Source organism: Zingiber officinale, chromosome 5A, assembly GCF_018446385.1.
Source record: "Zingiber officinale cultivar Zhangliang chromosome 5A, Zo_v1.1, whole genome shotgun sequence".
Lineage (NCBI taxonomy): Eukaryota > Viridiplantae > Streptophyta > Magnoliopsida > Zingiberales > Zingiberaceae > Zingiber > Zingiber officinale.
In genome coordinates this window covers 131,097,746-131,169,834 of record NC_055994.1, presented here as the reverse complement: position 1 = coordinate 131,169,834, position 72,089 = coordinate 131,097,746, and the positions used below count along the sequence as shown (strand labels likewise).

Sequence of the window (72,089 nt, the reverse complement as noted above, 5' to 3'; positions counted from 1 at the left end):
CCTCACAAGAGGTGACTAATCCAAGGATCCACACCAACACACACACCCTCCACTAAATAAAACTCTCCTTTATGGTAACTACCAAGGGCGGAGAAGCCCTACAAGACTCAATACAAGAAGAGAGGGAAAGGATACAAGAAATACAAGCTTACAAGCTTACAATGAGTACAAAACCCTAACCCTAGCTTCTCTTCTTGGCTTTGATCCGCCTCTTGACTTGGAGAGCTTCCAAGATCCTTCAAGAACTGGCGATCTGAGCTTTGTGAGCGCTGTGGAGGAGTTGGCGAGAGCTCTGGAGTGAATCAGTGAAGAGATTACCGCAGCCATCGAACGCCTGCAGCTATAAACGACGCCACGGTCGGATCCCAATCGATTCGAATGTTCCCAATCGATCGGGGAGGCTTTGGATCGATCCACGAATCGATCCAGAGCGCCTCTGTGCTCTGGAAACGCGCCTGGATCGATCCAGCGCTTATCGCGCAAAGCAGCCGCGTCCCAATCGATCCACTGATCGATTGGGACCTCTGGATCGATCCACGGATCGATCCAGAAGCTCTCTGTTCGCTGGGACAGGTCTGGATCGATCCACTGATCGATCCAGCACTTGATTTTTGTCCAAAACCAAGTCCCAAACCTCCCAAACCAACATCCGGTCAACCTTGACCTGTTGGTATGTCATGCCTAGCATCTAGTCACCCTTGACCTGCTAGGACTCCCTTACCAAGTGTCCGGTCAATCCCTTTGACCCACTTGGACTTTTCTCTGTGCCAAGTATCCGGTCAATCCCTTTGACCTACTTGGACTTTTCTTTCATGCCAAGTATCCAGTCAATCCTTTGACCTACTTGGACTTCCCAGCACCAGATGTCCGATCATCCTTGATCCATCTGGATTTTCCCTTGCCTGGCTTCACTCACCAGGCCTTTCACCTAGCTTCACTCACTAGGGTTTTCCATCTGCCTAGCTTCACTCACTAGGACTTTCACCTGGCTTCACTCACCAGGATTTCCATCTGCCTAGCTTCACTCACTAGGACTTTCACCTGGCTTCACTCACCAGGATTTCCATCTGCCTAGCTTCACTCACTAGGACTTCCTTCTGCCTGGCTTCACTCACCAGGACTTTTCTTCTGCCTGGCTTCACTCACCAGGACTTTCATACTGCCTAGCTTCACTCACTAAGTTTTTCATTTTGCCTAACATCCCAGTTAGGACTTCCCAGTCAAGTATCCAGTCAACCTTGACCTACTTGACTCTTCTTCAATCAATATCTTATTGTCAAACATCTAAACCCAAACCAAGACTCAGCTTGGTTACCCAGGTCAACCTTGACCTGAGGGATATTGCACCAACATTTCTATCTCCATCTACCAATCAAAGAACTTTTACCAAATGAGCAAATATTTTCAAACAAAGTGTTACACCATTCCAAAAACTCATGCTCATCACTGTAAAGTAAGTCAATTTTTCTTTGTTTGTTTTTGACAATTTACATTTCTCCCATATATTACTTGTAAACATGGCCCTTAAACTAGTTTTTTTTTTCAATCAAACTTTGCAATGTGAGGAAATTTGATGCAGATCTGGTAACTCCTAGTCGGACTATGTCTCTCTTCTCGTGAAACTTATCATCAATGACAAAGTCTTATGGTGAGCATAGATGAAATGGTAAAAGACTTAGATTGCTCAATAACCTTTTTATATCGTGGAAGTTTACCAATACTTTCAAGCATGAAATTAACCGTGTGAGTTGCACATGAACTCCAAAAAATCCCATGTCGCTTTTCTCTCATCAATTTAGCTGCAGTCATATTATTAGCGGCATTGTCTGTTACAATCTGAACAATATTTTGAGCTCCTACTTGTTCAACACACTTGTAAATATACTCAAAAATAAGTTCAGCTGTATGCGCCTCATCTGAAGACTCCTTAAACTCTAAAAATGTAGTACCCTCCTTGCAATTAACACACAAATTTAAGATGCTTCTTCTTTTTCTTTCACTTTATGCATCTGTCATGATCGAGCATCCATTCTTTGCTCATTCTTCTTCATGTTTCTTCAGGAATTGTTTTGTTCTTTCAACTTCGGCTTTCAATAGTGGCTCCCTAAGTTGATATTGAGTTGGAGGCTTGAATCCTGGTCCAAATTGACCCACTGCCTCCATTAGTTGATTGAAGCTATCATTATCAACAACATTGAATGAGATTCCATTTTCATAAACTCATCTCCCAACATATTGTTGAACTTGCTGAGTTCTCTCTTTGAAAAGAGCCTCATTTATATTTTTTTGGCGAAGCACTTTACTTCCACTGGAGCCTGCATTTTATGGAGCAATTGTCGATGCATATCTATCCATGGGGTCAAGTGAGAGAGGTTTTTTAATTTCATCCATCCCTTCAATTTCAAGACCTTCTTCTTCGTCTAGAGAAATAGTCACCTCTGCTCTACAACTTTGTTCTTCCATTATTTTGTTCTTCTTTCTGTTCCTCTCTTCTAAAATAGTCTGTTTGCACTTATTTTTGTCTTCTTGAGATGCTTTTCGACAACTAGATACATTTCCAGATATATTTCCAATGTGCTCCTTTATCCTATACACTCCCCCTGACATTGTTTTTTCACATAGCTTACATTTAATTTTGTTGAGGTTCTTAGGATCAATCAATATCCCAAATTCTCATCTGATGTCATTTGACTTTATTCTAAGAATCCCGGATTCGGGTTGAGTGACAGATACCGTCGAAGATGGATTATTTGTCATTGATAACAGATAATCTAAAAAAAAATTATATATAACAAGACATAACATGATAATAAAATTTAATTATACCATACAATACAAAATAACGAAATATAACATTAAGTCATTAACAAGTCTGAGAATATTTTTTTATATATCTTAATCTAATTAATAAAATTTATTAGATATTTGTTTAAATAAATTAAATTTTAAATATATTTTTTATATTTTTAAATCTATTTTATATATAAATTAATAATTTTTATTGGAATTTTTAATTTAATTTTCATATTTTTAAAATTGATTTATATAAATTAATAATATTTATTAGAATTTTTAAAAATTTAATATAATTTTAATATTTATAAATTTGATTAATATAAACTAATAATATATAAAATTTATAAATATGATTTATATAAATTAATAATATGTATTATATTTTTAAAAATTTTAAATATTTTTTATATTTTTAAATCTGATAAATGATAATATTTATTATAATTTTTTAAATATGTTATATAAATTAATATTTAATATTATTTATTTTAAAAAAGTAAATATATTATTTATATATTTAAATCTGATTATATAAATTAATAATGTTTAATAATTATTAGAATTTTATATATAATTTTATATATTTAAATTTCTTTTATATAAATTAATAATATTTATATTTAACTTTACAATGGAAAGATCCTTGGAAACCTTGTAGGCATCTACCATAGAGTACCACAAGGCATTCCTTGGAAAGGATTTAAGAGCGTACCTTACTAGATCGCGATTCTCCACGCGTTCATCCACGGAATGTAGACCATTGATGATTTCCTTGAACCTCCCATGTAGTTCACTTACCGTTTCATTTTCCTTCATGGTGAGATTTTGTAGTTGATTCAAGAATAGGTCCCTCTTGGCTATCCGAGAATCACGAGTTCCTTCTTGAAGCTCGATAAGCTTGTTCCATAGATCTTTTGCACTCGAGAATGGACCTACCTTGACGAGTTGGTCCTTGGCAATCCCACATTGTAAGGTGACTACCGCCTTGGCATCGGCTTGCCCTTTACGAGTTTGTTCAGTAGACCACCTTGATGAATCGAGTTCCTTACCTTCTTCGTCCTTCGGCGGTGTGAATCCTTCCTTGACCGAGAACCACATGGAGATATCAGTCTTGAGGTAATACTCCATGCGGCTCTTCCAGTACTGGAAATCTGCTCCATCGAAGAAGGGTGGTCTGTTTGTGCTGAATCCTTCCTTCATGGTCATCTTCTTGCTCCTTTGGATGTTAGTCCAGATGAAGAGCACCAAGCTCTGATACCACTTGTTAGGATCTTAGATGGCTAGAGGGGGGGTGAATAGCCCCTTAAAAAACTTTAACAAAGATGTCTACAAAAAACTTGTTAGCACAGCGGAAATAGGAAACTAAAACGAAATGAAACAAACACACTAACACACAGATTTACGAGGTTCGGGGATAACTTGCCCCTACTCCTCGACGTGTCCGTAAGGTGGACGACTCCTTGATCTTCGGTAGATCGCACCCCGGTAAAATTCCGGCTAGAGATCCTCCTTCTCGGTGGAGTAACCTCTCCACAAAGTCTCAAGAAAAATATATGTTAAAGCACGAGACTTACAGAGCTCGGTGGCAAAGAAGAATGAACGAATGCTTACAACCACGCGAGGATCAGTGGAAACAGGAACTCACAGATCGCAGTTTCTCACCCGAGAGCTCAAGAACAAAGCACACCTCAACGATCAACAGTTTCTATCACTTTCTCTTACTTGCTTGTTGTTCTTTTCTCTCGTTGTTTACTGCTTCTTAAACCCCTGTTCTCCGCTGTCACGGATCGTGGTGAATCTGCACAAAATCATCGCTGCAGCCAATCCTCTTCCTGGTCCTCTGAACTCACACCAATGAAATCACAGCCTTCACTGGTGTCTTCTGAGCTCGAATCAATCACCAAGAGTCAAGCGAATCGCAGCCAGATCTCACCAGTAGCCGTTGTTGCCTCAAATGCACCATGCGCCGCGAATCACAGCAGAAAGTTCATTTGTCGTATTCCTCTTATGAACTCAATTTGAAATTATGCTTGGAATGGTACCTGTAATCCTGCAAACTCAAAAGCTAACAGCACAGAGGGTTATATCACATAAATAAGGCAAAACAAATGCAGTGGAGGAATCGCAGAAACAACGAACAAAATAGCTTGTGTGTGGATCGGTCACCAGACCGATCCATGGACCGATCAGGACATATCCTGATCGGTCCACAGCTTGTCTGATCGGTCGTGGAGACCGATCAGACGGCAGGTGGATCGGTCGGCAGACCGATCCCCTGCCTTCTTCTCTTCGCACTACCATCTCCTGATCGGTCTCCAAGACCGATCAGTTTGCACTCAGTGTGCTACTGAGTGTTCCCTGATCGGTCTACAGACCGATCAGATTACACTCAGTATGCTACTGAGTGTTTCCTGATCGGTCACCAGACCGATCAGGAAACTTAGTTTCACTGGATCGGTCTGCCGACCGATCCACTGTCTCATGTACCACTGGATCGGTCTGCCGACCGATCCAATGCACTATAGAATTTCCACTTAGTCCCTCTCTGACATAATCTGGAGAACAAACTACCAAGCCCTCTCCGACTTCGTCCGGTCTAGAGAACGAGCTACCGAGCCCTCTCTGACCTAGTCCGGAGAACGAGCTACTGAGCCCTCTCCGACTTCGTCAGGTCCAGAGAACGAGCTACCGAGCCCTCTCTGACCTAATTCGGAGAACGAGCTACCAAGCCCTCTCCGACCTAGCCAGGTCCAGAGCGAGCTACCGAGCCCTCTCTGACCTAGTCCGGAGAACGAGCTACCGAGCCCTCTCCGACCTAGTCAGGTCCAGAGAACGAGCTACCGAGCCCTCTCTGACCTAGTCCGGAGAACGAGCTACCGAGCCCTCTCCGACTTCGTCAGGTCCAGAGAACGAGCTACCGAGCCCTCTCTGACCTAGTCAGGTCCAGAGAACGAGCTACCGAGCCCTCTCTGACCTAGTCCGGAGAACGAGCTACCGAGCCCTCTCCGACTTCGCGTGCCAAGTTTCCAACTTGGACTTTTCCCTTCCACTTGATCAACCTTGATCATTAATCAAACCGAGTTTAATTAACATCTGATACAAACTTAAATCCGTGTCAACATCAAAACAACAGCCAGGTCAGACTGTATCAACAATAAAGACGTACAAAAAGGAGAGCAAACACGAGGAAGGAGAAAAACTTAAATTTAAATAAAAATTATTTTAACTTAAAAATTATTTAGTTTATCTTAAAAACTATTCAACTTAAATTAAACTTAAAACCTAAAATCATTAGACTTAAAACTTAAAATCAAATTAACCTAAATTTAAAAGTAACTTAAATTCAAATAAAAAAAAATAAAAAAAACCCCGCTTTCAGAAGGCGCCTCCAGAGGACGCCTTCGACATCGATGGAATGCGCCCTCAGGAGCGACAGGAAAAAGCCCGTCTAAGCGGAGGAAGGCGCCTTCAGCCTTTGGAAGGCACCTTCCATACCCATAGAAGGCGTCCTCCATCCAGTTTGAAGGCACCTTCAAGCTGGAATTTTCCACCAAACAGAGAGGTCTCTGTTCGCATGTCTCCATGACTCCAGCCACACCAAGGCGGCTTCCAATCTGGTTCTCATCTTCATCCTCATTAAAACCTCAAGATGCCTCCTAGGTATACCCCACTTCATTATATTGCTTTAAGGTTTAGATTATATGCATTTTCTTGTATTTTTGTACTTATCTGCTTGTAAAAAAAATTAGGAAACGACGACATGTTGACCCTAGACCTAGCAATGTCCCATCTATTAATGCTAGATTCCCTACTGAGCAGCTTAGATTGTCCTTTTTACAGCATACATATGTTCCATTGAAATCTAGATACTTGAGTAGGACTTTTTTTCACCCAGTATTGCACCTCTATCATCTATGTTATTGAGTACTACCAATTAGAAAAATTGGTTTACTGTAGTCATGCAGTAAATCTCGAATTATGTGCTCAGTTCTATAATAACTTAGGAAAGATAGATGGCCTAACCTACTCCACCAGAGTTGGTAGAAAGGATTTTCACTTTCCCCCATCTTATTATATGATAGTTTAGGATTTAGGAGGTCAGCATACCCATTTTTGTGTTACCCTAGTAGAGATTTATCATTTGACGAGCCATACTCTCATATTACATTAGATGATATCTATATGTATTTATTTGAGAGGAGAGATCACCTGTAGTGACTGACTTCAGGTCACTCTCTCTTAGGGTCCAGGACTATATCCTATATCGAGTCCTAACTACTTGCATTTTGTCGATCACATCTCGTGATGCGGCAATGATGCGACCCTCCCACTCTTTCTTTTTGTATGCTCTTTGTCAGCGTCTAGACATCGGCATTTCATTGCATATATTTTATAATGTCATACATGCATCCAGTCTAGTCACTAGGCAACAAGTACATATGCTCTATTGTCACATCCTGACATACATATTTTTCACCATAGGAGTAGATATGACCCAGGGTACGTCTAGCTCCCTTAGTAAATATGACGAGTTTGGTCAGCGTCAGCTATCTCTAGTGCATGTAGACATCACTGTTCAGGGGGTCCCAACTTGGAGAGGTGGGCCGCAGGCAGCTGCTCCAGCTGAGGGAGATGAGTTTTATGTCTCAGCCGAGGGAGAAGAGTGGCTAGAGTTTGCGGCTGAGGAGATCTTTGAGCATCCTCCTCCAACACAACCCTCGACTTCAACCCAGCTCTCGACTTCATTGTCCGTCGAGAATCGACTCACTCGTCTCGAGGAGTCTTCCACACAGATACGACAGTCAACCTCGGATGGTTTCAGTGCACTCCGGGGAGAGATGACCTCCAGATTCACTTCTCTCCGAGATGACATGACCACCGGATTTACTGAGATTCTATAGAATCTGCGCGCACCTGAGTGAACCTTACCTCCACCTTCAGCTGACGATGATCAGACTTGATCAGACTACATACATTACTATGCATTGTATATATTTGACTTACTATTTATAAACAGTTTTTTTTTGTGTATGTGATAGGAATGTGCTTAATCGATTAAGATCTTTACTTTTAAAATTGTTTTCAAATTTTTTAAAAAAAATTCTAGGATAAAACTCTTTATTTACATTTCTTAAAATTTCCTATTTTTAGAATTTTTAAAATCAATTTTAGCCTTAGTCTAGATCAAATCCTTAGAAAAGCATGCTCCTATAGGTCTAGAACTTGAGCATCTCACCAACACACTAGGACTACCTTGTTTGTGTATTGCTAAACTTAGAAAGGGGTGAGATGCATAGGCAGATTGCCTGAACTTAAAGATGCTTATATCAATGCATCAACATAAGTCTAGGCGTTAAATATCATACTAATAGTAATCAGGTTAAGTTATTCAGCTTAGTCAAACATTGACTAAATAAACTAAACTTAACCTGACTAACCAAGTAAAAACTACTTACTGTCTTTTGATAGTTAGTAAGTAACTAATGGTTAGACAGTTAAGGATGTTTTCTAGCTGCTTTATTTTAAATTAATGTTAGGTTCAGGGGAAAAATTATTATTAGATATATTTTTCCAAAAATTTTTTTAACTACTAGCCTTTTCAAAATTTCAAAAGTTATCTTAAAATTAAAATGATAAGTTTTAAAGATAGCTTTAAAAATCAATTTTTTAAGATTTCAAAATCTTACTTAAAGTTTTACCATTCAATTTTTGAAAACTTTCCTTATATTTTTCAAAAAATTCATTTTTGAAAAGTTTCCAAATGCATTGAAAAGTTATACTTCAAAATATCCCTGGTTTATAATTTGAAAATGTTGTTTTCTAAAATTTACCTTTATCATCTTATTTAATGAAAACCTTAAATCTTTGAAAAGACATTTTTGAAAACAGCTCTTTTTCACAACTCAATAATTGAAAAAAATTTTCAAAATATTTTAGCAGTTATTTTTCAAAATTCAATTTTCAAGTATTTTCCAACTTGTTGTTCCTTTAATCTTCTAACTCTTTCTAGCATTTTCAATTTTCTTTTTTCAAATTGTAATGGAAAAATAGTAAATTCTAAAAATTAGTAGACTTTGTAAATTATTTTAAAAAATCCTTTTTAACTTCTTTATTGAAAATTTTTATTTGTATAACTTATTTTTGTAAGTTTTTCCTTAGTAAACCTGATAATTTTTTGTTATCAAAATTTTCCTTCCTTTACTTGGCTACTATTCCCAAATTTGTCTATGCTTATTATTATTTGATAAATGTCAAAAAGGGAGGGTTAGGCGGATTAAGTTACAAAAAAGAAATCAAATGAAACTTCAAAAATCAAACTAACTTAAAACTATGTCATATATTTATTTATTTTTTATGTTTTCACTAACTTAACCCAAGTTGTCATTACATAAAAAGGGGGGAGATTGTTGGTGCGGTTAGCACTAACAGTCTAACTCATGTTTTGATGAATGACAAAGGAGGTTAAGTTAGTTTTGTTGTGATCTAACATTTTGAATAAATGTGCAGGAGAAATCCAGCTAGGTCGATGGGCCAACCGGATAGTTGGTGCGAAGTCCAAATAGGTCGATGGGAAGACCGGATATCTGACACGAAGCCCAGCTAGGTCGACGAGTCGACCGGATAGCTGGCACAAAACTCAGCTAGGTTGACGGACCGACCGGATAGTTGGCACAAAACTCAGCTAGGTTGACGGACCGACCGGATAGCTGGCACAAAGTCCAGCTAGGTCGACGGGCCGACCGGATAGCTAGCACGAAGTCCAGACTGGCCAACGGACTGACCGGATGTCTGGCAAAAGGTAAGTAAAGGTAAGTCACTAGAGGAGAGTGACTGTGAGAACGCGTCCCAGTTAAGGGACAGTAGGCATCGGTCCAATTTAGGTCTATTTGGGATCCCTAAATTGAGACCTTGACTAATTTCTGGTCCTTGGAGGATAGGAACTAATTACTTTATTATAATTGTACTAACATTTGTCTTGTAGGGTATTCGGACTAACATATTTGTTGCAGGGTAAGAAAACAAGCAAAGAAGCAAAGCTGCCTTCGGGTGAATAGTATCGAGGCGCCATGGCCATGGAAGGCGTCTTCCATGGATAAAATTTGACCAGCTCGCAGATAAGGCGCAGCGAAGTCGGGATAAATTCTATCCCATTGGAGGCACCTTCAAGGCCTTTGAAAGGCGCCTTCCAAGCCCTTTATAAGGCAGTTTCAAGGAGGTTTTACAACATCAACTACATACGAGCTACTGCGCACACATTTGAGCCTCCGACTGCTCCCGGTTCCTGCTGCAACTCTACTGTGAAGTTGCTGAGCCCGACGACTGCTTCAAGGAGTTTTGATCGCGCCCGACATACAAACATCAAGATGAAGTACCTAATTTTAATACCTTAAGTGTTGGTAATATTTGTTGTCTGTACTTAATTTCTAAGAAAAAAGGCAAGTGCAGTTTGTTGCACTAAACCTAATTCTTTTGTACTTGATTCTCTTTTCCAGAGGTACCGGAAGAGGTTTTTAGTGAATTGTCCATTGATAGGTCCGTGGGACCTTGGCCTTGCAGTAGGAGTCGTCGAAGGCTCCGAACCAAGTAAAAAATCGCTTGTGTTCTTCTCGTATTTTCTTATCTTCGAACTTCCTTCTTTCCGCTACGTACTCGTGTTTTTTTAAACCAAAAATAAAGGAAGTGTTTTTGAAAACAACGTGATTCCCCCCCCCCCCCCCTCACGTGTGTCACGATCCAACACTTGGACCACCTCCGGGCGCCTAGATCACCCCCAGGTGTCTGGGTTGTTGACATGGTGGCTCCTCGGCATAACTTCATCTCTAAAAATTTATCTTTCTCCGAGCGCTGGGACGGATCCAGGAATTTGGACTGTGACGTGTGGCAGTCAATCCGTGTGCGCCACCTCAAACTGCATAGGTGCCTGGATTCACCCCAGTCCATGTGCTTAGACCATGTCCAGGCGCTTAGATATCCGAGTGTCTTGACCCAGGCCGACCACCTGGATGCTCATTTTTCAGCCAACTTGCAATTTCAATCACCTGCATCACAAAGTTAGAGACAGACAATAATATCTAAAGAAAAGTAATATTTGACAGTCTCCGAACTGTCCGGTCTTGACTTTGAGTTTCGTTGAAACTCTAAGTCAAGCCAACACCTATTGTTCTCTCAACTGGGAACGCGTCCTCACCGGATCTCTCCTCCAGTTACTTACTTCCAATTACCAATCGCAGACTTCCTTGATGTCAGGTCTCTTGACCCACTAGGATTGTTGGGACATTGACGCCCGCTAGAAGGGGGTGAATAGCGTCTCACCCAAATCGTCGCTTCCTACGCTTGTTAATGCACAGCGGAAATACAAAACAAATCTAACAAATAGAAAGCTAAACCTAGAGGAAATAACCAAGACAATCAAATCTCTAACACGTTTATGTAACATGGTTCAGATATCACTTACTCCTACTCCACGACTGTCCGTAAGGTGGACGATCCCGATCCGTCGGTGGATGACTCCCCAGAAAACTTTCGGCTAGCTCAAGCTCCTTGTCGGTGGAGAAACCTTGCCACAAACACTTGAATACAAGCACACCGATCACACGAGGGCTTGGGAGACTCAAATAGGCTTTAACCAAGTTTATTTCGTCAAACATGCCTAAACACCCCGAGTTCTATTAAATAAAGCTCGGGAGGAAAACACTAAGTTGTTTTCCCGCCACCAGTCAACTGGTACAACCACCAGTCGAATGATCCTAAGTGAAATTCGATCGTTACATGTCATCGGTCGACTACCAGTCGACTGGTACAGTATACAGTTGACTGTTACAGTAACTACTACAGTGTCAAATGACTATTTTCGTAGCCATCAGACATAGAAACACTTTGTGCTTGCTCTAATCAACTGGTTAAACCTTAATCCTGAGATTTAAGAAACATTTAAAATCCAGTCACAGAAACACTCTATGCCTGCCCCAATTGACTTTGAATTCTTATTTGCCTGTGAGAAAATAAAGATTGATTTTAAAGATTGTGAGGAAATAGAGATGTTTTCCATGGGTCTCTCATTTAATGAATATTCATTTCTTTTTCAAAACCCATTATAATAGTTACCTAGAGACTGTTATAAATATCTTCTATAGTCGATCATCCATAATATCGAAAAATAATATTAAATTTCGTTAATCAAACTCAAATCATAAATTATAGCTAACACGGATGAGACCCTCGTCTAGTCATCGATATGATGTATCAAATTTCAAGTATTTGAATATTTATAAATTCTGTCTTAATTGATATATAATTTTAACTCTTTTTATTAATTTTGGTTTCTTAACAAAATTGCAGCACGAGGGCAATTTTCTTCGATATGTGTGCGTGCACTTCGAATTTTGACAATTTTTGTTTTTTTGTTTTTGTGTTTCAGGAAACTCTATGGTGAAGAAGATTACTCTTAGCAACTGCATGTGGCAAGTGACAATGATAACAACAGGATAATAGGGAACAAAAAATCTCTATATATGATTCTCGCTTGATCATTCAGAAGCTCAAGTGTACATCAATATAATAGGGGAAAAAAATAACAGCTGAACAACAATTACAAACATGAACATTGTTTCAGAGTTACTGCTTGAGACTATCTCTAAACTTCGGGATCAATGTATATTTGTTTCCTAGCTTCATTGGATAAAAGCGCATCTCATGAACAAGTAAATTAAAGAGAAGTGCAATCAACTGTTTACAGTTTTAAGCATAAGAATTAGTCTGAAAACCTCCAGCCTTTTCTACAAGCAGAGGTTAAGTCAAGTGGAATATCATCAGAACAACAGTCAATGGACACTGCAACGTCTGGAAGATCAAAAAAAATTCACACTCGAATAATGAATGATAGATGCATTTGGAACTTACTCCTCGGCTGGTCCTTTATTTGGGGAATTATTCATTTCTAAGGCGGTAACGGAGCTTGCACCGACAACAAAAGTTATGACAACTTCTGCTTTATACGTCGAGCAGAAGACTGAACTTCCATGCTATCGGGATCAACAAAATAGCAGATGTCAGAGAAGCTCCAAATATCCTGTGGGATATTGAAAATGTGGCACGCAACTGTGGCTTCTTGACTGGGAGATGAGGGGACAAGGGGCGGTTCGAGACAACCCCTCTCGTTGCTTCAGATAAGGAGTGGGTCACATGTATAGATCGGCGTCCATAGGCAGAGATAGTTGGCCGAGGCTCCACCATAAAACTAGAGCCATGGAGGAATTTTGATAAACTTTGGCAGCTATTAGGTAGCTTCTGGTGAAGACTCTCCATCTTTGGGTATCCTGAAGTACCACTGAGAAAACCTGCATATTTTTGAAAACCTTGTCAGAGACCATAACAATGATAAGGTATGCATCCTAAGAGATATTGACACACAAAGCCAACGCCATCAAAGTTCCCTGATGCAAATCATGTAAATTGTCGGTATAAAGGAGTAAGAGTTCTAATACATATTAAAAGAGGACAAAGTAGAGAGAAATTAATAGGCCGTTAAAATGTGAAACAACCATTGAGATATAATTGTTTGATAAGAAGATAGAATATAACACAACACGCAAAGTAAATGTACTTAAAATAATTACATCCATAACGAATATGCCTGCATCAATTAATAGGTATAATTGTACACAAGGAGCAAAAAAGTTCTCTCCATTTCATGTAACTAAACATACTGAAATTCCAAAGTCATTTCCTAAAATTCTAGAAGAAATTTTTGAGATCAAAAGATGTTATGATCTATCACAACCCCAAGGAAGAAATTGATGAAGAGAAACTAGTTCCATAATATACCATAAATCTAGAAAAATGGAAATTTCAAATAGCATTTTAACCCATCTCTGGTTTTTCATTATGAAGAAAATAAAAATACAAGTTGAAAAGATTTAAAAATCAAAACAATTATGCCAATATAAAATGGTTTTTTAACATAAACACTCTATTCTCATTTACCATTGTAGCAAATAAAAAGAAAATTAATAGGAAGGAATTGCAAAGTTAAAATACCTTGTCCATCAACATACATTAACTTCTAAGGAGTGGAGGTTGAACTATGATGACTTTTACTGCTATTTATTTCCACTATTTTGACAGCAGAAGGTGCAGAGTTGGCTTCTGCTTCTGCAGTGTCCAAAAAGGAAGTCGAGTTCATCTTCCCAAAAGTGGGCGAAAAGACAAACATACCTATTTATTTTAAAAGATCTTTATCTAGTAATACTCCTGAGTTGGAGTATTTTGATCTAATCAACCTGCATCTACTCTGCCCTCTCTGCATGGGTAAATAAATGGTAGGATATCAAATCCTCTCCTTCCCCCTCCAACTGGGTATACAGGAACATTTCAAAAAACTAATCCTTCTTGTCAGTGTTCAATAATCAATTAGTGCATTGACTCTTACCTTTTTCCTTAAAAAACTATTTAAACTGACAAAAGCATGTAGTGGGTGTTCAATTATTGAACATAATAGATGTTTTAAATTATATGATTAATAATTGCAGTCCGTTTCTTAAAAAGCTCATACAAGAAATCTCTCCTGAGCTTATCCTTTGCCAGAAAATAAAAAGAAAATAGTAATAATTTTTCAGAAACCCATCAAAGTGATAAAAAAAACAAGAATACATTCTAAAAGTTGCAGTGTTGCTCAAATAATGATCAAATCTAGCCATGGGGCATCGATTAATAGAAATGCTATATTCCCAATACAAGTAATTATTTTCTTTCTAACTAAACAGATAAGCAATTTAATGCAGTTTGATAGTCACAAACTCAGTACTTAGTAGATACTAGATGTCGTATAGTTAGAAGTTTTCCTTGTAATTAAAAGTTTAAAACTTTATTCTATTTTCAAACCTTTTTTTTTCATTCTTGCCATAATTGCACAATCCAAGGATTCATATAGCATGTCATTTAAAATGATGGAAACCAAAATTATTATGAATATGATTGTTTGTATAAACGCCATCCACCTTTATTTGGAAATTTATAAAATGCATAAGGTGTGTTATGCAGCATGAAAAAATTGGAATTGAATGTTAACCATCGGTTATCACTTCCTGTTTGGCTAAGAGTAAGCTAATCATCTAAATATATAGACTCCGATTTTTATTTTCTTTTAGAATACAATATTTATATTACACTGAGAAGAAAATCTGAAAGATACTTCTCATATGCACCCAATGGACTTAATCGGCAAAGGAACAATAATAGCATAAGCATGCATTGAAAAATCAAGAGTTCAAAAGAAAAAGAATGATTAATCCAACATGGCAAAACCATAAGCCACCTATGCCTACAAGTTCGTCTAGGTTATAAAAAACATACCCCGAAGAGCAAAAGAAGAATCTGCATGAACTGCAAAACGAGCATTCTTCTCCATTTTTCCCTGTTAAGCAATATATAAGTTAATATCAAATTTCATGATCTTCACTGATAAAGTGTATGCGAGGACACAAACACGAGAAAGTAACTACTTGGAAAAATCGGCCGATCCTGATCCGTATCAGCCGAGTGGGATCAGGATCGTAGATCTCGGATGAACCATCATATGCCCATGAACTCTATCCTCAGAAAAAAAAAAAAAAAAAAAAAAAAAAAAAAAAAAAAAAAAGGAATCATTCGATTCGAGATCGGAGTTATTAGGTTGACCTATCTATGGATCGGCGAAGTTTTCGTCCTATTCAAAATGGAAATCCTCCAGACTTGACATGAGAACAAAGATCGAACAAACACGGAGATTGTGCGAAGAAGAAGAGGAACTTACCCCGCGAGAACCTTTTCTCTTGCCAGCGGAGTCGCGTGAGGCTGAGGGCGTGAGGCGGAGACGGTTCAATTTATGCCTTAACTCGTTTATTTTTAATTAATTTATAATTAACTTTTAATTTTTGAAATCTAAAATATCTTTTTTTCTAATCTATTATAAATGTAGTCTAAATTTCTAATTTTTTACCATTTAAAGGTTAACGTGGCTATTAATAGTACATTTAAAAAATTATTAACTGATTTTATAAATCTAAATTAAAATTTCTTAAAAGTCCAACGAAAAATTAACTTCAATTATATTTTTTAAAATTTATATCAGGGAGAAATAGAGACATAGTGGTTTGAAATTATTTTTAATATTGAAAACATTCTATAATTTCATTTCATTAAAAAAAATAAAAAGTAAAAGGGAAGCATCAATTTTGTCGTAATTTTAAATATAACAGGCACCAATTAAATGGGTGTAAAAGGAAAAACTTAAAAATTGAGTGAAATATAGTAACGATTGTAAAAAAAATTATAAATGGCATTGTCAAAAAACAAAAGCGCCTCTCACGCGGGGAGGAGCCTCCGCGCGTGAGAGACGCCTATATGTCGCCCACGCGCGTCCAGCATATCAAACTAATATATATATATATATATATATATATATATATATATATATATATATATAAAATATGACAAATGAATCCACCACACAGGATGATATAAACTAGCCAGGTAACACAAGACTTGCTTAAATAACCTGCTAAAACATATAGAATCAAAGAACAAAAAAATTACAATAGATAGAAAAGCTCAAAGTGTGAGAAAAACTTTTGGCATGATATTCAGTATAAAAATCTCTTTTTTATGTATCTGGTATATTTAGGATGCCTGCCTCAAACAATATATCCTTCCACAAATTATATATATGTTCCTCTAGTGAACTGACATGAACTCACAGGATGGCTAAACTGTTTACCCAGAAAAAAGTGTCTCTATGTACAAACAAGTAAACAACTCTCCAACTAGTCTAGCTAAACTATTTCATTGATGAAATCCTCACACTAGTGCAGCAAGTGCAAACAACAAACCATGTGTAGGTTTAGTGCCATTGCTCTGGATCATAAGCAGCAGCTGCAATGTTAAAAGATCTCCCATTTCAACCATGGCAAAGTAAATAAGAAAGTAGCTAATTCCTAATAGTTGACAATTTATTTTACATGAACGGGAAGAGTAGTTCGTGTCATGTCAGGAATAACTTGAGATTAAAGACTGCTCTTAAACATGCATAATTTGGCTTCTGTTCATCATTCAAAGCAGTAAAAAAATTGATAAACCTAATTAGTTTTATTGACTATAATTGGGATGATCGATCGGGTCTCATAGAATTTTTCTACCGACCATCAGAGTAAATAAAATTTTTCCACCGACCATCAAAATAAATCGGGAAGTACGCGTGACAACCAATCTAAGAGCACAATATCCTTTAATTGCTCCTCTCATTTGGAGGAAAAATTCCTACAAATATATCATAACTGAGGATCAAACTATAAATACCTGTGTGACAACATGAATATCTTACCATAACACCATAGCCCGGGGCCATTATTCAAAGCAACAAGCATTGGCATATGGCCGTCAAGTAAATTAATTATTAATTAATCATATCAGACGTCGGCAGCTGATATGTCTGGATGTAGGTAAGATGGAAGACAAGAGAATTATTTTAAAAAAAAAAAATCTGAAGCTGGAGGGAAAATAATTACGCTATAATAGGATTGCACTTATACCAGGTTATAAAGAGACCTACAACTATTCTATTCAAAAACTGCTAAAAATCTAAAAACAATATGATCGTAGAAAATCACAGTTATCAGTTATAAACCTCGAAAACACAGATATCCATGTTCCCTCATTTAGAATTAACACTCAAACAGGATGTTCTTGGGAAGACATCAAGCAATTACACTAATCTTTAAGAGAGAGATGCTGCAATGATATGACTCCAGTTTGCCTCCGTGGAAACATATAGTATTGTAGTACGAAATATATAGTGAAGATTGATAGTTCATTGAGCTATAATAGTGGGCATGACCAAGTAAACGAATGCACTCACAATCACAAATTAGAAAGAGAAAAAAAAAAAAAAAAATCAGAAGTGTAGATATGATGACAGGGTATGCCATCTAACCCAACCATTTATCGAATACGCTAATTTTAGAATAGTGAATTTTGGAATGCTTAATTAATTCTCTAATATAAAAAATACTTCAAAAGAAAAAGATCGCTAGTTTAATATTGTTTTACATGATTTTCGTTCAAATGGAGAAATTATCAGGGTCAATTCCCTAGGGCCACCTTTATATATATATATATATATATATATATATATATATATATATATATAGCATTATTGTCAGTTACATTTACCTCTCTAAGTTTAATTTACAAGTAAAATTTATTTATAAGTAGATTGTCACGAGTTCTTTATTGGCACAAAAAGATGCAACAAAATCGCATAGAATGTCAGGCCATATAACTAAAGACCTGAGATTCACAGTTTTATTGGAATATCAAAATCTGTATATGTTACAGATATACAAAGAATAAGGTCCATTCTATCCATAAATTACAATAAACAAAAGAGTACTATTTACTTCACTTCGAAACCAAGTTGACATCAAAAGTTCAAAACTCTGGATAGCAATAAGTTTATGGAGTTTTATTCACTAGTGTTCCCTCTTTCTCTAAAAATATTACTTTTTTCTGTTTCATTAACTATTCAGTTATTGATTTATCCTACTTAATCAACCAAGGTACATACTTCAAATAATTTCAATCAGCATCTCGTGTAAGATATTAAACTTGTTCATTTGAATGCTAAAATTCATCTATCATTTACTAAGTTTCAAAAAATGAACGAACAGAATGTAATTGTCAGATGCTGAAATCTGGCAGGCACATCAACCAAAAGTTGCTGCCCACATTTCAGGTTAATAACAAATAGTGATCAATCATGCCTCTTAATGATCAAAGTGACAAGTTATGTTCTTTTAATTATTGCTGTATAGTTCTTTCAAGTTCTCTGTTGTTTTCTTTGTTCCTATCAAGTTGTAAACAGTCCATTCTTAACCTAAAAGTGATAGTGAAAGGTTCGCTTCACATTTTAGTTAATTTCAGTCTTACATTTTGCACTCAAGAAGTACCTAGACTGCAAAGTTGAAAGAGAAAAAATGCCTTGTCAGCCAGAGCCTTGTCGCTTTGATATTCACAAAAAAATATTACTTATCATCCATTAGTCAAAATGAACATGCTAGCCAATATACAAGAGTAGGAAGTCATGCTAACAAATGGATTTCTTATTGCAATTTATTACAAGAGTAGGAAGTCATCTGTATTGTATTTATGCAATCAACCCTGGTGGTTGGTGTTGCTTTCCTAGGAGGAATGGTTCACATAACTCTTATCTACTGTAATCTTTCTACAAGTAAAATGAAAAGTTCACAATTTGTATTCTTTCCACAACATTTTGTATTTCTTTGCTCTGAAGGATTTCCAGGGAGAGGGATGAACACAAAGAGAAAGCATGAATTTTTAAAATTTTCATGGATGACAGAATACGGTTTTACAGTAAGATTTCAAAGATGACAATCTCAAAGGTTAAGAAATAAAACAAATAACGATATATAAAGTACTGAGAAACTCCTGTTCAGTGTAATCATAAAGAAAAAAAGAAATAAAAAAAGACACCAACCCTGAAAACACCATTGAATTATCCTTGATGTACAATTATTTACACCAGAAGGTCCGCATAGATGTTCTCAAAAGTATGATAAAGAGGAGTAATTCAGTTGAGACACAACAACATACTACTTGCTAATCTTTCCTCATAGCAAAAGATTACTTTAGAAGCTGACAATTGAACAAACAAACACTTCTATCAGGAAAAAATATCCAATGATCCAAATATTTCCCATTGCCTGGTACAAAATTGAGAACCACATGTATGTTTCAGGAAAGACAATCAGCGCGACATGAAAAAATGAAAGGCTTCAAAATCTTTATGTAAAGTTAAGAACGCCATTATATTTGGAAGAACCCTTGCCAAATTAGCAAAGTTGGGAACATTTAAATGCTGTGATTTTAAGTTGGCAATGGCACACCCAAACCAGTAGATCAAAAGTTAACAGCTACACTGTACTAATATCTACATATATACACAGGATAATATGCGAACAATCATTTCACCCAAAACTGTACATTTGAATATGCCCCTTGTTGACAAACTCAGGTAGCATAGCATTGCATAAAAGGAGAGGATCCTGAAAATGAAAGTGATTACAACAAATTGGTTGAAGAGAAAACAGTAATACCTCAATTTGCATCACAGCACAGAAAGCTACTGAACAAAATCATTCAGTTAGCTCATCAGCTCCAATCACCTGAGGCCATTTAGAAAATCCTCCAAATCTCTTGCCCCAAATGGCCGACCTATCAATTCTCCATCTTTGCACCTTGCTGAAAAATAGAAGACCATCCAAACTACCATGAAGTAAATTTCCGCTATTGAGAGAAAAGCAGTTACAAACAGCTTCCAGCCAAACACTGTCGCCATCCATCTCCCCATACAAGCACAAACTAGAGTTTCCAATAATTTGATCCAAATGGCCTGTCTTGGCATCAGTGATGTCAAAAAGAAACCCTCTTTCAATACATCCTTCCCTCGCCGCCGAAAATCATGGTCCATGATAACCACCGAAGGGACGACAGCAAACACAAGGGACACTGCTGTGTCAACCAGAGCCCAGACGAAGAAGAAACCAGATAGCGCCTCATCGTAAGGACCGGGCCATGGATTCACTGGAGAGAGTGAAAAAGGCATGAGCTTGACTTTGACAAATAGCTTGAAGAGTACATTCTGGTCTCGCACATCTGCAAAGAACCAAATGCACAGGAACTGGATCAGAGCATCCCTCGCAGCCCACCTCAAGAACACGAATCCCGTGAGCCGCCGCATCCCTAACTGCGCTCCCGAGCAGATGGTATTGATGACGGAGACAGGCTTGCCTAGCTGGGAGGTCACGATGGTGAAGAAAACGATGCCGAGAGCGGAGGTGTAAGTGAGGAGAAATCCAATGATGGCGAGAGCGTGGGTGGCGGAAAGGAGAGTCAGCAGGTAAACGATCGCCGTGGCATCTCGAGGATCAAGATCGAACCCGCGGCCAAGGATCCGGAGATCGGGGAACCGATCTCGATCTACATCAAGGCCAACGAGATCATCCATGTCGGGGAAGGAAAATACGAAGGGGGACGAGGGAACAAACTCGGGGACCCTAAATTTGAGGGAGGGATTGGTCGAACTCCGCTGCCCGACGGTGCCATCGCCGAGGAGAAATAGGGCAGGGAACGAAGCGTTGAGGCCGAGGGACCCGAGGCGAGAGGAGGAGGAAGGGTCTGAGAAGGGACCGTCATCATCGAGGGTCCCGAGGCGGGTGAGGTGGAGGAAAGGGGGTCGGCGGCGGGCAGTGTGGGGAGGTGGAGAAGAGGGAGGAGGCGGAGCTGGATGGGTTGAGGAAGCGGAGGAAGAGGGAGAGAAGGAGAGGCGGTGTAGGAGGGAGCGTATGGCGGGGTCGCGGTCCGGGAGAGAAGAGAGCCGGAGCGTGCCGGCGAGCAGAGCAGAACGGAAGAAGAGGAGGAGGAAGGAGGCGAGGAGGAGGGAAGGCGAAAAGAGAAGGGAGGCGAACGAGCGACGGAGGAGGGAGGCGGTGGTGCCGTGGCGGAGATGCAGCGCTGCGGGGGGTTGCGACATCGGCGTGACGGTCAGCAGACGCGATCGACGGCTTCTTCGTTGATTTTCTTTATCTATTTCTTGATTATTCCAAGGAGCACCCTTTTAACAATTTCAATAAAAGGGTGCTTTTTTGTTTTTTTGCTACAATTAATTTCCCTCCCAGCATGAAATAAATACCAATTAATTTTATAACTAATTTTTCAGTAAATATGTTTAAAAATAATTTTATCTTATTGTGCTGGGTGAAATAATATAGGTCAGCTATGATACTGTAATATTTAAATTACCATTCAGACATAATTACTTTTTGATATAATGATGGATGAAAATTTTTCATAAAATCCATCATCCCAGAGCTAACTGAGATTTTTTTTTTTTTTTTAAATAATGGATGATTTTTTCTACTTTTCTAAAAAAAATGTCCAAATCAGTCCAATTGTTTCATGCAATAACTTGCTAATTGAATTTATTTACTTATATTTTCAAAGCATTTTAAAAGTAAGAATTAGTTAGAAATAAAATTGGAATGCACTGTTGTGTGTCTTCTTAACTAAGAAACACTCATATGATAGACCAACTTCAAACCCTAACACAAACAAAAACCCATCGAAATAATCTGCGAAAAGATTAAGGTTCTTGTGCCAACACAAAGGCAAGTTGGATGTTTCAAGATATTACCATTTGATGATCACCAACATCACAAATAGTTCCTTTGCAGTTTACAACCGAACCGACAGATAAAGATGAGTATATGAACAAAGATTGACGAAACAGACTTTATACAATTAGGAAACAAAAATATTATACCAAGAACAGATGATATTCTCACTTGTCATCTATAATATCTTCACTTCGTAAAATTTAGAGCTGTCGGCTTATGGCTCTGCTGGTTTCTTGTCGCTGCTCTTGCTTCGGAAGGGCGAAAGTAAGGAAAATGACCGAGAAGCTGCAAAAAGTGCACCGACTTTTAGAGAAAGGCAGGCCAAATTGAAATAAAATAGAAATGATACAAAAAGGCCAATAGAGTTCAGATGATGAGTATCAATACAACTTGAAAGTTCAGAAACACATCCAACCTTTACTTGGTGTGCTTCCAGTATGGTTACCATCTTGAGAAATGAGGTTCTTCAATAAATTACCTGAAAAAGAAAATGATTGATGTCTCTTGTTTTACTAAAAAGGAAATACAAAAGAGGAAGGAATTAGTTCCATTCGTTTCCTCTGTTTTACTTCTGCTTGAATTGGGATGGAATGGATGGAAATGATCACAAAGGCAAATATGCAAGTGAGAACATTTCTCTCTCTCCAATTCCATCTCAGTAAAAGTACAGTCTTTCAGACCAATTTATTTGCCTTCTATTTCCTTCCCTCCGAGTAAACACAGCATGAAGTAATCAATATGGATATTTAGACAAAAATCTACAAGGAGTATATCATGAATACTTATTCCAAAAAGTTCAATTGGCTACAGAAAAAAGAGAGGGAATGTGAAGAAAATAAGTGGGTTGAAAGACTCAATGATTTCGATAGAACAATCTACGAAAGTTCAATAAATTATCATGCCCAACAAACTTGTAATTATTGAATTATTTGTCAAGGCAAGTATCCATACTTGCAAGCGAGGCGAAATCATGCAATCTTACCAGCATTGGGGGAACCAGTAGCAACTGTTTGTTCATCAACAGATGAAACGTCTAAGCCATCTGTGCTTTCACCCAATAAGTTGTGTTGCTTTCGACCAAATTTTAACAGCTTTATGAAACCCTTTTTTTCCTGGCTAACAGGCTCCTCGCATGTTTCAAGATGATTCCCTAATGTCAATTTTTCAAAACTAGATACAGACTCTTGCACAGTCTTTTTTCCTCCGTTATATCCTAAATGAGTGCCAACAGGATCATCCAATGATGTTCCTCTAGCATACGGGACTTGATAAGATTTTTCTGGTTCCGTCAACTTTGAAAACTTCTGAGGTTCATTTCTAGAGCGAGAAACAACCTAATGAGCAAAAGGAATGTTGATCCAATGTCAGTATGCATGGTTCATGTAAGATGAAAGAAATAACAAAATTACATAATAGTGTGTTGTCTTAATACGAGATGTAAATGGATCAATAGTCAAAAATACTTTTAAGTCTCTCCATTCCATAGTCATCTTAGCACGAAGAATTCGTTATTAAAACCATCAACAATAATGTCACCAGACAACTTTAGAATCTGACTGAACTATAAAAGAATATTTTGCTCTCTAGTGAAACGGATGCTGTTAATGTTCAAAAGAATGATGTATTCAAGAAAAGACAATATGTATGGCTCAAGATTGAAAACATAAATAGGAGTAATTGTGCTAAATCAATTATCTTGTTACCAACTAAAAGATATGCAACCTTACAGTAATAAAACATACCTCAAAGGAACTCAGCTTCCCATCCAATTTTCCTGCACCCTCAAGTTTAGCTGAAACAAGAGAAGAAGATGGAGGATGAATCATAGTGCGTCTTCTATCTGACTCATTCCCATGTGATCTTTCTTTTGTGTCTAACATCTTGCCACCCTGACTAGCAACCAGAGCAGTCACCACATTGTTTTCAAGCATTACCACAGTCTTCTCAATCACCAGATTTTCATCACTGTTGCTGGGTTGATTATCACTGGACAATTTCTCCTTGCTACATCCGAAAGTCTGAGGAGGTTTGCTTCCAGTCCCCTTTTGCATTGACCCTTTGCTGGTAGATTCCTTTCCAATTCTATCTGAAGTCTTTGGTGTTTGAATCTTAAGCTCTGGTAGGGTTGCTGTCTTTCTCTTGTCGAGTTGCATAATGGCAGTAATCTTTTTCTGAGATTCATCGGGTGAGCTTTGCTTACGAAATCGATTAGCAGATATAGATTTCACTAAGGAAGGATGCTGATTGTAACTGCTTTTTGGATCTGAGAGTCTCTTCATTCGAAGAGAGTCTGCCCTTGCTTCAGCCATCAACCCTTGTTTTCTTGACACGGGCAATGATGACGTTGATCGAGTTATACCATGTTTACTTCCATTTAATCTACTGGGTTTAGTGGCCTTCTGGGAGAAAATGGCACCAGTTGAGGAGGTTCTTATAGGAAATTTATGCAAAAGTGAAGAATTAACGGGATCAGAGTCACTGAACTTTGAACTTTTGTAAGGATTTGGCAAGGTCTTTGTTAATGAACGAGCCTTTGTCTGTTGTGCAGTCAAAGGTAACTTAGTAGTAGCAGCATTGCTTCTTGCAGCTATTCTCTTTTGTCTCTCTCTTTTTAAAGCTTCCAAACGTTTTTTCTCTTCTTCTTCCTAAAAGTAAAAAAGTTGCCCAAGTCAACTAAGTAGAAAGGTAAACAAACTCTATATAAGCCAAATCATTATCCACTAGTAAGCATTTATTTCATGTAGTAATATTCAATAAATTATAACTTAAATCTAGAACATTAAACTTAGGACAATGCATAAAACTTCTAGTAATGGATTGTGGAACATAGTTTCAACTTTTAACCCCAATTTGAACTACTATAGGAAAATTGATTCATAAAGAACTTTGCTAAAGAGAATTTGGCATAAACTAAGGCTGTAAAATCCACAGCTTTTATTAACTAAAAGTTATCTCTATCTTTTCTTTTGTTTGTTGGAGACTTACATAACACACATTAATCGAGAGTTCATTATATCATAAGTTGTATTAGAACCAACTATTTGTGGTCAGCTACTTGATGTTATCCTTCTGTTATCAATCCTCTTTATATTGATGTGGATACACTCCCGCACCAACAGCACTCTGAATCAAAACAACACTGTGATTGTAGTAAAAACTATAGAAAACAATTGTTTCAATCACTTAGAATCCTAGATCCATAAACATGTCAGATATTCATGCCCAAGCAATTCTAAGTACCATTTAGCTAACATAAGATGAAATGGTAACTACCCTTTCTCTTTTCACTTTCTGAAGGTCAGCTTTGTAGGAACGCAACTTTTCTGCACGTTTTTGTGCTTCAGTTAATGGATTAAGCCTCGAAGATGAAGACCTGTTCTTCAACAGTGCATCTTTTCTCATTTTTTCCACACTGTCCTTTGAGGCTTTGAAGTTATCCTTGTACGATTTCTTTATTTTCAGATTAATTAAGGGATTCTCTGGGTTAGGCACTTGTAACTTGACTGAATTTCGAACAGGAATTCGGATATCAAAATCAGTTGCCGGATGATGCCGTACAGATACCATCTCCCTTCCACGTTCAGTAACCAAGGAGACATCTTCTGGTTCGTAACTAATTTGACTTTTGATTTTATTAGATGACTCTTCAGCTTTGCTAAAGGATAAAGAAAATTCAGAATCCATATGGATAGCAGTGATGTCTGACCCAATATCCCGTGAAACTGACCTATGAGGAAGCACGAAGGACTCATCTGGCATGTCATTTAAAGAGTTCTTCAATGTAATAGCATTATGCACATATGCATGATCAGTGTATGCACCAGAATATCTCATACTATTCAATTGTTTTTCTTTTCCATTTACCAGAAATTCATCATTGCTCATTCGCCTATATACTCCTTTCTTTTCTATTTCCTTGAAGTGGCGATCCACTGGCACTCTACCATTATGTGAAACTAACGACGGATCTTCAAAAGGTACCTGTTTCATTCGTGTAGCCTTCCCATTAGCTAAATCAAATCTCATTGTGCGGTCACAAGAATCACCACACTCAGTAGGACAAGTCATATCAGCTTCATCCCTGATCTGGTTTCTCCTTGGAGGCTCTTTTCCTCCTGCAAACATGCTTTCTTCAACTCTTCTTGATTTTTCTTCAGCTCTTAGTAAGAATTTCTGAAATGCTTGCCAATTTCCAGAATCTGTCTCCTCTCCATCTGCAACTTTGTCATTGCTATAGGCATCTGAATACTGTGCAGTTTTAATTTGACCAACTTCTTTCTTGGAAGTCTCAGCAAAGTGCTTGTGCTTGCTTTCTTGCATATCAGATTGTAAATCTTCAGCTTCAGATTCAGATGTAGATTGTGATTCGCTTTCAGATTGTCCTACACCATGCTTCTTGGAGCTGATATCATTTAGGTTTGCAGTGATAACTATATTAGACTTTTTATTTCCTGACTTAACAACTCTTCTATGAGATTTATGGCCATGAGAACCATCCTTGTCAGAATCTGAAGTATTTTGATCTGTATCATTGTGTGATCTTGTGCTCCTTCCCCTAGTGTCAGTATGTTTATCATCCATGGACTGCCTTTTCGATCCCTTTCTGTGAGAATTACTCAACCTCGAATCCTCTGCTGAATGGTAGGGAGGATGGAAATATGGGATGCTCCCCGGGTAGTTTTGATAGCAAGGCATTCCCTGCACGGTATAAGATTGAAAGCCAGGATGACCTGGTGGAGGTGGCAAAGGCCATTGTGGATAAGTTGGATGCTGAAATTGACCATGAAAATGTTCCTGGTGTCCTACAGGCACCTGTGCATCTTCAGGAAGGTGTTTATCTGAGCAAAAGAAACAAATATTTACCACGTCAAAATATATTCTCAGAAAATTTTCCACACAACAAAATATCATAACATTTTCTTTATATGCCATATTAAATTCACAAATAATTGCAGATTGCATGTTTAGATTAAGTACCAGATTTTCCATCAATGTCGAGTACCATATCACCACCAGAAAGAGAGTGTGGATCCACATAATCTTTTTGTGTCATAGCTTCTGCTGCAAACACAATGCCTGATGCATTCAAGGTAGAAAATTCTGGCTGAATGGACATTGCAGCTGCTGCTTCAACTTCAAACCATTGTCCGGTATCATGCTTCTTCTTCCATAGCTCCCTTAATCCTATGCAGGCCTCCCTATTTAAAAGATGGAAGAATTGGAATTACAAATCAGCAGTATTGCACAAAGATACTGCTCAACAGAGGCAAAACTTACTTTAAACGTGAGGCACCAAAACTCTCAGCAAATGATATCAAATCTACCAATTTATCCATGTCAAAGCCAGCTGCTTCAGTTCGTGCAAATGCCATTCCCTGTTCTTTCCGTAAAATCATTTTGCGGGTCTCAAGCACCCTCAGAAGTTGAACTCTGCAGAAAAATTAAGCAAGGTATAATGCTAAAATTCTCATACAATTTAGTGAAGATAACCAAAATACTACTAGATAAAACCCTTCTTATAGCAGTTAATAAATTCACAGAAGATATTAAACTACTGGTGGAACAGATTTATTCTTCTATTGACATTATGATCATTGTCAGCAAAGGTGAAACCCTCACCTCGGCGGCCCCTCCAGGGTGACCCCCCCATAAGGGAGGTAAATTCGCCCAGCAACAACAGCACATGCAAAGAGGGATTGAGGCAACAACAGCACATGCAAAGAGGGATTGAGGCAACCAACAGGGCATTCCGCACCCATTGGAAATCAACCCCAGACCTATTGGCAACAACATCTTTGCATGCACCAACTGTCGTGGGGGCTATTGACATTATGATCATGATATTAAACTATGTGCCTTCTTTTCTTATCTGTTATATATTATTTTGTGATCCAAATCAATACATTGGATGACAAGGCAACATAGCTTACCATCATACCTTTGGCAAAGCTCCTACTATTGTTGGAGTACAAGTAAAATGTAGTCAAAAGGACAGCAAAATGTAAGCGCATTTTAAGTAGCTCATACTTTGAGTTCTCCTGTGTGATGGATCCATTTGATTCTGGTAGATTCGGTTGTGATCCAGGCTGCAAAAGAAACACATCTGAAAGAAGAACACTAGGTATATATACACAAATATATATTTGTTGGTAGAAAAGTGGGCGGTTGCATTTAAAAAAAATGTGATCTGTCAAGTTCATACTGACACACATTTCTTGAATATTCAGATACTTTCTGAAATCTCAATTTTCTGATGCAATTTAGTAGATGAATGTTGATATACGTTCTAAGAGTTCAAAATAAGAAGAAAAAGAAAATACTAATCTCGATATGACATATCAAAATTTTATCTTTGTTGATCTTTAGTGACAATTTGGTGATGTATCATATGTTATTTTATCAATATTTATTAAATAGAGGGATTAACTTTTGTATTTGCTCTTCTAATCCATACAACTATTTCGTATGCACATGGATATCATGGAGAAAAGATGTTTGTGGTTGCATCAAACCATACCTTGTATAGAACTATTGCCTTTTCTGCATCAATACCAACTGAAGTCTTCACGCCTAGCCAAAATCAAGAAATAGTAGCACGTTAGAATATCCAAGAGTAGTGGAACCAATCTGAATCAAAATGGAAGCACGATTGGTAAATTTTATGATGAGGATCAACAAGGAAAATAAGTAATTCAAACGCCTAACTCTTATAAAAATCAAGTTTGATGGTAAAGACCAAGGCAATGTTAACACACACAATACATGTGTCAGCACACACCCTTGAAAGGAGATAATCAATGTGTGATATTTACTTGGAAGTTCATCTTCCTGTCCAATGGAGAGATGAATGATTTATTCCAAGGAAATACCTAAAGAAAATACTCACTATGCCTGGAGGTGTCAGCTTCATTTCAAGCCATGAAAATATGCGTCAGGTCAGTCCCAGACAACAACAGTTCAAGCCGTGCCTATCTTAGACCCAATTACTTAGGATCCAACTCACCACAAATGCAAGGTTGGGTTGAGTCAGACAAGTTTTTTTTTTAAAATTTAATTATTCTAGTTCTACTAAAAATCCAAAAATAGAATAAATACCATTATAAATTATATTTTTACTAATTATTAAAAACATTCAATAACAAGAACTACTATTATAATTTATATAGAAAAATATGGTGGGTGGATCAAGCACAGAGATTGCGACCCAATGCCAAACATGATCTAAGGGTCAGCAGTGTCAAGCACTGCACGAACAAGCCAAACCACGCCAAAACGAATCCAACACAGTTGGCACCTCCAACTTTGTTGAAATGGACATAAATGCTACCTACACTGCACAAAATTGTACATCAGGTAACTATGCTGATGAGTAAGCCCATGATTCCATAGACCGACATCGCAATCCCTTTCGGGGAAAAAAAAAATTCTAAGAGGAAAATTTAGAGATATCTAGTCACCTAGATAAATGTATTTTTTTAACTAAAAAGAGTCTAGTTAACAAGGAATGAATCTCTAAGGTAAATGAATTCATCAGTTCGGCCTAAGGTACCTCGAGTGGACTCTACTGGTTTAATCGGTTGATCAGCCACCTGCCAAAAAAAAAAACAGATTGCCATACAAGTTTTAATGATAACATAAAATGACCAAATCGACATACAGTTCTCAAGCCAAAATTATCATTGCCCTGGATGGCAATTGCATTCTCAATCTGCAAGATTTCAGACTCTATAGTAGTCACACGCTCCAGAACCTCAGGTTGGCTCACAAAACGAACAAATCTGTAAATATTAAAGCTCAATGTTTGACTCAGTTAACTTTCAACCACATGCTGCTGCTATATCATGGAGTATATATAGGTTACACAAAGAACGAAGGAAAAAATAGTTATTACATAGGAACTTTTGTGAGGGTGCAAACCTCATAGAATTTTTCCTTACCTCTCCACAGTGAGTTTTGTGAACCATGCTGCACCAACTTGTGGGTCTGGTTCAAGGATTATGGAATAGCCCCCCTTGTCAATCTGATCCTGGGCGGTCTTCAAATGGGCAAGAAATGGACTCAACAAGCCAGATGCAAGTTTCTCTTTCTTATTATTTGATATTATTACCAAATCAAACCTGATGAAAGAAGACTATTGTTAAAGAGAGTAGAAAAACAGAGGCTAGAGATAAAATTTCAAGAGACCATTGTTAAAGGGAGCACAAAGCGAGAAGGATAGGATAAAACCCTACGTCAAAATCTCACATCACAAATTGAGGGTCCTTAAGAATGCTTAAATTCTAAGAGATCCCCACATGCGCCTTGGCATTTTACATTTTGGATTGAATTTGGCTCGCTTGTGGGATTAACATGGGGTATAAGAATAAGTGATTTACCTCTAGAGATGTTGGTTCTGAAGGGCACGTTAAGAAGTGTAGGATGTGAGAATGAGAGGATAAAACTCCACCTCTAAGTTTCACATCTTCTACCAAGAGATCCTCATATGTGTTCCTTGGCAGTTTACATCTTGGATTGAATTGTGCGTCCTCCCTCTTGACTATTAAATTGCATTGGGAGTCCATCGCATCTCAAAATAATTTGTTACTTAAGATTGGGACAGCCTTCTAATATATAGACAATCTTCCATGGCACAGAATGGATCATCCTAGCTTTAACATGTCATCCCATGTTCATCATGACTCTAAAGATACTAGCCTAACTCTAATAGCATGCTAAATTGAGGTAGAGCTCATTCCAATTATCCCAATTGACATGGTCAGCAATGTATTCTTGCTGAAGTTCACAACCACCTCACAGTGATTTATTCAAGCCTACGTATAAAAGAATTGTAGAAGTGTCTACAGCAGAGGCATGCACACAAATCAAAATGATATCACACTCATACCAGCTAGTTGGAAAGGGAAACACCACTACCATCACCAAATAAAAAAATCACAGGTCAATTCTTATCCATTGCACATGAAAAACAGGAAAGTGTCAATCTTGATTGAGAAGAGTACTCTCAGTCTCTTTATGAAACATATCGTATTAAGTAATTCCGGCATCAAAGTAGCCTTCCACCAAGAAATAAAATGCATCCATTATCAAATCTTTAGATATCACTTTTTTGGTTCAAGATCTCAAATTTTCACACTCTCGGACATCTGGTCTTTCTATATAAATCCATCGATCTATCCCTCAGTATCGAACAAGAAATAGAGGCGTTGATAAGGATTTGGCGTCATACCTGGTACGAGTAGGTGTAAGCTGGAAGACCACCGAATCTAGTCTAGTTTCCGACCTCATTTTAAAAATCAAGTGCTTTGGTCCCTCTCCTACTCCACTCCCGTCCCCGCTGGCTGCCTTCTAGCAGAATCTATGAGATCTTACTCGCAGGAGGTTGCCATCAAAAGGCGCCACCCTTTTTTTCATTTTTTGCTTGTAGTGCTGATTCAGTAAAAAAGGAAAGGCAAAAAATACCTACACTTCCAAAAACAGTTAAGTTTCCAGATCGATCAATGGTGCCAAGCACTACTACAAAAAAAACTGAAGAAGAAAAGGCGTAATAGCTCAAAATAGGCGCTTCAATACTGGAACTTACCGAAATACTCAGGCAAACAGCGGATCGCTCAAGCCTCAAGGCGGCTGCAAAGATCGATAGTAACTAGGGACATAAGTGAGAGAGGAGGAGGAGGAGGGTCCTGAAGAGGTGGCGAAGGTTAATAGCAGTGAATGCAAGCAAGAAGCGAACGCATGATAAAGAGAAACTTTGCAGAGAAGAGAAAAATAAATAAATAAATAAAGTTACGAATGAAGTGAGGGAGAAGCTTTGGATTCGTTTGAGACAACTGGGAAATCGGTGGAACGGAATAAAAACGTTGTAGAGGAATAGATTATATTTTTTATTTAAAAAAAAAAACTAATTAAGTTGATGGGTGAATGATGAACGGTAATGGATAATTGTTTTTATTTTTTTAATTTGCTTTAATTACTTTTTAATTATTGTGTCTTTCTTTTTCAAGATAATTTGACTTTTTGACATGTACATTAATTGAGTGTCTAGAACTTAAAAAATGATATATTTTAGAATTATTCATAATTTATAATATAATTTTTAGAATTATTAGGCTCTGGTTGTCTTCCATAATATCATTTTTTTTATCTCTAGAGATTGTGATAATTAAAAAATTATGAGTTTTATAAAAAAAAAAAAAATAGGCACTAATTAAAAGACAGTAAACAAATCAAGAGTGGGGCAATCGGCCAAATCTTATAAATTTTCCATAGGCCAAAAGTGTAAATTAGAAAGTGTTAATGACGAACGATTCAAAGAAAAAAATCTCTATAAATATATCATAACTATGAATTAAACACGAATTAAACCTAAGATAACTTAACATCCTTCCGCTCTACAATAGCATCAGAGGCATTTTGCCTCTTTTGTATGACCTTGAACTTATTTTATTCATTTAATTAATCTAATATTAAACAAACATAAATAAATTCTGACTAAACTAAACACTAAATTCGTTCTGTAAACATTGATTCATTTACATCCCTGCAAATAATTATACATATTTAAATGCAAAAAAGTACAACAATTCGAATCAAGTAAACAAATTATCAAATTTAAAGCATTTGAATTCTTATCTAGTAGCTCAAATTCAATTTCGTAATCAATCAAACAGAGTCTTGAATTCGAGAACCTGATACATTTTTAATAACGTCAACTCAAATATTGATTCAGCATTTTTAAACATAATTTCTAATTTTCTTTTAAAAAAAAACAAACCTATTCTGGCACATGGATTTATCAGTTAAAAGAGTTTCATGAACTATGTTAATCGAATCAATAATGTTAAATTTCTCATGATTATAAATTAAAGGTTAATGAACATATTACAGGGAATCACCAAGATAAGTTTCGACCACCAGACACAAGAAAGATTGAAAGGAGATAAATATAGCGTCCCTATACTCCAAAAAGAAACTTGTTGCGAAAAAGAAAAAACAAATGAGGGGAAAAACTAGAAATTGATCATAACTGGTTCCAACTACAATGGAGAGAGCATCAATCCACTCGATATTTGATCTTGGAAAATGTTGCTTTGTTGGTGAAGACTGACAAGTAACAGAAGTCTTGCCTACCTTGCTATAGGAAGGACCGACCCACAGCACTTCAGAAGGATGATCCGTGCCTTGAGAGCACAACTTTGCAAGATGATGAAACATAGAGTAGAGGGGCAAACCCCTTTTAAGACGAAATTGTTGAACAATCAACTATAGCAGGCGCGCCTGCTAATTCACAAGAGAATATGTGATGCAAACCTTTATCTGATGCAAGTTACGTAGCTGCTACTAGGGCAGCTTCTAGGAAGCATCCAGGAAACCAAATCTTCTGTCAGGCATCATCAGAGAAGAATGTCAAAGGCAAGAAATTCAGAGTACAAAATCTATCTGCTATTAATACACTATGATATCTGAAAGAGGATTATCCAGAAAATGAAACCTAAATAGTATAGAATCAGACCCAGAATGAGCCAAAATTCTTAGGAGAAACTCAACCCTTCAATGAGCAAAAATTTGTGCCCAGGTTTACAACCAATTCATAAGAAAATGAACAATGCGACCAGGCTTAGTAAAGCTTGTGTACACAAGTTTTGGGTTGGCAAAATCTAAATTAGATCAGCTAGAAAACAATAGCAATCTATTCAGTGAAGCTTAGAAAGCAACAAAGGATGCTTGTGTAATTTTAGATTAATTACACAACAATTTTATATGGAAGGTATTTTATCAAGTATCTGGTATCAAACCTATAAAATTCCATGCATTGTATCAAGTCCTATGAAGAAATACAAACTGTTACTCAGCTTTGGAATAAACTTGGACTACACTAGTGTTGTTTTACATTGCTCTACAATATGGATCAATAGATTTAAAGACAGCATCATAGAACAAACATAAGGATGAAAAGAAAAGCTGCTTACTTTAGATACTCGTTAAAAAGGAGCCTCAAGTGATTCATCCCAGATGTCACCACTTCCATTGGAGACATCTTCACAGTCTTCTTCCATGGACAATCTGATATATTCTCTATGTGCAAAACGATCCCACTCTGTCAAAGTTGGATTTTCACGTTCCTGAACAATAATAACAAAAAGATAATGTTAAATTTAGTATTACAGGAAACATTTCAAACTTGAAACTAGTGAAAATGCACAGTAATGCACTAACCTGCCGAATTAGAAATGGATCACGAGTTTCAAATGCCATAAATTTATTCAGATTGAAAAGGATATTAAAAATATTTCCCGAAAGTTTGCTGCCTTTCAAGTCTAGCAGTGTAAAGTAGCTCTCATTCTGCAAAAAATAAATTATAGCTTTTCACTGGTTGGAGGGTCAACCTAATATAAAACATTAGGAAAGCAGATTACCTCAGGTCCAATCATATCAATCATCTGGCACAGAATGTCCTCAAACAGTACAGCTTCTTGTGCCATACATTCCATTCGATGCAGCTGCTCCTCATAGAAAAATTGCATCTCGGTTGAGGTTATAATTCCATTACCATCCAAGTCTATACACTTGAACCTGCAAAACAAGCTCTCATTAAATATTTTACTGATATGGGCATTCAATTGAAACCTGGATCTACAAGAAGATTTATTTTCATGATTTAATCACACATGAAGAAACATTAAAGATGCTAAAATGCCAACAATGCTATATGATACGGCAATTAAGTGGGGGCCTCTGAGCTAGATTAAAGTCAAGAGGATTGGATGATAAGGCAGTCAAAGTCAAGGAAGGGTCAACCCTGTCAATCGCAGAGATTGCAGACCCATTTTGGGAAGGTGTCAGAACCTCTTTATGGTCTGACTTTTTTGGAAAATGCTTTGAGATTCGTGCATAGATACCACAGAGTACTATAAAAAGGGATCTCCATCTACAAGCACAGGTATGCGATGCTACATTCTTTAGACATGCTTGTAGCTACTGGTTATTCCACTATTCATCTACTCGATCACTAACTTGAGCGTCGGAGGGTTAACGTCAAGATCCCTTCCCTGGCTAACACTCTTTGTGACACATAGGGCAGCTTGGAGTCTTCGCTTGGTCAACATCCGCGTTGCCAGCAAGCCACCTTCATCGATTTCGGACATGATCACTATATCAATAATTCTTCTATTTCGTCACACATGCAGTAACAACAGAGGCGACATAAAGCCAACTAGAGTTTGAATCTTAGATTTCCTTTAATTTCAACTTGATTTAAAGTAAATATTTATTTGATAACAATAACTGCACAACATGAAGGCTAATTATGGGTTTTAGGCATGGGAAAAGTTACCACATCATCTTCACCAAAATGTCATGTTAATCTCAAGGTCAGCTATGTGACCTTCCATTGATGTGTAATGTTATGTTTCTGGTAACATTCAGATATTTTGAATTCCAATTTTGTTAATTAACTAGTGTTTCTTTGCTCTCCCTGTATCTTACATCATCAGCAAGGCATGGTTCGTGTTAGGCATGGACTCACACACCATGGCTTGTGTTAAGCACGGGCAATTTAGTGATGTTAAAGGGCCAGGGACTCACATGCCATGGGTTGTGTTAGGCATAGCCTTGCCCCAATAAGGTTAGGTGACACTCGTGCGGCCCTCAGGCCAAGCCTAACTTGCAATATTTTCTATAAAGTTATTACTAGGTTATTAGTATCAAATATTTTTAATAATATTTAATAAAATAATCATTTTAATAATATTTATTTTAAATTTTCTGGCATCTTTACTATTTTTATTAATTTTTTAAAAAAGAATTAAATATAAAAATCAGGCTCATGCCAATAGGGCGGGCCCAACATGATCTGGGCCTTTCAGGAGGTGCTAAAGTCTTAGTATTTTTGTAATTATTATATTTTCTGTGCACCCTTTTGACTAACTATATACACGGCATATTTTGAGAGGAACTATTAGTAAGTTAGGGAGAAGATTATATTCTTTAAAGCACTCTAAAGAAACACAAATTAAGTTACCATTTCTACATCACAGCTCTCAAAAATCACCAGTTCTACATCTTCTTAAGCATGCGTGATCTATAATTTCCATTGTAATCTATTTTATATGATTGCCTGAATTGATTTTTCTATTTTGTGAAATCAGATGGACATTTTATGATATCAATGCTCCATCTTAGAAAACTATCTACTAGATGTTGAGGTCCTACTATATGAGTGTATTATTTTATTTTCTGTGCACTTAAAACTATATACCAAGCGATGCATATCACAAGAGGAACAATTGTAACTTACCAATACTCAAGGCTAGGCTCGGATGACTTATCCTCCTCTGCTAGTATAAAATTCACAAAATCTTCATAGCCCATTTTGCCATCAACTTTACTTTTGAATTTCCTGGGAATCTAGATGAGGAAACAAATTAAGAAAAACAAATACAATTTGTGATAGCTCATATATCTTAGTATCTTAGTAACCTGAATCAACAGAAAAAAAAAGGGTAAACCTGTGAAAAAATCCTTTCAACAATTCTGTAGGTCAGTGCATGATTTCCATATTTGATAAGGTTTTCTTTGTCAATAAAGAAATCATGATCTGTATCAAGCTCCCAAAATTTGCAGTAAATCACATAAAAGTGCTCATATGAAAAGTACCTGCAGCCGCAGGAGCAGAACATAGAAGTCATTTTTTCTGTTCATAGTAAAATTAATTCTTATTATCAAGTCTAAAATAGAAAACAATTAGAAAATTGTTCTTTCTATAAACTACAACAAATTGTGAGTTCACTTAGGGCTCCTGGAAAAATAAAAGGAAGAAACCAGTGATTAAAGAGAAGGAAAACTGGAAAATTAGTTTATCTAGATGGAAGAAAAGAAAGAGAAAATCTATACAATTTTTCTCACCACTTAAGTACCAAATCAAGAAGAAAAGGAAAGAGAATATGAAGGATGGCACCTGACTGCTTGGCAAATTTCTCAACAGATTGTGAATAATTTAATTTAATTTTTAATATATTTTCCCTTTCCTTCCTTCAAAAGAAACAAGATAAAGAAAAATCATTGTTCTCCCCTCCTCTCTGCTTTCATATCCTTCCTTTTTTCATCCACCTCCAGTTCCCTTTCCCTCCAAGTAAACGTAGCATTAAGATGATAATATCATCATAGTTAGCCAACGGTTTTGTAAAGGATTTTTGCATTCACTTGACTGCTCTAAAGGATCAGACTCATGTATTCAAGATAGCTTGCAGAAGGTATTGTTTTGGTATAAGTCTCTCATAATTTTCATAACAAGGAAATAAATTCCAGATGAATCACATCGAACAACATAGAGAAATTTGTCTCAAGCAGTATCTGAACAACTTGAACACAATTTGGTAGTAATGGAAATTATAATTGCAAACTAATAACATCAGTAAGAAAATTAGGCATTATTATCCTCAGTTTACAAATGCACAATAACAGATAGTCTATTTTGGCTAAAAATTTCAGAAATAATATTAGCTAACCAATTTATCCATCTTAACAGTAAATGACTGAAATTAATCAGTACAAAGACAGTCTGTGAGCCAGCAATCTAGAAAATGGCCTTTTCTCACTTTCCTCTTATCAAATATAGCATTAGATTTAGATTAGCTAAGGAGATAACTAAAACTATCAAGATAAATCTAGACTTGTATAATCTTCACACAACCCCTTATATGTTGGCAGAAAGATTAGGGAGTACAAGACTAACCCAAGCCCAAAATATGAATTTAATCTGAGGTTTAAATTGAAAACACGAACTATTAGAATTTAGATGCTAGAACACCTAGTCTGATGTCATTTGAACTTTGATTGATCATTCATTCCTAAATTGGTTACTAGGAAATAAACCAATCAAGACACTCATAATAGACAAGTACATCTAATACTCGGTCAATCGAATCTAACAATATAGAAAATTAGCAATTCGTAATCCCCCAGTCTGATGCCATTTGACCTTTGATTGATCTTTAGACCCAAACATTGAGTTGTTAGGAAAGATACCAATCAAGACATCTATAGTGAATAGACTAGAGCACATCTAAGGTGAAGTCAAAATGATCTATCAATACCAAAAGTAAACAATTAGTTATTTGTAAGATTACTCAATAATGTGTTGACATCCTTGTACCACAAACGAATTCTTCGTTCACATTATATGGAGTACAGACAACAGCCATACACTGTATCTGGCCCTTTCTACAATCATGTGTCAATTCCACATCTCACTGAAAGGTTGTTTCAAGATTTATCATGAACCAAGTTTCACTTTTAAGAGATCAAATCCCACAGAGATAGCAGCAGGCATGCAACAATCAACAGATATAACTGAAGACATATAAAGCTTTTAGAATTTAGAATATTCCATTGATTATAATTGTAGATGCAGGAAACAGTTTGATATGTCTTCTATCAAAAATATAGAAACAAATTACCTTGCAAACATCCTAATTAAATAGTTATATTTATACTAGCTCTGAACAAAGATTTCCTTGAAAGAATGCTAGTTAGTAGAAAAAAAAAAGAAAAGTTGTAGGCCTCGACATGCACCAAGAAGGGAAACATGCACTCCTTTACCAATAATCAGTTAAACACCAATAGTCAATCATGTTATTATAGGTGGTCATTGATGTTGGGGCTCTCATTCCACATTGATATTTTAAGTTATATATACACCCCTTTAGATGAAGGGCGATAAATTATTTTCTTTCCCTCAAACTTTACAAATATTCAACTCATATCATATTTTCATAGCAAGTGACAAACCCTGAGAAGAATAAACATAAGAAAACAAAATAATTAGGACAGAATTGAAACAATATCAAGATTTCAAGTAAAAAAAGGATGTACAAGAAGTCACCTCAGGACTTTATTAATATCCTCCTCTTCATCAGCATGCTGCATTGCAGCAATTAAATTTCCCCGTTTCAATTCTCTTAGGGTAAGTTGACCATTGCCAGATCTATTCATATAGTAGAAAATTCTGTATATAACAGTTTCAGCTGGAAAGAAGATTGGAGACTCAAAAGAATGAAAAAGCAGATAAAAAAAGACAGACAGAGTAGCTTTGCTTTCTAAAAGTTATAATCAAAGAAGTTGCAGCTGTTTTCTAATGCTAAAAGCAAACATTAAGTTTTCATCATACCAATATTGAACAAACAACACAGACAAGGACAAGTATTTATTGTGGCCAACAATTAACCATTAACAATTACCAGAAATTAAGTAGGATGAATTTAGGCCTCCAAAGTTCAAACCAATCCTCCAACAGAATATCAATCAGAAATTACAAGATACCCATCAAAATCCATAGGTTCTCAACGTTTTTCTATACATATGTATTAAATGAAAAGCCACTTAAAAAAGCATATTATTCATTCTTTGATTGTTTAAATTAAGTATAGGTTAATTAGTATATCACAAACTATAGGTTAGTAACAATTATATCTCCAACTTTCAAATATGAAATATCATAACTTTATGCACAAATTTAGACATTTGACAATTTTATTCCAAGGTTAACAATTTGTTAAAAGAATTGATGAAGTAATGACCGCCAAGGAGGAAGTCTATATTATGTTTGAGAGGTGTAATTGTCTTATGATTTGTACTATTTATTTTGATAAATATAAATTTACTATTTGAGTGCACTTTACTTATGTGTTTGAATGATCTTAAACTCATTTAATGAATGTCCGCAATACGATTCATAGCATGAGAGAACTAGTGATTGGATCATAACTAGTGAGAATATCTATATGTGTAATTATGAAAGTATTGAAACATTCCTTAGTCAATAAATTGATGTATTCGGACATCATCAATTTTGTGAAACTAGCATGAATTATATTCCTTGGTCTAACCAAGCAGCTGTTACTCACTAGCTAGAGACATTGGGAGGTCGAGAGTTAAACGTGAATGCTAGTTATGGTAACTAGTTCATTGGAGTATCCTGTTGTAAGCCTTCATATGATTTTCTACATATATGGATATGTCTATGAAGTACTTACCGCAACTCGAGTGCAAGTTTCCTTCGAATTGAGGTATCCAAGTCATCTTGGTCATAGAGGCTTATACTTTGACATCTTAAACAAAGAGTCTCCAAGATGTGAACACAAGATGATTGAGTATAAGTCGAAGTGTCAAAGGTGTTTGGATAGCCCACATAAGATTCACCACTTTTTGTGAGGAGACGTATACCCTATGGCCACTTATCATGACTATTACTCAAAGTCTTTGCAAAGCATCATATGTTAAGAGTATGAGACTCTTAAACACATATAGGAATAATTTGAATCCACAGGACGAGGAAATATTAAGCTAGGTGTGACGTAGTCGGTCTAGTAGGGACAAACACATAGACCATATCTTGAACCAAGCGGGCATAGATGAGTGAAAGGAACAAAAAACGACTCACTAGCTGTTGAAGGGTTTAGAACTAGTTTTGGAATTAAATGTAATTTTTCAATTAATTGGAGATCATAATATACTACTAGGTGGCATTCATGATTAATCCGTAATTAAATAATTAATTATAGACGGTCAAGAAAAATCGAGAAACTATTGGGGCACATGCACTACGAGTGTCTAAAAGACATAAAATAAGTTTGAGAATTCAATTTTCAGATCAAGAGATAAGATATTTGGTTGGACTAGATAAAAGACAAATATAGAAGATATTTTATCGGAACAGAAGCACAGATGAGTCATATCTCTGATGGAAAAGTTAGACCCTATTTGGTTTAATAATAAACCAAAGTGGTTTGGTTTAAACCAGGTTGATCTGTTTGTGAACTAAACCAAGAGGTTAATGGGCCAAATTTTAGTTAAGGAATTGGGACCAGGTTTGAACTTTTTAATCCAACTCATCAAGAGAAACTATATAATGATATAGTAGGGAGAAATTTGTAAGAGAATTTCATAATTCATTGGTTTAGATTTTTAGAAAACCTAATCTCCCTCTCTCTCTCCTCTCCTCCGCCCACCTCAAGCCAAGAGAAAGAATTTTTTTCCTCAAGCTTTTGCTTCTTCTTCTTTCTCTTGGATCACATCGCCTCCACACTTGGCTAGTACTAATGGGAGGCGAACCTTGTTTCTTAGTTGCCTTGAAGAACTCGGCATGGATACGAATAGAGGCGAAGTTCGTGAACGTTGCTAAAATTGATGCCCTTTTCTCTACGTATCATCCGTAAAGTACGCCTAGAATAATTGTTATTCTTAAATTTTTGTTTTACAATTATGTCTGCATGATTGTATCCTGCATGTGTGTGGTGTGTGTTGTAATAAAATAGTTTTATTATCGTATTTTTGCTTCTGCGGAATGTTTTGCGAAACATGTTAAGCACACACTGCATCGGGCAGATACCAATAGTGGTATCAGAATATGATCGTGCTCCAACATGATCGTAAATTATTTTACGAGTCATACTTGGACAAAGATTGATTTTTGGAATTTTTTCTATTTTATTAAAAATAAATTATATTTTTGGAAAATTTTCTAATTTGTTAGGAAATTCTAATTTTGGAAAGATTATGAAATAATTTAGAAAATTTCATTTTGAAAATATTCTAGAAATAATTTAGAAAATTTTAATTTAAAAGATTCTGAATTCTTAAGAATTTCTATTTTTGAAAAGTTTCCTAATTTGTTAGAAAATTCCAATTTAAAAAAAATCTAAAATTAGGAAATTTGATTTTGAAAATATTCTGTAAATTAATTTCTGAAATTTTTCTTATTTTTATTTTGAAAAGTTTCCTAATTTATTAAGAAATTCCAATTTTGAAATAATTTAGGAAATTTTATTTTGAAAATATTCTATAAATTAATTTCTGAATTTTTTTCATATTTTTATTTTAGAAAGTTTCCTAATTTGTTAAGAAATTCTGTAAATTAATTTCTGAAATTTTTCCTATTTTTATTACAAATTTTCATTTTTTTTATAAAGCTTCCTAATTTATTAAGAAATTCTAATTTTGAAAAATTCTAAAATAATTTAAAATTTTTCAATTTAAAAATATACTGTAATAATTTAAAAAATTTAAATTGGAAAGATTATGAATTAATTAAGAAATTTTATTTTTGAAAAAATTTTAGAAATTCTATTTTTGAAAAGTTTCTAAAATAATTTAGAAAAAATCTAAATATAAAATATTCTGAATTAATTACAAAATTCTAATCATAAATTTCTTAATTTATTTGGCAATTTAAAATTAGGAAATTGTTTCCTAATTGATTAGATCTTTGTAAGTGAGAATAATTTCCTCGTTAAAATATGTAATTAAAATTTGAAAATTTACTTTTTAATTTAATTATAGGAATCTTGATTTATGGAAATCAGATGTTTAATCATCTTTGATTTACGAATAATATTATAACAACTATGACATAATTATGCTAGGTCATGTCATATATCATATAGATGCATTAATCAATTTTAATTTTATGTCATGATTAGATGTAGCTATATCATGCATGTGTGATGTCATGTCATCATATTTGTCATGCGTGTGATGTCATATAAATAGATCATATACATGATGACGATGAGACCTAAATCCCTTACAAAACATTAAAATTTACACCTTCCGTTAATATGGTAAGAACCAGACTTTGATTATTTGTTTGAGTTCGCGTGCCAAAGTCTAGCTCAACCTGATATTAAACATGTTCGAACCATTGAGATACGATCTCATGATTAATGGATTGGTTTTAATTTGAAGCATAATTTGTTGTGCCAAAGCCAAGTTTACGTGGATAAATGTGAAGTTGAATGATATACATTTGATGTATACATGTTAATGAGTTAGTAATTTGATGTTTATGCAAATATCAATTGGTTGATAGCATAATATGATAGTTGCGTATACGCAATATGTAATCAGTATATTTGATACCTACCACTGCAGCTAAGAATGACATGTCGTGCCAAAGCCAAGGTTGTTCTATCAAAAGCGGATATCAACCCACTTGGAGAAACACCTACCATCTCCCGTTTTCACAAGTATTGGCTCTTGAATTCGAAAAATAAGCCGGAATTTTATCATATGTAAATTTTTTACATAGTAAAATTATCTCTCTCACGTATTCTCGTTTTTGTATTTCTAAATTTATCATTTAATTATGACAATTTTGAATTTACGTTCGTTAATGGACTTGAATAAACTGACTGGCTGAATTTCTTAGACCGATTTTGAAACATGAGAATTGTTCTCATGGCTGAGAAACTAGTGTATGTCCGTGAAAAGACACTTCCCACAAATATAACAACACTAGACCAGATATTGGCCTTTGAAAATCAAATGGATGATTCTGAACTTATAAGTTGCATCATGCTGACCTCGATGTCTCCTGAACTACAAAAACAACATGAGCATATATATATATGCTTATACAATTGTTTTTCATCTGCGTGAGCTATTTGATGAGCAAGCTAAATCCGAGCGGTTCGAGGTCACCAAGCTACTCTTTTGCTCTAAGATGCAGGAGGGTTCATCTGCAGTGCAATTTGTGCTACAGATGAATGGCTACATTGAGCATTTTGAATTACTTGGATTTGCATTGGATCATGAATTAAGCATGGACTTAATTATGCACAGTTTACCAGCTAACTATTCACAGTTTGTGATTAACTTGCGGATAAACCGCATTGAAAATCCACAATTCCAGAGTTGATCAACACGCTTAAAAGACAGTAGAACCGGCAACAAAAGGCTCATGCCATCATTGTGGTAAGATGGGATGGCGAAGAAACGGTAAGATTTATCTTGAGTCTGTAAAGAAGAAGGCATCTAATGCCTCATCTGCTTTAGGTATTTTCGTTATTGATTGTCATGTTATTTCCTCCACTTAGATATTGGATATCGGGTGTGACTTATATATATGTAATAAGATACAGGGGCTAAGGAATAGCAGAAAACTCGTCAAGGGAGAAACAAATCTGTGAGTTGACAATGGAGCAAAGGTTACGACCATCGCCATCGGAACATATTTGTTGAAGTTTCCTAGCGGACTTGTCTTAGAACTAGATAATAGTTATTTCATTCCTGCACTAATAAAGAACATTGTTTCTATTTTTTGTTTAAATAGAAAAGATTTCCGTTTGACTTTTAGTAACAACTTTGTTATATAACTTAGAATGGTGTTTTTTATGGTACGAAAACTTTATACAATGGCATTTACACGTTAGATATAATCGGCAACGTATTCAATATCAAAACGAGCAACAAACGTGCTCAAAAAGATGATCAATGATCTTGTCCGAAATTGGGAAGGTGGAAAGTTGGGGATGTGGCGGCTTCGCTGACCGGCTGTAGACCTCAGCTTTGCTCTGTAAAACAAGTAACGTCAGTGTAGAGCCAGGAAAGGATCCTCGACGTTGGCCCCTCCGACGTTCAAGTCAATCATCGGAACAATGGAAGAAAGCGGAGCAACAGTAACTCTAGCGCAAATAATGAATCTCGTGTACCTCTGCCGATGATTGACCCCCTTTATATAGAGTCCTGGTGGGCGACATGCACGCTTTTCGAGGAGTGGGCACGTTCTCCAATATGTCCTATGAAAGGACCTGCCAGGAAAACACCTTTGACATCATACCTTAACAAGGCATGCATATCCCTGACAAGATAGTAGAAACTTCCGCCGTACAATCTGCCTGTCGACAATGCCTCGTGTCAGCGGCACTATCTCCCACAAAAATATTGAGAGATACTACAGTGGTCACGTTGCTTGGCCGAGTGGGGTAGCCACACGATCGAGACTCCTCCGCTCCATCCATGGCTAGGTCCCGCTATTTGGCCAAGCGGGGTAGCCGCTTGGCTTGAACTCCTCCGCTCTGTCAGTCTCAGTTGCTCTTCCCTACGGTGACTGTGTAGTAACATGTCCTCTCCCGTTCGGACAAGCTATCTGGTCTCCTCAGTGTCCCGCTGCTCCACACTGAACGTCAGATTATTTTATCGTATTATCCCCGAGCTAGACGAATGGTCCGCTCGAACATATATACCGCCAGTCGGGCAATGAATGCCCCGACCGATCGTTACAATTGTCCTCCGTTCGGCCTTTTGACATTCTGGCGTTGACCACCCTGACTTTGACCTCCACTTTGGCAGTTGACCCTGTGCCATGTGAGCCTCCCTATATCATCGCATCAATGAATTAACCTCCTACTCATGGCATTGTCGCCTTGACCATATAAACAAGAAACGCATGTCCGAATTGCAAAGACTTACAATTCTGGAATAATTTGAATTAGATTCATTTAATACATGTGATTCATGTTTAAAAGACAAGATGACAAAATTAACTTTTACTGGAAAGGGTGAACTAGTCAACGAGTTATTTGGTCACATACATACCGATGTATGTGGACCAATGTCAACTCAAGTACTACGAGATTCTAGATACTTCATTACCTTTATTGATGACTATTCGCCCCCAGGGCGTAGCGCAGACGGTGGGCACGTGACATCTCTGACGTAATAGTCAGAGGTCGATTCTTAGGAACTGACGACCTATGGTTTACCCACCATGTGCCTATGGTCAGCGTACCTGCATGTACCTCTCTCCATATCCGTGGGGTCAGCACTAGGGGGGCCGCTAAGGTAGCGGATTTACCTTTTTTTATTGATGACTATTCACGATTTAGTTATGTGTATCTTATGAAATACAAGTCTGAAACCTTTGAAAAGTTCAAAGAATTCAAAAATGAAATAACGAAACAACTTGATAAAAGCATTAAGATATTCAGTCTGATGATGTGGTGAATATTTATGCTAAGAGTTTCAAGATTATCTAAGGGACAATGGAATATTGTCTCAATGGACTCCGCCTTATACGCCACAACATAATAGTGTATCTGAAAGGCGAAACCGAACTTTGTTGGATATGATTAGGTCAATAATGAATCATGCAAGTCTTCCCAAATCCTTTTAAGGTTATGCGCTAGAGACAGTTGTTCACTTGCTAAACAAAGTCCTGACTAAGGCAATCTCTACTACTCCATATGAAATACGAGCTAGTAAGAAACCTCATTTATCTCATTTGAAGATATGGGGTTCCTGCTTATGTGAAGAGAACTATGTCAGACAAGCTAGATGCTAAGTCTGATAAGTGTCTATTTATTAGTTACCCTAAGAAAACAAAGGGTTACCAATTCTATAATCCATTGAAACAAAAAGTGTTTATTTTAAGGCATGCGACATTCCTAGAGAAAGAGTTTTTCTTACAGGAAACAAGTGGAAGTATGGTTGAACTTGATGAAGTTTAAGAGACTCCAATAGACACTGAAGAGATGTCTAGTCAAGAACCACAACCGATTACTCATAATAATGAACAATCGGTTGAACCTATGGTAACACAACTTCCTCGTAAATATCGTAGGACACGTAATATTCCTAAGAGATATGTATTTCTCATAAGTGAATCGAATGACGTATTACTCATTGAGGATGAAATACCTACTGATTATGAAGAGGTTATAATATGTTCAGAAAGGGACAAGTGACTTATAGCCATGAAGTCGAAGTTTAAAAGAGAGTCTTAGCACAACGATAAAGTTGTTGCTTTGTGGCCTAAACGGGTTCGAATTATGGAAGCAGTCTCTTGCAAAAAACAAGGTAAGGCTGTGTACAATGGATCCTTCTCCGAGACCCCGAATAGAGAAAGTTTCGTGCACCGGCTGCTCTTAAAACCAAATTTAGAACTTGGTGGACCCACCTCAAGGCATTACGTCTATTGGGTGCAAGTGGATTTTTAAGAAGAAAACTGACATGGATGGTAATATAATTACCTACAAAGCAAGATTGGTGGCAAAGGAATATCGTCAAATGCAAGGAATTGACTATGCTTAAATCCATTCGGATACTCCTAGCCATATCAACTCATTATGATTATGAGATATGGCAGATAAATATGAAAACAGTTTTCCTTAATGGAAACCTGCTTGAGGACGTATATATGATACAACATAAGGATTCACATCTGTTAACAAAAATAAAGTATGCAAGCATCAACGATCCATTTACGGACTGAAGCAAGCATCATGAGTTAAAATATCTATTTTGATGAAGCAATCAAAGAGTTTGATTTCTCACAAAATCCAAACGAACCTTGTGTTTACCAAAAGGTTAGTAGGAGTATAATCGTATTCCTAATATTATATATTGATGATATATTACTCATAGGAAACGACGTGTCATTTTTATAGTTAGTTAAAATTTGGTTGTCCAAGAGATTCTCCATGAAAGACGTGAGAGAAACAACTTACATCCTCAAGAAGTAGATCTATAAAGATATATCGAAAAGGTTGCTTCGTCTTTCACAGTTTACGTATATAGACGGAGTGCTAAAACGGTTTAGCATGTTTGAATCCAAGAAAGGTTTCATACCCATGAGGCATGGAATTCACCTTTCAAAATATATATGCCCACGCTTAAAAGATGAGAGAATTTGCATGGACAAGATTCCCTATGCATCGGCAATAGAATCTATCATGTATGTTATATTATGTACAGGGCTTGATGTATCATACGCTTTGAGTGTCACAAGCAAATACCAATTAGATCCGGGAATGGATCATTAGGCGGCTGTCAAGACAATCCTTAAGGACTTAAAAAAAAACTAAGGATATGTTCTTGGTATATAGAGATGGTGATATGGTTATACACGGATATACGGATGCTAGCTTCCAGACCGACAAAGATGACTCCAAGTCCTAGTCTGGATACATATTCACATTAAACGAAGACGTAGTTAACTGAAAAAGTTCCAAGCAAGACACCATAGCAGATTCTACCTATGAGGCGGAATACATTGCAGCTTCGGAAGCAACAAAGGAAGGGGTTTGAATCAAAAAGTTCATCACTGAACTAGGAGTGATTCCAACCATTGTTGAAGCATTACCCGTTTACTGCAACACACTAGAGCCATTGCGCAAGCAAAGGAACTCAAGTCTCACTAATAATCCAAACATGTGGATCGCCGCTATCATCTCATCAGGGAGATCATCAGTAGGAAAGAAACACAATTCGAGAAAATTCCTACTGAAAGGAACATAGCGGATCCTTTAACAAAGGCTTTACCATAAAGCAACTTTGAGAGTCACGTTCAAGTTTATGATTTAAGACACCTTGGCAATTGGCATTAGGCCAAATGGGAGTATGTTATGTTTGAGAGTTGTCCTAAGGCAATCATCTTATGATTTGTACTATTTATTTTGATAGATATAAATTCACTGTCTAAGTGCACTTTGTTGGGGTTGCAAGGTTGCAAACATAGTCCCATATTAGAAACAAATGGGAAAGATCATGGGTTTATAAGAGAAAAAATATCTCCATTGGCATAAGGCCTTTTGGGGAGAGCCCAAGAGCAAAACCATGAGGAGTTAGGCTCAAAGTGGACAATATCATGCAATTGTGGAGATATCTAAATTCTTTTTGATCCTACAATTGGTATCAGAGCAGGATCGCTTCGAATAGGTGAAACTACCATTCGAGCATTTTTTTGTGGCTTTTTCGTCTGTTTAGGCTAAAAATAAAACCTTACGATTTTCGTTTTTTTCCCTCCAAAATTGTTTTCGAAAAATTAATTCTCATCTCTTCACCACTTATTAGAATTGATAAAATATCGCATTTAGTAAAATTTGAAATAATATTTTATTATTATTTTATTATTTTTTCTCGAAATTTGTCAATTCCTATTTCTATCTTTTTCCCGCACTACTAATCTAAGACCAAGTCTTGGAACAAGTTTTATTGTTTTTATTTTGCGAGATTCCTTCTTAATGGCCTATGAAGATGGGTACAACTCCACATGCCTACCACTTCTGTCCGACGAGAATTTCAGATACTGGAAAGACCAGGTGGAGCACCAACTGAAGACCGAAGCAGAAATATGGACCATAGTCCATATTGGATTTATTCCTCCCACTGAAGAAGGTGTACCCATCACGTGTGACAAGTGGGATGCACAAACAATAAGGACATTCGAGACAAATGCAAAAGCAACTTGCATTCTCCTATGCGGACTAACAAATTCAGATCTTGATCGAGTTGGAAAGTTCAACAATGCTAAGGAGCTTTGGGAGAAAGTGCTCAAGCTTTATGAGATCCCTTCAGAGTTAGAAGATCGAATAGAACCTGAGTCCGAATCTGAATTTGAATCCTCAGAGTCAACCTCCGAACCAGACTCAGAAGAATCAGAGCAAACCGATATCATTGCACTGATGGCCAAAGACGAGATATCTGAATCTGAATCTGAATTCGAGACAGCAACAGTCAAGGGGGAGGATCCTATCATGGATCTAAAAGGTAAAATTGTAAATTCAAATTGTAAATCTCGCATAATCTGTTTTAAGTGTAGGGAGAGAGGGCACTATAGAAACGAATGCCCCACTCGTAAAACTCGACTGGCACAATCGGAGGAGAAGAAGAAAATGATCAGGAGAGGGAAGAAATACATTAAATGCTCCAAATGCAAACTAATGGGTCACTGCAAAAGACAATGCCCAGAAAGAAGACCCAAGAATCCAGAGGGAGAAATCAAGGTTAGTACATTAACATTATATGAAAATCCAATTTTTGCAACACATGATTGCACTAGTTTAACTAATCTTGCTTGCTCTAGTATAGATTTCGCTTCAAAATTAGATATGCATGCTAATAATGTAATGAATAAAATTAATTCAAATAAAAATAAGAAATTAACACTTAGAAAATTAGAAATACAAAATAATATTTTAAAAGATAAAATTGATAAATTAGAGAAGATTGTTAATAATTTAGTCAAATCACGAAATCTAGACTTGGGTTATAAGTCTAAAGTAAAACTTAAACAGTACAAACCAAGCTATAATCAAGTACCTTTTATTTACTAAACTTAATTTAAATAAAACGTAAATCAATAACATAGGAGGAGGCTTCAGAATAGCTGGCACCTCCGAAATTAATCCACCCGATAAGGGTAAACAAGAGTAGACTACCCGGCGGGGTAATTAAGGTTAGAAAAAATGGGCTAGGTTTAACTTGACCCACGGCACTGGTGAAGTTTTTTGGATGATAGTACGTTAAGGAAGCTTGGGCATCGCATGTCTAGAAAGATATGGCTTCGACCTGGTGCATTTGGCCAAGTGGAACTGATCGAAGCTACCCTTAAATGGATCCTAACTAGTTAGACCAAGATTTAGTATTAAGTTCAATGGGTAGGACTATTTGGAAAATCTCGAAGGCATGGTTACTTTAATGAGTTCCTTGTGACTCACCATACCCCAGAAGTTTATCAAAGAATGCTTACTTGTTAAACTCAAAGCTAAACCTGAATCTAACACAAAGTTAAACCAAACCCTTAAATTGAACCTCAATTCATCTCACAACAATTATAGGAGTACCTGATTGAAAATTAGATCGGGTGAAATGACTAAAGAATTTTTTTAAAAAAAAAATCAAAATTAAACTCATAACTATAATTAATTCAAATTCTGTAATTAATATTATTTTTCAAATGAAATTAACTCAAAATTATATTTCAAAATTATTTTAAAAAATCTTTTAAAAACTTAATTTCAAAACTCCTTTAAAAATATTTTAAAATTACTTTAAAAATCTTTTTTAAACTTAATTTCAAAACTCCTTTAAAAATATTTTAAAATTACTTTAAAAATCTTTTTTAAACTTAATTTCAAAACTCCTTTAAAAATATGTTAAAATTACTTTAAAATCTTTTCAAAATCTTAAAACTTCATTTCAAAATTATTTGAAAGATTAAATCTTAAAACTTCATTTCAAAAATTATTTAAAAAATCTTTTAAAAATCATTTTAAAAAATTCTTTTAAAACTTAATTTCAAAATTATTTGAAAAATCTTTTAAAAATTATTTTAAAAAATCTTTTAAAACTTAATTTCAAAATTATTTGAAAATTATTTGAAAATTCTTTTAAAAAAAAACATTTAAAAATTCTTTTAAAAAGTAATTTCAAAATTATTTGAAAATTCTTTAAAAAAAACATTTAAAAATCTTTTAAAACTTAATTTTAAAATTATTTGAAAATTCTTTTAAAAATCATTTTAATAATTATTTGAAAAATCATTTTTAATATTTGAAAAATCATTTTAAAAAATATTTGAAAATCATTTAAAAAAAATTATTTGAAATTCAAAACTTATGTTTTATATCAACTGCAAAGACAACTCCATCTCACGTTCACTCATATGCTAAACATGCTTGATAATCTAGAATGAGTGAGATGGAAAGTTAGGAAAATAATTTTTTTTTAACCTCTCATGCTTGAACTCCTGAACTCAAAGAATTTATTAGGGCATTAATTAAGGGGGAGTAATTTTGAGTTGGTTTTAAAATTAGTTTTTCTTTAAAATAAAATTTTGACATGACCTCAAAATTAAAAACTATTTTTGGCATGTCTTTGAAAATTCAAGTTATTTTTAACTCAGCTTTAAAATTTAAATTATTTATGACCTGGCTTTTAAATTACAACTCTTCTAAAATGGTTTCAAAGCTAAGCCTTTATGTAAAACCTCATTAAGCTAAGTACTTAATCAAGTCTTCTTTAACTTAGTTAGATTATACTCTAAACTTAGCTATTTGGCAAGATGTTTTCTCAAGACAATCATTGTTAAGCTGAATATATAGCTAAGTATTTTCAAATTTAGCTAAATATTTTTTTATTTTTTCAAAAACATTTAGCTAAGTACTTTTTAAAGCAATTGTTTTCAAATGCTAAGTTTGGCTGAAAATGCTAAGTATTTTCCAAAGCATTCTCGAAATTTCATCAAAACAATTCTTTTTAAAAAAATCAAGTCTTTTTAAGGTTAAATACTTAACAAAACTATTATCTTCATAAGTTTAGCTAAGTCTTTGATAAAAGTATTTTAAAAGTAAAAATCTTAGCTAAACTAAGAATTTAAAGTGTTTAGATATCACAAAAATTTGCTAAGACAAAATAACTCTATCTCAACTAAAAATATCTCTCAAACTAAAGGAAGAATTTTGCTTTCAAAATTTATGATAACATTTTTGATTTCACGTAGCTAAAAGACTTACAAGAAAAACTAAGTGTTTATCAAAAGTATATTTAACCCTCTATCTTTCTCTTTGAAAGATAAGATAAAAAATTCTCTTTGAATATTAAGCTAAGGCCTAGATTTTCTTCACTCACTTGGGTATTTTGATATATGGCAAAGGGGGAGAGTAGGAAGAAATTCAAAGAAAATTAAAACTCAAAGGAAATTAAAAAGAAATTTTTGTTTTGAATGTGCCTATGCTTTATTTATGTCTGTGCTTATTGCATTTTTTATTTAACTTTGAATTTCGGTTGCCATAATTAGAAAGGGGGAGATTGTTGGTGCGAGAAGCATCCGACGATCGAACCTTAGTTTTAATAATGGCAAAGGGATTCAAAGTTAAGATTCCTTGTTATCTAACGTGCTTAAATAAGGTTTCAGGAAAGTCCTAACTGTGGTTAGGCAGGAGAAAATCCTAAGGGGGGGTAACCTTAGGTCCTAGGGGGCGGTAACCCTAGGTGAAGGAAAACCCTAGGGGGTGGTAACCCTAGGTCCTAGGGGGTGATAACCCTAGGTGGAGGAAAACCCTAAGGGGCGGCAACCTTAGGTCCTAGGGGGAGGTAACCCTAGGTGGAGGAAAATCCTAAGGGGGGTAACCTTAGGTCCTAGGGGGTGGTAACCTTAGGTCCTAGGGGGTGGTAACCCTAGGTGGAGAAAAACCCTAGGGGATGGTAACCCTAGGTCCTAGGGGGTGGTAACCCTAGGCGGAAAGTCCAGTCGGTCTGGAGGATCGGACTGACATCAGGTAAATCTCCTGAGTGGAGTAGGTGAGGAATCGTTCCCCGCAGAGGGAACAGTAGGCGTCGGGTCGACCTAGGGTTTCCGGTAGGAAACCCGAAACCAGACTCGGACAGTCCGGAGACTATCAAACTTTCACTTCTATACTATCACTTATGTGTTATGAGCTAACTCACTTTTATACTATCACTTATGTGTTATAAGCTAACTTTGTGTTGCAGGATATTTTTGTGTTTAACATATCTTGCAGGGACCAAAGTGCAAAATTGGCCTCGGATGAACAGTACCGAAGCGCCTCCATGGAGCTTGGAGGCACCTCGGGTGCAAAACCTGAGCTGGCTGCGAAGCAAGCTTGGAGGCGCCTTGAAGGAAGCCAAGGCGCTTTGGACAGCTTGATGAAGGCGCCTTGAACCTGATAAGGTTCGACCAGTTCAGCCCTTATCTCCGCGGCTGACTCGGCTCATTCAAGGCGCCTTGGTGAACAGTAGAAGGCGCCTTGAACACCCTTTATAAGGGATCTCGACCAGCAGCTCATGACAAGCAATTCCAAGTAATCTCTCTGCGACCAGCAGCTAACGACACGATCCCGAACTGCTGTGACAACCACCCGACAACCCGGAGCTCCGAAACTTCAGTTTTTCTCACTGTCGTTGGTATAATTCAATTGTTTATTGTTAGCTATTGTACTTCATCCTGTAATCATTTTTATCGAGCTTATAGTTGTTGCCCACGCAAAGCGATCAAGGATCGCAGGCCTTCGAGTAGGAATCGATCTAGGCTTCCGAACGAAGTAAAATCCCCTGCGTCTTTCTGTGTGATTGTTCTCTGTTTATTCCGCTGCTTTAACTCTTACGCCTTTACGATTCCGATAATCGAAACAAAATAGCCGCGAGCGTTATTCAACCCCCCCCCCTCTAGCGCTTCTCGATCCAACAATTGGTATCAAAGCCCGGACTGCCAGAAGGTTTAACCGCCGACTGTGCACAAGAGCTATGGTCTAATTGAGCCATGTGGATACAATATTGACCTCGAACAAAGAAAGTGGGGCTCCTATGTTCGGATCAAGAGGACCAAACACCAGGCAGGAAGTCCTAGTTGCGACTAGGCAAGGAAGTCCTAGTAGGTCGGGTGGTCCGAGGGGCAGGAAGACATGGTGGGTCGAGGATTGGACGTGGGAAGCCTATAGTCCTTTGTTTGAGGGGGGGGATTGTTGGGGTTGCAAGGTTGCAAACATAGTCCCATATTGGAAACACATGGGAAAGATCATGGGTTTATAAGAGAAAAGATATCTTCATTGGCATGAGGCCTTTTGGGAAGAGCCCAAGAGCAAAACCATGAGGGCTTAGGCTCAAAGTGGACAATATCATGCAATTGTGGAGATATCTAAATTCTTTTCGATCCTACACACTTTATGTATTTAAATGATCTTAAAACTCATTTACTAAATGTCTGCAATACGATTCATAGTTCACAACTAGTGAGTCTCTATATGTGTAATTATGAAAGTATTGAAACATTCCCTAGTTAATAAATTGATATATTCGGACATCATCAATTCTGTGAGACTAGCATGGGTTATACTCAATCTAATCAAGCAATTGTTACCCACTAGCTGGAGACATTGGGATGTCCAGAGTTAAACGTGGATGCTAGTTATGATAACTAGTTGATTGAAGTGACCAGCTGTAAGCCTTTATATGGTTCTCTACATATAAAGATATGTCTGTGAAGTACTTACTGTAGCTCGAGTGCAAGTTTCCTTCGACTTGAGGAATTCAAGTCACCTTCGTCATGGAGACTTATACTTTGACATTTTAAGCAAAACATCTCCTTAGAGATGTAAGCATGAGATGATTGGGTATAAGTCGAAATAACCGAAGGTGTTTGGATTGCCCACAAAGGATTAACTGCTCCTTGCGAGAAGACGTATAGCCTATGACCACTTGTCGGGATTATTACTCAAAGACTTTGCAAAGCATCACATGTTAAGAGAATGAGACTTTTAGACACATATAGGAGTAATTTGAATCCACAGGACAAGGAAGTATTACTTGAACTAAGTGTGACATAGTCAGTCTAGTGGGGATAGATACATAGATCATATCTTGAACCAAGTGGGTAAAAAACGAATGAAGGGAACAAAGAACAACTCACTAGCTGTCTAAGGGTTCAAAACTAGTCCTAGAATCAACTGTAATTTTTCGATTAATTGGGATTATGATATACTACTAGGTGTCACTCATGATTAATCCGTAATTAAATAGTTAATTATGGACGACTAAGATAAACCGAGAATCTATTGGGTCGCAAGCACTATGACTATCTAAAAGATATAAAATAAGTTTGAGAATTTGATTTTCAGATCAAGAGATAAGATATTTGGTTAGACCAGACAAAGGGCAAATATGGAAGATATTTTGTCGAAATGGAAACGCGGATGAACCACATCTCTTATGGAAGAGTTAGACCCTATTTGGTTTAGTAATTAACTAAATTGGCTTGGTTTAAGCCAAGTTGGTTTGTTTGTGAACCAAACCAAAAGGTTAATGGGTCAAATTTTGATAAAAAAGTTGGGTCGGATTTGGACTTTTTAATCCAACTCATCAAGAAAAACTATATAACGATATAGTAGGGAGAAATTTGTAAGAGAAGTTCATTATTCATTGGTTTAGATTTTTAGAAAACCTAGTATCCCTCTCTCTCTCCTCTCCTCTCTCTTCCGCCGCCCACCTCAAGCCAAGAGGAAAAAATTTTCTTCCTTAAGCTTTTGCTTTTCTCTCGGATCGCACTGCCTCCACGCTTGGCTAGTACCAATCAGAGGCGAACCTTGTTGCTCACCGAAGTTGTCTTGAAGAACTCGGCATAGGTACGAATAGAGGCGAAGTTTGTGGACGTCGCTAAAATTGATGTCCTTTTCCCTACACATCATTCGTAAGGTATGCCTAAAATAATTATTATTCTTAAATTTTTATTTTACGATTATGTATGCATGATTGTATCCTGCATGCGTGTAGTGTGTGTTGTGATAAAATAGATTTATTGTCATATTTTTCTTCCGCTGCATGTTTTGCGAAACGTGTTAAGCACACACCGCATCAGGCATATCCCAACAGTCTACCTGTCTACATGCTCGTTGGCAGAATATGATGCCAAGTTATATTTAAAAACTCAAGAGAAATAAGTCATACTAGCCTCTCCTACATTCAATCTTACATATAATATGACCTTGGTACTTCACTACCGTTAACAATTAAAAAGCGATACAGGCTTGAAGGATAATATCATATAAAACTACTACCTCAGCAATTAACCAATACTTCACAAATACTAAATTTAAGGATAAAATCATAATACTTGTTGAAGATCCTGTATAATTGTTAAATTGACATCTGAGGATAAAATTTATATGTTTACCAAGTAACCATGGTTTCAAAAACTGGTTGCCTGAGAGTTTCCAATAGGGGACTGTAAGCATACAGCAAATCTGATACTGAATATGTGGTTAGCTTCAAAATGCAGGACAAGGGACCGTACATGCAGACATCCAACAAATTGAAATTGTCATTCACTTGAATGGATATGAATTGAACCAAACAAATAAAGCTTTTGGTCGAGGTTGAGAATTATTTTGATTGGTAATAACAAGAGCCCTATGGAACCAATCCAATTTGCCAAAATGAAGCTCAAACATGGGTAAATTTAAAATAGTCATTCCTAAGTATTAATAGAATACCTAAGTTTAAGGGACCGGCATGCACAATAAAGCTAGACAAAACCCTAGAAATGTCCTTATTTACTTTATCAGTGAACTTAGGCCAAAAGTCAAAAAAAAAAAAAATTGAGCTATTTTCCCCTAACTAATTAGAAGCCAACCACAAGGCCAATGAACTCGAGCAAACCATCAAAGTCTCTACATTCCAAACGAGACCAAAATCATAGTCCTAAGCACATCTCAATTATAAAAAACTCGTTAACTCGTCATGGAACTTCATCCAACATGTAGAAGACAACCCACGAAGCTAGAGAAGCATAAAGAGACCTAACCTTAATCCTTACACAAACCAAAGTGTACAATATTTATATGCCATAGTGTCATAGTAGGATCTCGTCATAAAAATGCCCACTAGATCCTTCCCAACTCAGAAAAGTGATGAAGAAGTTAAACAATGAAATTTTAGAAACTGAAGGATGGTGATGAAGAATTTGTAGGACGTTCAAGTAGTGTGCCTCACCCTGTCCACACATGCAACTGATGACACATGAAAAGGCATTAGTATTTTGTATACTTGTACAAAGTGTGGAAATAAAACTATGTAACATTGTTATTCCACACTATCATGTCACTTGAAACATGATGAACTAAATAGGTAAATTGATGGCCACACTTTATTAGAGAAAGCAAGAATCCTTATGTTGTCCCTGAATTACCAACAGTAAAAAGGATAGCTCTTGGAAAATATGTATTGGCAGTCTCGTCATCAACAAAATGTCCAAGCATAAGTTTCCCATATCTAGACTTCACGACAAGCACAACTTGATGGTCAGAGTCAAGTAGTTCTCCAAGATTAGCTTGCACAGTGGATATATTAAGATTAGGGTAGGTGATTAGTGGAGAACTATCTTTAGAATATCAATAGTTAGTTAAGCCCCTTAGACTTTCAAACACCCCAAGCACATTCATGAAACTAATGAATCAACTCCTAAAACCCTAAAGAGCAAAACAAGTACAATCCTGACACTAATGAATCAACTCGACCCTATTGAGAAAATTTGCTGACAGTCTTTTGATGACATCTTGATCCACAACAAAGAGTATGACGCCCACCTATTTATAACAATTAAAATCATACAATTAACATGATTTTGTTTTTGAGGTCTCTTAGGTGAATAAAAAACACAATTTATATCATAATTGTATAAATAGGTTTTCTCTTTATTTCCTGCGATAAGACAAATGAAGCATCTCATGTAAGCTAAGTTATTCCTTAATGAGGTTCTTAGATTGCATAGGTTACACACATTGATAGTATCATATCATTTCAAAATACCCTATGGAAATTGTTTAGGACCCAGCTTAAATTTTCATTTATATTTCATCAATAAACCGATATTGAATTTGCTAGTAGTTTAGGATTCTATCTTATCCATTGGTGTATCTTTCCCGTTGCTAAGTTTGCTTATAACAATTCTACAAATCACACTATGGATAGAAGTCCATTTGAGGTTGTCTATAAATCTAAAGCTCGTCATCTAATCAATCAAATTTTGTTACTAGACATTTCCTTGTCTCCCACCTTCCACCCTCCAAGTCAAGCGAAAGCCTTTATGATCCATATTTAAGAAATACCAATTTGATGTTAAGAGAAAATGTGCACTAAGTAATGAAAACATTATATTACTCATGCAGATGCATATCATAAACCTCCCATAAAAAGAATATAGTGTAGTAGATTCGTACATGTTGCATCTGCCTTAGGATGTTTTCCTAAAACCTCCTATAAAAAATTTCAATGTTCACTCCACTCCAATGATCATTTTTGCATTGTGAGAAAAAAAGGACCTGATGCTAATATAATCTAATTTTCAATATAGTGAATTTAATATTATATTGAGGGGCATTTAAGTCTCTTTCTTTGTCTATTGATTTGTCCCCAAGCCGTACTCCTTCCAATTTGATGCTAACTCTTTCTCCCTCATCATAATTGACATTATGATTGAGAGGATCTTTGTTATGCAATCAGTGTTAGTTTCTCATAAAAGAACTAAAAGATAACTAATCAATTGAAAAGAACTCCTAGACAGAAGTGCATATCACAAAAGAGGAAGAACAACACATAATGCTTAACTTAATCGTTGATATCTAACAAGAAGCACCAAAACCAGATCCTATAGAAGAACCCCTTGATCGCCCGCTCTGTAACTTTACAAGGCATCACAAGTCTTGACAAATCATTCTACACCCGTAATCGACTCTTGGCGAGGGAGAATGATGCAATTAGGGTTTAGCTTAGAAATTTTTATTATTTTAATTTTTAAAAAAAAAATGTCTAAATTTATTTGAAGATATTGTTGAAGCTTTCTTTACAACCAAGTTGCACTTATAACCAGGCAATGTCGTTTGATTAGAATTTTATAAAGGAGTTAGAATTTCTTGCATCGAATCATCTTCCAATCAATATTATTTTTTTTTCAGTAAATCGAGTTGTTCTTGGTATTGCATTAAAAATCTTAGAAACTTCTAGTGTGAAGTGAGAATATCTTGTGAATATGATTTCACTCGGAAATATTTATGATCAGATGATGGACACAAATTCAATCATAGTATTATCACCGCAATCTATGACTAAGCTTATCTTGAGACAAGGTGGTAACTCTATGCATCTGACACTTGGAAAGACAACTGCTTTAGCTTTCTATCTCATGATCAGAAGTTAGAATATCAACAAGAAAAGATAAACAGATACAAATGTTCAATCAACCATTGGAACTATTAAACAATATGGCCAAGCTTGATATGTGAACTTCTACCAGAAAAGGATTTGTGCATGAAGCATATAGTTTGTGAACATAAGCACTGGGATCATTAGTCAACTAACACATCCTAAAAACAAAATATCGAGAATATAGTTCAGATCTGATTATTACAAGGACATACCATATCTATCCTGAAACTCAGGAGTCCCCTGTAGGAATTCCAAACCTGGATGGGTTGCCAAAAGTTCTCTCAACACAGGTTTGAAATCATCCTGAAACTCAATCACTATTTTAAAATCAATATTTTGATAAACCAATCATTTAATAATTTAGTAAATCATTCCATAAACATAGTTTACATATTTTACAGAATAAAGACAGGATAAGCACCTGAATAAGGTAACTGCGGTCTGCTTGCTTCAGAATGGTGAAGATCTGAGTAGCTACATCTTTTGTCATCAAGTTGCTACTGATCCAGTATTCAATAAATGCATCCCTGGAAAGTTAAAAACCAGGCCAGCGTGAAGCTATATATATATATATATATAGTATCCCCTTACATATTATAGAGAAAAATCCAGTTAATTCTACACCCGATAGAAAAAAGTAAAACAAGCACATCCTATCTCTTGTTTTGTCAAGTCTTGTTTGCTTCCTGCCAGATATGGATTATAATCCTACACTAGTGGATAACCCACACGATATTCATGCAAAATTTTTTAGTAAATAGTATATCAATTTATTTTCTTTTTCTTACTGTGCCAATGACAGCATATTAGTGGACTAGGAATATTGACACATAACATCTTGCACCCATGTAAATTTTTTTAATTTAATAATAAAATCAGAATATACACATATTTAATTACAAAAAATAAATAAATTTATAAAACAAAATTTAACTTAATTTAGGTTGATCTTAATCAAAATTATATCTGAATAATTTGTTTCTAAAATAACATTTTATATGTCAAATTTTATATTGAAAAAATAAATTATATATAAATTTTATTATTAAAAAATTCTTGAAAGTACCGATCATAACGATTTAGTTTATAATCTTGATCAATTCTAATCGACTAGATCCAATATGATAAAAAAAAATAAATCTATTCCATTTTTATTCTGTTCAACTTGATTTTTCAATTTGAAGTAAAAATACTATTTTATTTTTGGTTTTATAATAAAACAATATTCAAAATATTATTATATAATTAAAAAGGAAATCAAATATTATTGTGTTACTTCATTTATTACATAGTCAATAAAAGTGAATTGAAATTTTATTATGAGCTGACAAATCCTAATTAAATCAAATTTATATGATAAAAAATGCAATTCAAATTGATTTTTTTTATTCAGTTTGATTTTTTTATTAGAAGTAAAAATCATATTTCATTTATTTTTTATTGATGATAAAAAATTAAAAATAAACTTTATTTAAAGTAAAATAAATAAAGGGAGTCTTGACAACGGTAAAGTAGTTGCTTTGTGACCAAAAGGTCACGAGTTCGAATCCTGAAAACAGCCTCTTGCAAAAAAGGAGGGTAAGGCTGCGTACAATAGATCATTCCCCATAACCCCGCATGGCGGGAGCTTCGTGCACTGAGCTGCCCTTTTTTATTATTTAAAGTAAAATAAATCTCGTTTTTTGAAAAAACAAAAAAAAAACATTCACTAATATCTTGTGTCGCTCTTTTTGTTTGTTTTTTCTGTTTTTTGATGAGTGAAGGCCTCACAGATGAGCTCAGCCCACACACGATCATAGATGCATGAACAGCTGCCACATGTCATGCTTACAAAACTGGAGTCAACACCCGTTGACTCAGAGTTTAACATATTGTTATAATTTGTAGTTAAAACCCAATGTGCAGCTTAGAATGACACAAATGTTGAACTACAAGATTGAAAGTTTAATCCAAATTTTTTTTCTGATGAGTGAAGGTAGACCCAACCCCGGACCGGGTCCAAACCAGACCCAGCCTGGACCCGCAACAAAGTCAACTAGTTGGTTACCCATTGACCCAGTTAAACGGACAGAAACTGGAACTGGCCTGCCTAGGGTAGGCCGGGCCGGTTCAACTTCAAAAATAACTGTGAACCAGCGGTGTGAACCGGCAATTCAACTGTGTTTTTTTTTAACTATTAGGTTGACTAGTTGAATCTTAGGTGTGGTCAATGAGGGAGTGATGAAGATGGTGTAGCTGTTGCCTTCCTGATCACTAGATGCAGCAGCATACGAGCGACAACCATGGATCACCAACGAAGGGGCTGAAAGAGCGAGGGTTTAGCGGTCTGGATCAGTGGGAAAAGCAAGAGCCGCCATGGGAGACAAAGATAAAACGGCGTCACCTTTCTAGACTAATTCCGATTGCGGCGAGTGACGAAAGTCGGCCGCTGGGTGGTAGCAGATGAGTGTGAGGGAAAGCATGCATATTAGGTCCAGGCCTGGGTCGTTGACGTCACCGCTCTCATCATCTTGTTTCCAAGTACTTCTCTGTTGCCAAGTGAGGTTGGGATCAACTCCGACAAAGCAAGGACCAACACCAGCAAACGCACAGTCTTGGGCTTGTGCTCGACATTTTAATTACCAGCCTAACTAACCAATTTTTTTTTTTTAAATATTTTTTAATAAAATAAAATAAAATAATAATAATATTGAACCGTCATGAAATGTGACCGTAACCGTCTTGGACGGTTAAGATTAAGGGTCGACCTTCTGGAATCGTTGAACAGCAGTTCAAACCATGGTCGAGTCTAAGTGCAGGTCTGACAAATGAAGCCCACACGTGCCCATAGATGCATGTGCAGGTGTCACATGCCAAGCTTAGGAAATTGGAGTCAGCATCTGTTGACTAAGAGTTTAATATATTGAATACAATTTGCAATTAAAATCTAACGTATAACTTAGAAAAACACAAATTTTGAACTATAATGTTGAAACTTAGTCCAAGAAAATTTCTAATGCAGCTGTTTAAAGCAAATCTGGCACAAGAAAAACCAAGTGTTAGGCATTTGTAATGTTATTATGATTCACCACCCAAGCCAGTCCATCAAGTAAAATTTGATAGTAAATATTACCAATTCACTATTTTATGGGAGATATTGTTCCGAACATATACGCCAATATGACTATTGTCGGATGTGAAGAAACCAAAGTAGAAGGATCACCACTTAGAAGGTAGACACTGACACTGACACTGACACTGTATTTCAGATGCATTTGCCCTAGCAAGTTGACTGTCAGCCATCAGTACTAAAGTTCCTAAAACAAATAATGAGAGTTGGAGAAGAAAAAAAGGCTCAGCATACAAGCCAACAAACCTCCACAACTTTGTGCAAACGAGTAAAAGAGCACGATACAGACATGCAACTAAACAAATACAATAATTTTACAATTAAATAGTAGAAGCTCACAAAATGCAGAATAGTTTGTAGTCTTCATTTTACATACCTTGACACCATTCCGGTACATTCAGCATCGCACTTTCTAAAGAAAGAAGTGGAGAGGAATGATGGTAGCTTACAGATTTCCTTCGTCACAGTTTTGAATTCTGTAAAGGAAAAGAACACCGTCTCAATGATTGCTTAGAAAAATTACAATGCACTCTAAACCTGAGCAAATATTGGGAATACATATACCTTGTAATTGTAGCCCATCCATGTTACCAAAGAAAAGATGATCAATTCTAGATAAGCATTGTTCTTTCAATGCTTTTGGAGGCGGACGGCCATTATGGAAGTAAAACTGTCATGGTATTAATCAGTTACATAGAAAATCACTGACCATCTAGACAAAACCTTTTTAGTTGGCATATGCAAACTAAGAAAAACAGATCAACAGAGAGTACCTGAGGTATAACTTCTTTGATGGGTTCACTAATTAATTTTAGTGGAGAACCAAAAGGTGAAAGTCCAACATTTGAGTTACGCTTCAAAAAACGGGGAGATCCACATGTGCTCCTAGGTGAGAGAGGAGGCACACTGCCAGCAGGAAACATGGAAGGCGGGGAATTATTCCCAACAGAATTTGTATTACATGAACTGCCTGGAACATTGAGAGGTGAACTCCCTTTTGCATCTTCAATCAATGACTTCACCTGAAATCAAAGAAAAAAACACAAATGAGAGTATCTGTGAAACAAGATTTCCATAATTGTTACACACTTAAGGTCATATGACTATCAAATCATACAAACAATTAAAAAGATTCTACCCTACTTTGAATAGTTGTTATATCCTATAATATACAAAAGAGTAAAATATTCTTTATAATAACTGCATATGATTGATCGAGCACATTGATCATGGCTATAACAAAAAAAAATGTAGGTTCTTATGCCTCCTTCACAAAAATATTTCAGTTCATTTGAAATTGAAATTAAACTGACTATATGATATTTCACCGCTGACTGCTTTCAGTGTAATACAAAACCATTGTCAACAACTGTCATTGATTTGAAATATTGATGGCAACATGCAACTGAAGAAAGGAAGAAAAAAAAACAAATCAATGATGTTGCGTGAAGGAAGAAGAAAATGATGACACAAGAAAGGAGATGACTTCAACATGACAATATATTGCCAATTTGAACATAGATTTGAGAGGCATCACCACGTGACTAAATAGGCCAGCTTGCAAATTGGGCTCCTTCTCTCATTTTTAATTTTTATGATAAGGTTGCTCAAGTTTTGCTAGACACCTACACACTACTAAGATTGTCAACGAACTTCCAATGAAACAAAGCCAGCTCAAATTCCATGTGTCATAGCCCTGCCAACACCTTCCATGAGAGATTAGATAGAGTTCCTGAGAGTGCATGTGAGAGCAGGAGAATTCCACAAGGCAACAATGCTGCTGGATCAATGTTCCTTAGTCTCTATTCCTTATACCTGGCCCATTGGTGTTGAGGCTCCACCATTTTCTACAGCCATTTATAATTCAAAATTAGCACAAGCTGGGGATTTTATTCAACATATACCATAGAATTAATATAGTCCTGAACTCTAAACTTATTGTATATAAGTTTTTTACATTTAGAAATGCTTAATCAGAATTTCAAATTTTTAATTGAATTTTTAATTTCAAATTTTTTACATTTATTTATTCAAATGAATTACAGCATCATTTGCTAGGTCAACTAGTTCAAACACTTTGACAAATTGAATCATTCACCTGGTAGTCTCACTGCTTCGATCTCTCATTCAAACTGATTATAGGGCTTATGTGCCGAGGAGCCACATTGCATCCTCTAATGTCACGTAAAAATTATATTAGGTTAAACTAATCCCAAGCCTATTAAAGTCCAAGTCATTCACAAGTTAATATTGGTTAGATTATACCAAGGTTTTGCAAAATAAACAAGCAAAACACATGAGCCATGTAGTATTTAAGATATGTAAATTTTGTTTATTGATTATGTTAGTTGAATGCATTGTTATATGTAATGTGTTTTGTGTCATATATGCTATTTAGAATTTAGATTCATATAGAAAATGTTTTATTTATTGCTTTCAATGATTAAAGTAATTATTAAGTGAAAAATCTAATTTCTTTGTATCAATAGCTTAGGTTGATTAACTTGATATACTTCTAGTAAACATAAACTTACATATATTTCAACTCAACAATGTTATATACATAGCTTTCAATATAGTGAATTGTATTTCTAACGAAACATGAACAGTGTGCTAGATATGCACCTATATATTTTTTTTATATACCACTTACACATTATAATTCAATTGAATATCATTTGTTTATTTTTTTTCCCACGATAATTCTGAAGCATTATTATTCTCCTGTTTGGCTAGTTGAATGGAATATAGAAGCATCAAATAAAATTACCCTTCCAAGGAAATATATGGTTAGCATCCAAATGATCAAGTTGGACAAATCCTCATGATGCTGTGCTAATCATATGAATTCAGCCAATTGATTCAATCTGGAAGATTAAAGAAACTGACAATATTCCAGTGTGGACCTTAAATTTTGTCAATGGGCTCTTAAAAAGGATTTGCCTGTGTTATAAATAGATAAAAATTAAATGTGTATTCTAAATTTGCAAGGGATTGTAAGCATTAGCTTCAGAATCAAAACTAGTTTTCCAAGATGAAAAATAGGCTTATTTGCTTACTGACATACCAAGTCATGCATATACCAACAAAAACATTGACAGTAAATAGCTGATGACTTCTACTAAAAGTTGCTGATTCAGGAAGAAAAACGAGCTCTTTGTATTAACAGTTACATAAATGCTAATGGAAAATTAAACGTACCAATTTCCCTGTTTCGTGCAATGAAAGCCACTGGGAGAACAGTTCCTCGGCTATCCTAGGTTTTTCCTTCAGAACCACTTGAGATACCTCCGGGAGCTGCAGCAGCTCCGGGTCAAGCGACGCCATATCCCTCACAATATCGATATCCATTCAAACGAACCACTCTCGCATAAAACGAGAAGACCCGGAAAGAAAATAATATGGGAAACCCTAGATCTCCGAGTTTTCCCACTAAAAAATCTATAAAAAAACACAGATTTTTTATTATAAAATCACATAAAACGAACCCTAGTTCTCCCAACCCGATCCTCTCGCTCCCTTCCTTTCTTCATCCATATCCGAGTGCTCAAACCTGCAATCCCAAACAATAACCGGTCGAATTGATAACACGAGCCCAGATTCGGAGCTGGATAAGACAGAGATTCTCTCGACTCGTGAGATCGTCTGTCTATTCGACTCGGAGGCTTGAGGCAAGCAAATCGAACTACAACGGACTCGCCTGGGAGGTCAAACGGATCGGAATCTGAGGCTGATTCGTGTGAAGGAGATTCTAATCGTTGAGCTCGATAAACTCACCGACGAAGGGGAGATAGACCTGAAGAAGCTCTTCCTTGGACCTTGAATCGCTGAGCGCCAGAGAGAGAGAAATAAGGAAGAGAAAGTGGAAGTGGCGTTGGATCGGTATCGCAGATTACTACAGGTTGAAATAAACTTACGTTTGATTGATCCAAGTCGCTAATCTCAGCCGTCTGATTTGAAATGCATCTGTGGATCGTGTGATAGGAGGCGATCCTTGTCTTCCGTTGGATAGAAGGAATTAAGGAAACAGAAAGAAATTGTTGTATTTTTGTTTTTTTTTTTATTTTCTCCTTGTCTAAAGATAAAGTAATAAAAGATAATTTTTCTCGTATATGTTTCCGATCAAAAAATACAGAGAAAGGCAAAAAAAAAAATAGAATAAAATATATATATATATATATATTCAAAAAATCAATGTACCAGTTGAAATTTATATCTTCAAAATATAATGCACATCAATAAATTCGACAATTGAGTTTGTTGATAAAAAGATAAACAAAAATGAAAAATAAATAAATTAACCAAAATACTTCCACTATCAATCAATTATTTTCTCTATAATAGTTGTAGTTTTTTTTAATAAAAGTTAAATTTTATAATATTCAAACTTATTTGATACCATGATTGAAATAAGTCAAATTGACATTAAAATGAATTAAGATCCAAAACTTAATTTATTTTTCATTTTATAAACTTAAATTTGGTTATTTTGACTTTATTTTGATATTATTAATATCTTAATTTAAGTTTATTTTATTATTTAGAATTTTAATTATTTTTTTTTCAATTGGTTAGTGATTTGATATTATAAGGTTTTTTACTTTAAGAGATTTCTGTTTATTTTGTAAATTTAATAAGAATTCCGTTGGTACATATAATTCAAACATTTTTGTGAATATTATTTATTAATAATATTTTTGGAAATTTTATAATTTTTCCATGAATATATATATATATATATAAGAATTTGATACGGTGTCTAACTCCGTGCGTAACTCGATGTGTGAGGTGTCTGGAAGTAATTCGAGCGGCCAAATGTTTGTAAAAGTCATGGATAGGAGTCGCGGACGAGAGTCGTAAACCATATTAGCTCATATATATCAGAATGATTGTTGTATACTTTTATGTGGGTGGCATAGATGATCTGATATGATCAATATTTTTTTAATCTCTTTCTCATCTGTATGCAATAACTCTATTCTGTCTTTTTTTTCTATGAATCTTTCTTTGCGCTTTTTTTTATGGAGGTTCTTCACTCTTCTTTTAAAGATCCCAATTAGCCTCATTGATTATCACTGGGGTGACCAGTCCGACCTTATGAAAGTTTTCCACTGTCCATTAGGATAAATCGGGAAGTGCACATGGTACTGATTTTTACAAACCAACATCAAGGTGTTATTGACACCACTAAACCAACACCAAGGTGGTGCTAACACCACTAAATTAACACCATCCAACTTGGTGCTGGTTTGTAAAAATCAACACCATCTTGGTACTGATTTATAAAAATAAGCTTCAAAGTTGGAATTGGTTTTTAAAAATCAACTTCAACGTGCTAGCGCTAAGCTGGTCTTTAATGACCATCATCAATAACATTAGAGCTAGTGCTGGTCTTTAATGCTCTGTTTACCTAAAGGAGTGGACGATGGATGGATGAAACAAACCTAAGAGCATAGGAAGAGAATGAAAAAGGGAAAGAAATCTCTTTCTCTATATACTTGTTTATCTTGATTGAGGAAGATGAATAGATGTAATGTAATTTTTGTAGCTAAAAAAAGATAAATGCATCATTTTTAGGTATATTGCATAAGTTTGTGAGTTAAAAAAAGTACATGCATGATTTTTTTATATGGTGTAATTGTATAAATAAAAAAGGGTGTGCATGCATCATTTTTTTCCCATCCGTTACTTTTAGTCCGATTTTGAAGTGATCAATTTTGGTTCTAAAATAATCCGTTGATAGATTGTATTTCTCTTCCTTCTTAAAATTTTAATGAAATAAATAACGAAAACTTTTTCATTGCGGAAACTTTTCCTCAGTTTTACTTTCTGCTCTTCTAAGTAAACAGAGGATAAAAGACCAGCACGTTGGAGCTGATCTTTAAAGACAAACTCCAATGACTAGCGCCAACATTTGATTTGGTGCTGGTCTTTAAAGACCAGGACACCAATGTTGTTGGTGCCGGTAAAAAGTAGTTTCAACGTTGGTGTTGGTATTTAAGATCAACACTAATTAATACTGATTTGTAGAAACTAATACTTGGATAATAAAATCGGCATCACCTTGGTGTTGGTTTATACAAACAAACATCAAGATGAATAGTACTGATTTAGTGGTGTTAACATCAAGTTGGTACTGATTTATAAAAATTAGCACTACTTATATACTTAATGAAGAATGAATAGACTTATTGTATATAGATAAGAGATTAAAAAGAATAAAATGGTTTCACCAATTTTTTAACACTATACGAAAATGGGCAATAGACTTCGGATATTATCTGAAGTAATAAATAGATAATTATCGAAGTAAACGCACGTAAAGTAAAAGGATCAGTTTATTATTTCATCACAAAAGTATCGAAATCTTTCACTGACTCAAAATTGGTTCAAAATTAGACTGATTTCAAAGTAAAAATAGCTTTATTATTTCATCGATTTTGTAACAATACCGATGTAGTTGATCATATATAACTTCGCATGTTACATTGATTGAAGAAGTAATTATTTATATAACTTCATAGATTTTATATTGTTGCGGAGTAAATATTTTATTTATGTACATCGCTGTTTAAATTTATCTAAATTTTTTTTATTATATTACTCCACCATTTATTTACAATATAAAAGTAATTGTTCCTATTTTAATACAACACAAGTTTAATTGAAGAAAGTATTTCACTACAAAAATTAAATAAATATATCATGAATATCTATCAAATACAATCTAAAAGTGTATTTACAAAAATATATTTGACTAACTTTATCCAAAAGTATATTCTCAAATATCTAAATACAACCAAAGATTCATAGTCAAATTAGCTACATTCACTCAAATTCGCTCTACATAAGAATAGATAAATTTATACCACTGAACTTCTTATTGCATTCTAAAGAAAACATTTCTTCATTTGGTCAAATTAGGATTTAGGCCCACCTTCTTCTACATCACAGTCAGAGACGTTACAGTCGTATCAACCTCTAGAACATGCACCCATGTAAGAAAACTTCAACCATATCTCTTATACATGCCCTATGAAGTAAACAAATATGATCATTTATAGAGGATCAATAAAAAATTTAATTCATCCAATGTAAATGTATAGTTCAAAACATTTAATCTAGAGCAATATGTACGTGTAAAACAAAATTATTATTTCGATATTTGTAGGTCAAGCACAGGCAATTATAGTTCAAAACATTTAAAAATAATTAATATACATTGAATCTAGTTGTGAAGATGAATTTTGAACCATAAGATTCACATCTTGAGGGATGATGTGAACAAGCACTCTTCTTGATAGTTTTGACTTTTTAAAAGTTTCTTAACCGAAGAACATGCACTGTAATAATGCAGTCGATATCTATGCCTCAGAGAATCTTGTTCCATCACTGAACTAAATATTTGGAAATTGATTGTCATTTGCTTGTGTTCAAGAGAAGTCAAGAGGGAGTATGGATGTAGCATGAGACGGAGGAGCAATAAAGTTGCTCATCCTCACTGATAGCTTAGAAGCTTAGGGCAGACAACCATATCCCATAGTATGCAATCATAGGATGCATGAGATTGGCAAAAAGAGAGAAGACTGGGAGATGGCCAGAATCCCCAGGCCTTGAGAGTTACATAGCAGGGTTAAAGAGTGATTGACCAAGGAAATGAAGAGAATGAGATGTGGGTGGGTTGTTATGGATAGACCCCCTCCAAGCCTATTAGCTGGTGAGGAGACTGTAAAATAGTGTAAATATGGAATATAATGGATAGTTATAAGTGCGATTTGAAGCAATAAGTGTTAGATGCACGACCTCTTTCCCAACAAGGGAAAAGAAGAGAGAAAAGAAAAAGGCAACCACAAAAGAACAACCTTAATAAAAACTTTTTTAAAAATGGCAAAAGCACATTTTGTTATAATTCCCAAACTTATCATAAAGCAAACTGTAGCCATCGGTTAACTTTATCATACACTCAATAACGAGTCCAAGCATCCACAACATCAAATAAAAAGACAATTAACTTAGATCTAATCTCTATTGGATCTGTCAAAAGAACAAAAGCAAAAGATAAGTTAGTAGGCACTATAAAGTCAAGAAATCTTGCAATCCTGCACTCATTTACTTCAAGATTTTGATTCTCCTCTTATCACCATCATATATCAAGGAGTTAGCATATCAATATACAAATTGTGACATCCCATACATGTGCGCAAAAACAAGAAAAACACAGATCAAATGACCTATGGGCACCAACAAAGAAAAAGAAATCATGACGACCTATCAATTAAATGAATTCCTACGACAAACACTGATTTATTCATCAATTTTTCTCCAAACAATTATCATCAAAATTTTCTCATGAGTTACAATCCTACTAGACAATCATTTTTATCTAAGTAAATAAGTTAGAAGTCATAAAATGAAAAAACTAACAATGAACCCAACACATTTTGGACAACATGAAAATCTATTTTTCAAGGAAAATGTCGCAGGACAAGTTGTCGATCACTAATTATGTTGAAATCCAGTTTTGTAAATATCATTGAGACAACAAATAGGACTAACCTGACGCTTACAATTTACAAGGTAGAAAATACTTTTGTATGGATTCTCAGTCACTATTGTATTTCATCAGCCCCATTGCTAATAATCTATGTGATATCTCCATATTAGAACATAGAATACTAAAACAAATGAAATATATAGCGGTACTATGCATAAAAGAATACGATGAATCATAAAGCTCAAAGTATGGGTATCAGAAGTGATATTCCTCAAACAAAGAGGCAACGAATACCAATATTTCAAATTATCTAGATTAAGTGTTTCTTTGATAATTATTCTTGGTTAAGCATTCCTTGCAGTTCATTATTCATTTCCAAAAACATACTAATATAATTAACTGACAGTTCTAAAGTTCCTAAAGTATTCAGCAGCATGATCAGGTTCTATGTTTAAACTTTTAGCATATGAATATGCATGTTGGCGTGTATTTATGTATTGGAATCTTGTAATTGGTTAATCAATAAGTGTGATAATGCCCATCGAAAAGAATGACATCTCTAAGCTATCCTCAATTTTGAAGTAGAATATTTCTTGAATCAAACCATGCAATGTAGTTAATTTTTTCATAAAATCTATGCCTTGGGGATAGGAGTGCTTCCATTTGATATAAAATCAAATGTCAGGAAAAAAATAAAGGGAAAACACTTGAGTGGCTCACTAAACTATCAAAAGCACTAAAAATAAGATGCTAAATATAATACGATCTGTTAGTGCAGCGGGACCGGCAAAAAGGGAGAGATAAATTGTCTGCAAAATAAAACAAAATCCTCCTCGTACTTTCAACTCAAGAATAATAGCAACAATAATAATAAGAAAATAAAATAAAGAAAAGCAGGAAGACCCAGCGAGTTGACTTGGTTACAACCAAGAAGGTTGTTAATCCAAGGCGGTTGAAAAAGCGTACTACGAATCTCCTTCACTGTAGGTGGAGAAACCTTTTTACACACTAAGAAAGCACATAAATTACTAGAAATTGAGTACAGAGTTGAATAAATAATTTCCTAGCACCAGGGGCCTTTATATAGCTCCTGAAAAACATATCTCGAGCCTTGAGGGCGCCTCCAACGAGGTTGAGGGCGCCTCCAGCCGAGTCAACGGATAAAACTTTATCCGAACTCGAAACAATCATCTAG

At 35.7% G+C, this 72,089-nt stretch overlaps 4 protein-coding genes across 9 annotated transcripts; all 4 read right to left on the bottom strand.

Annotated features, from left to right (window-relative positions):
- Positions 1 to 12,485: 12,485 nt before the first annotated feature.
- Positions 12,486 to 15,718, bottom strand: LOC121981825 (succinate dehydrogenase subunit 3-2, mitochondrial-like). 2 transcript variants are annotated; one of them, XM_042534573.1, is made up of 3 exons: positions 15,587 to 15,718; positions 15,148 to 15,208; positions 12,486 to 13,133 (listed from the first exon to the last, which is right to left on the bottom strand). In XM_042534573.1, exons 2-3 carry the CDS (start codon positions 15,200 to 15,202, stop codon positions 12,787 to 12,789), a joined length of 402 nt encoding a protein of 133 aa, XP_042390507.1. In that variant the 5' UTR covers positions 15,203 to 15,208; positions 15,587 to 15,718; the 3' UTR covers positions 12,486 to 12,786. The 2 variants fall into 2 exon arrangements, with proteins under 2 accessions (XP_042390507.1, XP_042390508.1); XM_042534574.1 differs by lacking the exon at positions 15,587 to 15,718 and adding an exon at positions 15,472 to 15,576.
- A 683-nt stretch (positions 15,719 to 16,401) lies between these two features.
- Positions 16,402 to 21,470, bottom strand: LOC121981824. The gene is made up of 2 exons (XM_042534572.1): positions 19,944 to 21,470; positions 16,402 to 16,704 (listed from the first exon to the last, which is right to left on the bottom strand). The coding sequence occupies exon 1, from the start codon at positions 21,377 to 21,379 to the stop codon at positions 20,009 to 20,011; it is 1,371 nt and encodes a 456-aa protein (XP_042390506.1). The 5' UTR covers positions 21,380 to 21,470; the 3' UTR covers positions 16,402 to 16,704; positions 19,944 to 20,008.
- Positions 21,471 to 22,023: 553 nt separating this feature from the next.
- Positions 22,024 to 31,860, bottom strand: LOC121981823 (COP1-interacting protein 7-like). Of its 2 annotated transcripts, XM_042534571.1 has the most exons (14): positions 31,603 to 31,859; positions 31,249 to 31,481; positions 29,960 to 30,139; positions 29,680 to 29,800; positions 29,572 to 29,611; positions 28,540 to 28,592; positions 28,050 to 28,108; positions 27,300 to 27,452; positions 27,000 to 27,220; positions 25,296 to 26,860; positions 23,765 to 24,667; positions 23,005 to 23,356; positions 22,438 to 22,500; positions 22,024 to 22,307 (listed from the first exon to the last, which is right to left on the bottom strand). In XM_042534571.1, the coding sequence occupies exons 2-14, from the start codon at positions 31,305 to 31,307 to the stop codon at positions 22,237 to 22,239; spliced, it is 3,840 nt and encodes a 1,279-aa protein (XP_042390505.1). In that variant the 5' UTR covers positions 31,308 to 31,481; positions 31,603 to 31,859; the 3' UTR covers positions 22,024 to 22,236. The 2 variants fall into 2 exon arrangements, 1 of the variants encoding a protein (XP_042390505.1); XR_006111941.1 differs by lacking the exon at positions 23,005 to 23,356 and having other exon boundaries at positions 31,603 to 31,860.
- Positions 31,861 to 32,854: 994 nt separating this feature from the next.
- LOC121981822 (serine/threonine protein phosphatase 2A regulatory subunit B''beta-like) lies at positions 32,855 to 66,294 on the bottom strand. 4 transcript variants are annotated; one of them, XR_006111939.1, is made up of 15 exons: positions 66,178 to 66,294; positions 65,602 to 66,100; positions 63,174 to 63,422; positions 62,965 to 63,070; positions 62,777 to 62,876; positions 59,713 to 59,818; positions 59,504 to 59,594; positions 38,902 to 39,043; positions 36,527 to 36,674; positions 36,316 to 36,425; positions 34,436 to 34,592; positions 34,236 to 34,361; positions 33,989 to 34,141; positions 33,330 to 33,399; positions 32,855 to 33,212 (listed from the first exon to the last, which is right to left on the bottom strand). XR_006111939.1 is itself a non-coding variant. In XM_042534569.1 (14 exons), the coding sequence occupies exons 2-13, from the start codon at positions 65,749 to 65,751 to the stop codon at positions 34,001 to 34,003; spliced, it is 1,626 nt and encodes a 541-aa protein (XP_042390503.1). In that variant the 5' UTR covers positions 65,752 to 66,100; positions 66,178 to 66,294; the 3' UTR covers positions 32,855 to 33,399; positions 33,989 to 34,000. The 4 variants fall into 4 exon arrangements, 2 of the variants coding, with proteins under 2 accessions (XP_042390503.1, XP_042390504.1); XR_006111940.1 differs by having other exon boundaries at positions 33,330 to 33,396; XM_042534569.1 differs by having other exon boundaries at positions 32,855 to 33,399.
- Between the last annotated feature and the right edge of the window lie 5,795 nt (positions 66,295 to 72,089).

Coding starts and splice junctions, on each gene's coding strand:
- LOC121981825 (XM_042534573.1), bottom strand. CDS start 15,202: ATGGAGAAGAATGCTCGTTTTGCAGTTCATGCAGATTCTTCTTTTGCT. Junction 13,134..15,147: donor TTCTTCTTTTGCTCTTCGGG/GTATGTTTTTTA, acceptor AAAAATATGCAG/GTTTTCTCAGTGGTACTTCA.
- LOC121981823 (XM_042534571.1), bottom strand. CDS start 31,307: ATGAGGTCGGAAACTAGACTAGATTCGGTGGTCTTCCAGCTTACACCT. Junction 29,801..29,959: donor ACAAAACTCACTGTGGAGAG/GTAAGGAAAAAT, acceptor TAATATTTACAG/ATTTGTTCGTTTTGTGAGCC. Junction 28,109..28,539: donor AGGCAATAGTTCTATACAAG/GTATGGTTTGAT, acceptor TTTCTTTTGCAG/CCTGGATCACAACCGAATCT.
- LOC121981822 (XM_042534569.1), bottom strand. CDS start 65,751: ATGGATATCGATATTGTGAGGGATATGGCGTCGCTTGACCCGGAGCTG. Junction 63,423..65,601: donor TGCACGAAACAGGGAAATTG/GTACGTTTAATT, acceptor CTTTGATTTCAG/GTGAAGTCATTGATTGAAGA. Junction 36,675..38,901: donor GATATTAATAAAGTCCTGAG/GTGACTTCTTGT, acceptor CTGCGGCTGCAG/GTACTTTTCATATGAGCACT.
- LOC121981824 (XM_042534572.1), bottom strand. CDS start 21,379: ATGTCGCAACCCCCCGCAGCGCTGCATCTCCGCCACGGCACCACCGCC.